The 60,948-nt window shown below is 39.6% G+C and overlaps 3 protein-coding genes across 5 annotated transcripts; all 3 read right to left on the reverse strand.

The window, feature by feature from the left end:
- Positions 1 to 11,100: 11,100 nt before the first annotated feature.
- On the reverse strand, positions 11,101 to 30,794 carry emsy (EMSY transcriptional repressor, BRCA2 interacting). 3 transcript variants are annotated; one of them, XM_058412248.1, is made up of 22 exons: positions 30,695 to 30,720; positions 30,264 to 30,374; positions 28,912 to 28,983; positions 28,592 to 28,700; positions 28,393 to 28,492; positions 27,101 to 27,175; positions 26,810 to 26,985; positions 26,568 to 26,723; positions 25,374 to 25,633; positions 23,672 to 23,900; positions 23,258 to 23,482; positions 22,687 to 22,836; positions 22,156 to 22,329; positions 21,742 to 21,878; positions 21,469 to 21,645; positions 21,190 to 21,391; positions 19,663 to 19,827; positions 19,408 to 19,557; positions 18,791 to 18,903; positions 17,159 to 17,698; positions 16,687 to 17,016; positions 11,101 to 12,801 (listed from the first exon to the last, which is right to left on the reverse strand). In XM_058412248.1, exons 4-22 carry the CDS (start codon positions 28,695 to 28,697, stop codon positions 12,604 to 12,606), a joined length of 3,663 nt encoding a protein of 1,220 aa, XP_058268231.1. In that variant the 5' UTR covers positions 28,698 to 28,700; positions 28,912 to 28,983; positions 30,264 to 30,374; positions 30,695 to 30,720; the 3' UTR covers positions 11,101 to 12,603. The 3 variants fall into 3 exon arrangements, with proteins under 3 accessions (XP_058268231.1, XP_058268232.1, XP_058268230.1); XM_058412249.1 differs by lacking the exon at positions 30,264 to 30,374 and having other exon boundaries at positions 16,687 to 17,013; positions 30,695 to 30,794; XM_058412247.1 differs by lacking the exon at positions 30,264 to 30,374 and having other exon boundaries at positions 30,695 to 30,793.
- Positions 30,795 to 33,796: 3,002 nt separating this feature from the next.
- On the reverse strand, positions 33,797 to 41,528 carry LOC131367355 (NHL repeat-containing protein 3-like). Its single transcript, XM_058412723.1, has 7 exons — positions 41,360 to 41,528; positions 39,627 to 39,779; positions 39,391 to 39,541; positions 37,860 to 38,063; positions 36,714 to 36,805; positions 36,490 to 36,602; positions 33,797 to 35,246 (listed from the first exon to the last, which is right to left on the reverse strand). The coding sequence occupies exons 1-7, from the start codon at positions 41,450 to 41,452 to the stop codon at positions 35,000 to 35,002; spliced, it is 1,053 nt and encodes a 350-aa protein (XP_058268706.1). The 5' UTR covers positions 41,453 to 41,528; the 3' UTR covers positions 33,797 to 34,999.
- Positions 41,529 to 42,525: 997 nt separating this feature from the next.
- On the reverse strand, positions 42,526 to 60,569 carry ilk (integrin-linked kinase). The gene is made up of 13 exons (XM_058412246.1): positions 60,413 to 60,569; positions 57,327 to 57,501; positions 50,477 to 50,642; positions 49,975 to 50,070; positions 46,598 to 46,694; positions 46,400 to 46,483; positions 46,128 to 46,213; positions 45,875 to 45,984; positions 45,449 to 45,576; positions 45,208 to 45,329; positions 44,848 to 44,947; positions 44,625 to 44,755; positions 42,526 to 44,167 (listed from the first exon to the last, which is right to left on the reverse strand). The coding sequence occupies exons 2-13, from the start codon at positions 57,413 to 57,415 to the stop codon at positions 44,018 to 44,020; spliced, it is 1,359 nt and encodes a 452-aa protein (XP_058268229.1). The 5' UTR covers positions 57,416 to 57,501; positions 60,413 to 60,569; the 3' UTR covers positions 42,526 to 44,017.
- Positions 60,570 to 60,948: the final 379 nt, after the last annotated feature.

A 60,948-nucleotide genomic window follows, 5' to 3' on the forward strand; every position in this document is an offset into this window, starting at 1 on the left:
GAATTACAGACATCTACTATGTAGAAAATACAGGATACTATTCTGAATGTTAGTCACGTTAGATGACTGCACTTTATCCAAACTTTTATCAATTTTTATTATTAATAATCTTCTTCTTCTTCTTCTTCTTCTTCTTATTATTATTATTATTATTATTATTATTATTATTATTATTATTTTAGAACAATAACATTAGAACTGCCTGTGTAGTATTGAGTATTAGTATTATAAGGCTATGCTTTTAGCTTTTTGGGTGCGTGCGTGTGTGTGTGGTATATATTTAGCTGCTCTTTTACGACATTTTTACATTCTGCTTTCTGAAACCATGTCACCAGCCTTGAGTCAAAGACAGAAATAACAGAAAAAGAAAAAAATTGATATGACTCATCACAACATAATTTAATCTTTATTACTTTGTTTTCAAGTCGTTCTTCCGCTGCCACCACATGTACATTCCACATCACACTCATTCTGAGTTTCTGCCACAAGACAAAAACGAGTAAAGGATACCTAATCTAACCATGACGCCAGTGGGCTCTTTTCACAATAACAGAATCGGGGGTAAGAGTGAGCTTCTAGGGAAATGTACATATTGTACAGAGGCACTTATATATATATATCTACGTGTGTGTTCTGTGGTATATGTTAAGTAACCTCCTACTTTTGGTGCTGTTTTTCTTTGTATTGGTCTCAGTTCTTGATATGTATCGAGATGTACCTGTGTAAAGCTGTAAGAAAAAGCCCTTACTCAGTGTAACTGGTTTGTTCCAATTTTAATATTTCAAACGAGACATGCATTCACTTTTCCACTACAGCACAGAAAAGATTCTTCGGTTTTCAATTCAGTTTATTTTGTATAGTATTTTTCCTGCCCTATATCTCTTTACAGGTCTATAGGTCTGTATTTATTGCTCACATGGCTTGCTGTCTGAGAGGGAACGTGCTTTACTCTTTGCCAAAGGGGTGGTGTGTTGAGAACATGCATACCTCTCACTAGCATCTCCTCATAGTCAGTAAGTTTACAAGCACAAATGGAATCAATTAGGATACCATTCCACTGGAGCACATTTATTTTCTTTTATGACGTGCCCTGCGTGAAGCAGCAGCCAGAGCGCCAGACTCTTCCCATGCTCTTGTTCCTGTTTAGATGGTTGACATTCATTGACTGCTGGTAATTTATTTCAATTCACTACTGAATTCTCGTACAGTAAAATGAGGATATTTATTTAATCCGCCTAAAGTGTACATATTTCATTGAAGCTGTTTCTGAATCTGGTTCTCAGGCGATGAGAAAGAGCTCATGAGGAGCTCCATGGCTCGGTTCGGTTTTGGGTCAAGGCTTCCAAAATGAAATAATTAATTCACTTTGCATGCTTGTCGTCTCTCTATGGGAAAGTAAGAGCCAGTGATGTAAACCAAATAAATAACCAGCCAACACTAGAGTACATGCAAGTCCCTTTTAACTCTCTTGAAATGTCATTTGCTAAACATACTATAAAAATATCTCTCTGTGTTTGCCAACCAAAATATTTCCCACAGCCCAAGCTCACTGCAGTGCAGTCTCTATGGACCGTTGATGTCAAAACTGCTGCAACGCATTCCCTCTGGGCTTCCACAGAGCCAGAACTTGGATTGAATTAATAGCATGGCAGTAAACAGCTGCTATTATAGATAAGCATTCGATGCACAGCAGAGTCATGGCCTCTCCAGTCAGGATCATGAATTTAGTGAGACGTTTTGAAGCCACTGTAAAGCTCCGTATAGCATCGTTGCCTTTCTGAAACCCATTGGTTTAAAGTTTGAGTCTAGGTCAGCTTGTGAGACCATGACGGGGGAAGTGTCACTAAACATATTCATACAATGGAGTCAGCTAGAGGTATGACAATATACTGATATGTATACTGTTGGACAAACATTTGAGATATTCATACACTTTTTACAGTTAATGTCGTTCGATATGAATACAGTTTCAAGAAACTGGTAGAGAAGCAGCAGAACTTTCTTTAATAGAAATGACTGTCACCATTTCCTGTGGCTGCTGAGCAGATAAGAACTATGGTCAGGAGAAGTTTAGACCATTCCTCCATACAAAACTATTTAAGTTTATAAATAGGCTTTGCATGAAAAGCCCTATTTTGGTTATGCTACACCATTTCGATCTCAGTTCTATCAAAGGACGTAGCTCCAAACCATCATACTCCCACCACCATGCTTCTCAGTTGGGATAAGATTTTATTTTTCACTTTTTACTTTTCTGGTGCATCATTTTTTTGTTTCTTCATTCCCCCCCCCATATTCATTAAGCACTTTATCACAGAAACAGGGGATATAATCCACAAATCTGATCTGGATGGGACAATGAGTTTAAAATTGTGTGAAAATTGTAAGACATTTTACAGGACAATATTACAATATAAAATACTTTATAAAAACATTCATTAATATACCATAATAACATATATCAACAAATGATTAGTTATTTTGGGTTGGCTGTAAAAAAAAAATTACTGCATTTTTAAACATGTTTAAAAGTAAATTTAGGAAATAAAAAATACATTATTTATTTATTATTTATGAATTTATTTATTCATATTAAGTGACTACTTCATCCTGGTCAGGGTTATGATGGATCCAGTTCCTGTCCCTGGAACACCAGGCATGAAGTCAGAATACATGCTGGAGAAGTCACACACTCACACAGGGAGGAAACCCACATGAATACAGGAAGAACATGCAAAACTAAGACCGAGCTTAAGATCAAACTGGGGATTCTGAAGCAGTAAGGAGCCAACTATTACAGGTCATTCTAAAGTTCATAAACTTTTTTTTTTTTTTTAAACTATATATATATTATTACCAAAAAAAGTGTTCACTAGAATGTAGGCTGCATTATTAAGAAGCAGTCTGGGGAATTTCTTGAGCTGTTCCTGTTAGCAATTAAAAAAAGAGATAAAAAAGCTTACTTGGACATGGCCTCTTCCTGGCAAAAAGATCTTCTGACTGATGTCCTGTTTGAGGATGGGGGGGGGGGATGACAGCGCTGTGCATTTGAGCTTTAGGTGGTCTTCAACTGCAAACAGATTGCACTCGCTTTCTTCCTTTATGACTTGATACTGAGTCACACGTTTCTGAACTTTTACTTCACAACACTTTCCTGAGTCAGTGAATGAAAACAGCGTTTCTTTGTTCACAGAAGCATGGGCCTGATTAAATCAGTTCGCTCCTGCAGTTTAATTGAATCAATTCTGACCGATAATTATCGATGAAATACTCGAACACGATAATGTTGTTGAATATTAAACACGATTAGGTTGTTTTACAGTAACGTCATTTGACTGACATGTAATATAAATTAGCTCTATAAACCCATAGTGTTTGCATGCACCAATCTATACTTGTATAAGTTGTTTATCACCATTTCATGACATTTTATGGTTATAAACCTTATAAATACTTTGAAACAAGACTTGTGACAGTTCTGTCATTGTGAGACAGGTTTCAGTTTGATTCAATTCTACCTCATTGTTTTGGATAATAGTGTTAGCTCTATGAAAAACCTTTTAAATATCGGCACAAATAAATATAGTGTCTATGACATATTACTTTATAAACGGTTTTCTATGGCTTTTATATGCAGATTTTATTTGATAAATCACCCTTATAATCAGTTCCTCATCTGTGACGACAAACATCATTTTCTGTCCATGTTCAGTGGCAATACAATGACAATTCCACATAAGAACAAAATGCTAGTGCTGATTACAGAAGGAGTTTCACCATGATGTTAGCTCTCTCAGTTCCTTATTGTGGAGAAACATCTTTGTACTTTCTCTAAAAAAAAAAACCAAAAAAAAAAACAAAAAAAAAACAAAAAAAAACAAACAGTTAACACTACTAGAAATATCTGGAAGATAATGCGCAATAATTCAAGGAAGGATTAGTCCTACTACATAAACTAGGAAATGGAAGAGTAAATTATATTTAATGGGTTCTAAGTATGGACTCCACCCAGTCCCAGTTTACTTAAAATTCACCAGTGAAAGGTGTCTTTGGGGTATTTTTGGATCCCAGACCTCAGATGAAGATACTACTGTGTTTGTGATTAGTGATTAGTCACAAGCACTACGAAGAGTTTAGCCATTGCTAGCCCTACATTTTGCCCCTTAATTTCCCTAATCTCTTAGCCACCATCTCTCCAGCAGGGAGGGTGAAGGATGACATGCTTCCTTCGAGACGGTCAACCTTATCTCTTTGAACTGCTGCCATGCCACAGGGAGCGTAACACACTCAGAGGAAAGAGCTATGCTCTACATACTTGAGCTCACACTATTGGTTTGTTTTGCTTTGATTGACAGGAGAGAGAGAGAGAGAGAGAGAGAGAGAGAGAGAATGCCTTCCACCCATGCAGAAATCATGGCCAGCTTTATTATCTTTACAGGATGAAAGCTTTTCTGTTGCGCCATATGGAAGCACACTGTATGTATAAGATGATAAGTACTGCCTAAAAACTAATGTCCTGTGTGATTGGTAGCCTACATTACACAAATAAAAGTATTACACATGTTTAGTTAAATATATAGCGATGTTTTATAGGTGTAAACATAAAACGTTTTAGATCCTTCAGTTTGTCTCTTCATTTTAGAACCAGTTTCAGTAGAAGTCATTTCCAGAGAATGAAATGATTTTGTGTTGTTGTTCTTTTAAGATATTTCAGTGTTGATTGGAATGCTTTGGGCTTTTACCTTGATAAAAAAAAAAAAAAAAAAAAAAATCCATACTAACTTCCTGGTAGAGGCCACCAGGTTTTGAGCATAAATATCCTGGTCCTTAGCACGATAAACCAAAACAGCCCCAAATCAGTCAGTGGTCCACCAGCAGATTTTACATTGAATATGGAGACATTTCCTTTAATGATGTCCCATGCTTGAGGCCTTTGTGGCCAAAAAGCTAAGTTTTGGTCTTATCTCACTATGAGTATGATTACAAGCATAACTCTGATGATGTCTGTTGAAGTTATTACAGTGTGTGGGTTTCTCTCAGAAAGCCCTTTTTATTCAGATCATTTTTGTTGTGGTGTCTAGTACTTAGATTAAAAATTCCAAAACCCTAAAACTCACTGCACATGCAACGCATAATGTTTTAATTATCTGATTACTAACATATCCATATCAGATAAGTAACTTGATGTATAGCTTCAAACAATTGGAATAATTTCAACCGATTTAGTATATTGCTTGCTTGTGTTTACACTTAGGAGCAGTTTCAGCCACCTGAATTTTGCTGTTCTAGACAAAAAATATACTCTCAGGTCTCAGTGCTGAGTCATCTGCCATACTTTACTTGAGCCAATAAAAGACTTTATTAAAGTCCTTGAAATGCCCTCAGGGATTTCCCCTGCTGTTGGGACAATGACACGGGGAAGTCAGAAAGGGTGTATTAGAAACCATACTGGAATTCAAACACGTGAGCTAAAGTTTTACCTAGGAAGATTCTATATTGAACATCTGTAATATAATTGTTTGCATATTGTAGTATTCTTTTATAGCCAGAGTAATGACTAAGAAATGCAAACCAAACACAGACATTCCAGACTATCTGATGAACATTCAAGGGTCCGACCAAATGTTCCAGATGGACCTCTTCATTTTCCTCACAAACAAATTCCTTTTTGGAAAGAATGCAGGCCAGCACATGGTGAGATTGAAATCAGTTTGTTGTTATTTGCTTTAAATGAGATCAGGGTCACTTGACATCTCTCGCCTCAGTTAATTCAACCATGTGATGAATTCTTCAAATCGCATCCAAATGTGAAAAGAATAAATTCTGAAAAGAGAATGTGAAAACTATGCCAAACACAGGCAATAGGACCATTCCTGCTCAGTTCAGAGTCCAATCCATGTAACCCTTCTCCTGTTTGCTGCTTTATTCTAGGTTTTTCACTACAACAGGATACAGGAAATTGGACAAACTGTCCATATAGCACAAAGTGAGGAGGAACAGTATGTAAAATTCAGGGTATGCAAATCAAATAGTCATGATTTATAGAATATCACTGCAGTAAGTTTCCCTTTTGCATTTATCCTAGTATATTCCTACTAAGTGTGTTCATATTTTTTAGCTTTTCATGTATAAACATAATCTCTTGGATTCATAAAAGGTCCATTGCAGTGCTCTCTTGGAACTGTGGCCCGGATAGCCTGTGACTGTGAACCTGACTGGAATGAATGAATGGTTAACATTTGTGCAACAAATGCCAAAAATTACAAATACAACCGTGACCAAGGTTACACGTACATGCATGTACACACTCACTCACTCACTCTCACACGCAGGGTCTTTGATTAACTCCAGATGTGCAGGTGTGTCTGGAAACAGGGAGGCCTATTAAAACTCCAACAGCACAAAGACTCAGCAAAGTGGAATTTGTTTATTTCTACAACCACTGAACAAGTGTTATATCATCACACATCACGCGCTTTACTTCTTCTCGTGCAAGAAAGGATTATGAGTTAGACTTAAACATCTAGTATCAGTAAGACTAGACTTGATCCATGTTTAGCAGAAAGTTTAAGAAACATTTTCACCGTAAAATTAACATTGCGATTCGTAGCGGTGAATCATTTAATAACTGACTTAATTGCATATCCAATTCACTCTAATTTCCACTTATTTTAATGGAGATTCACTTTATAATTGACATTTGAAGGCAGTTGCTCAACTCTCTACAACCTTAAAAATCTGGAAAAACAATAGTTTTCCCAAAAGCTTTTTCGATTTTTCCTGAGAACTGAGTACTGAGCAGTTTTCCTAAGAGTTAAATCATGGGAAGAACACGCAGACTCTGCAAGTTCACTGACTGTAAAAACAGCCGCACTTATAATGAGATAAACTAAACTAGACTAGACTTATACGATATATAAATGAGTAAATTTTCATGTTTCATGTTCTATTTTAAGTACAAGGAAGCATTTCTCTGTTGGAAAACACTGGCGTGTACCTTTTGTCATCTTATATTTAAAATATAAGGCTTGCTTTGTGTAGTTATTAGCACTGGAATGCATTGTTTTTCTGGTGAGGTTCAGGTTTCACCACAAAGGATCTATTTGAACTGGTATGAGGAAACGCTGTCTGTGTTTGGGCAGAGGAATGAATTAATAAGCCAACAGCTTCTTACGAATTCTAATTATGTGTAATCAATTGGATTTTTACCCGACTCAGAGCTCCTGGCAAGATTAGAGTCAGACAAAACATCATTACACTAGTGAAACTCTTTCGCCCTCACAGTGAGCATTACGTAGCAGCCCTTCAACATGACTGAAACATCAAATGATTTCCTTTCAGAATGAGACGATTTCCTGTCTGGAGTGTAGACAGCTCTCTTGAGAAATCTTGAAGATTGGGGGACACAGAGATTCTGATGACTCAGTTCTGTCTGAGTTCTGTCTAAATTGTAGAGAAAGATAAAGTTAATATAGCATGGACCATATTAGGTAATGGTTTTGACTCAAAAACCCTTGATCGCGGTTCCCTCAATGTGCAAATAAGCCTCTGGAGTTTGGTGTGTGTGTGTGTGGGGGGGGCTTTAAAGAAAACAGATGATTTCAGTTTATTAATACACGAAGAGTTATACAGAACAATCCCACCAGAGGCAAATCCGTGTTCAGCCATTCCTTTTGGGATTAGTGGTTGGGGAACAAGACAAACTTGTCTGTTAAATGGTCTACTCACAAATGTGGGATTTTAAATGTATCTGCCATTGCGAAACATGCAAGGCACTAGGGTTTTTAGCTGAAGTTTTATTAGAAATTGGATCAAACCCAAAAAAATGGTTCCAAAATGCTGGAAAAAAAGGGGCAGCCATGTATTGTCAACTTCAGGCTAAAGAGAAAAGATTTATTGACCGCAGGCAGCTCACCATTCACTCACTATATTAGAAACACCTGGACCTACACATCCATGCAATTATCCAATCACCAAATCATGTGGCTACAGCACAATACAAGACTTATACAGATACGGGTCCAGAACGTCAGTTAATGTTTGCATCAAATATCAGACTCGGCAAAGTACTGTGTATTTTAGAAACTGTTGATCTTCAGGAATTTTAACACACAACAGAAGGACAAAAAGCAATGTGTGGCAGTTCTGCAAGTGAAAACATCTTGGTGATGTGAGAGGGCAGAAGAGAATGGCCAGACTGGTTTAAACTGATTACATAAACTGGGTAGTTGAAGAGTGGATAAACATCTGCCTGGTCTTTTTCTAGTCTTTAACTTCAAAATTAGGTGAGCCTGTGTCCACTGTAACCTCAGATTCCTGTCCTTGGAAGACAGTATGAGACTCGATTAGGTTTTTCTTTAAAGGTTATGCTTTTTTAAATAAGATGCATTTCTGCTCAGTGGATATTCGAGTTACTGTCGACTTCCTGTTAGTTCGAAATAAGTCTGGCTATCCTCCTCTGATTTCTCATCAACAAGGCATTTCCACCCACAGCTCACGGTATTATTGTTTTCGCACCATTCTGTGTGAAAAGGTCTAGAGACTTTTGTGAATGAAAATCCACCTCCGCAGCCCTTCTGAAAGCAACCATCATGCCATGGACAGAGAGAGCGCAAGTATTTCTAATTAACTGGACAGTGAGTGCATGAATAATCAGTTATACAGTATACCTAGATTCTCAGCATGATACATGCCTTTAATCATCATTATCCCTGCTGTTATGGACAGTGCTTGTGCTCCAAAATATACAGTAAACAATCTTTCATTGAAAAGATTAACTGTAAAATCAGCTGATTCGCGAGATATCTTATTTTAAATAATTATGGACAAGATGGATAAAACTTATTTAGACTCATTTACAAATGGACGTTGATATGTCAAGCACAAATAAACATCTATTGTTTAATTTTAATATTAAGAACAATTGTTCTGATAGGAATAACTTTAAATGTATACACATCTTTCCAGCAGTTATCCTGAAACTGGTGAGATATAGTTGACTTGGCTATGAAACAACAGCTGAGTTGTGCAACAAGTAGGTGAAAAAAATTCTATGTTGAATTTATTGCCTTAAGTTCACTCCCACGGAGCCTCTTCTGTGGTTACTCTCCTCAGCAAACTTGCCTCTCTCCCACTCCCAGTAAAGGTGCTTCACCTTTTATCCGTGAGACCGAAAATTATTTACATTTCAGCCTTATATGTTCCAGCTGTAACTGTATGGATGGGTACCTTCATGTGAACAGAAATACAGAAATGTGATGCACTCGGAGTATCTGCTCAGCACTGCAAATGCACAAGCCTGCATGAGCTGTCCCCTAAATCAGATGAAAGGTGCCTAGAGTCCAAATTGATGGTCAGGTTTCGTTTTTAAAAAGGCATTGTGGGATTGTTTTTCTGAGCCAGGCCAGCAGGGTTTCCAAATGAGTGTGCAGACATGATGGAGAAAGGAAAAGGAAAAGGGTGTCACCCAGAAGAGACCCTCGTCCATAAATCCTGGCCTGAAGACAGTAAAATACCAGAGAGCTAATCAGAGACACATGTCCAATATTTGCCCCAACAGTCTCAATAGATCTTAGTCACAGATCTTAGTCAAGGCATCTTGAACCTACCTACCTACCTACCTACCTACCTACCTATCTATCTCTTTAAACAGTTAAATACCTCTATATTCCCTCTACGTGGAAATGTCATATTGGTTTTGGAATAAAACACGAAGGATTTGAAAGTGTTTAATTCCTCTTATACCACAGCAATTTGCCAACAAATATTCCCTTTTATTACTGAACTACTCCTTTTTGTCAGCTTTTTAACCATTTAATGTTGTTGAGGGTCTATAAGACCGATTTATGAACAGTTGTACTTTTACCAGACAGTTGTTCTTTTTTCCTTAATTATCTAAAATAATAAGACAAAAACCCCAGCGAACACAGAAACTGGAAAGCACTGAAGACTTTCCTTTAGTGAAAAACATACCGACTATACCAAAGCACAAAGCACTGATTGATAATTCAGACTATATAAACATATTTCTGCTTTTTAATATTCTTGGCGCTGTGACGTCTCTGCATTGCCCATGTCCACAGACCTTGGAAAGATTAATATATGCAAGAGTTTTTATGTAGTCACTTAAAATGTTAATTTGCTCCAAATGTGAAGTCTCAGTCTGACCATGTGAGCTTGTTTCAAGTTTCAGGTCACTTTCTAGTGAGAGCTCTAAATCCTAATAAGTGGCCATATTCGTCTTTCTGGGAGGATAGAGCTGAACATAACAGTCTGAAATCGAAACAGGACCAGTGAAGGAAATCCTCAATCATCTGATTAACTTGTTTACATTTCACTTGTAAAATTGCCTTAATTTTCAGGCTTATTTCAGGAGTTAAAAAAACAAAAAAAAAACAAAAACAAATTGTAAAGTAGAGCCAAACACAGGCTACTATTTTCACAAACTAGCGACTGCGAACATGATCCCACTTCTCTACACACGCAATATGAACTCACAGGACCAGTTTTGCAAGCAGAGATCCTGAATGACAATAGAGTCTGGTGGCAAAATTACCGTTTGCATCAAAATCCTAAATTTAGTCATAAGTGAATTGTGGACTTAGTTAATAATGATCCTTGGTTCAAAGTCAACAACCACGTAATGTTTACAGGGACTTCCGGACCTTGGAGTTATTAAGCAGTGAAGGACTAGTTTAAGCCTGAATGCGGGTTTTTCCCACACCTGATGCTTCACTCTAACATGACAAGGTAACTGAAACTGAAAGTGTAACTTCAACCAGCTGATTGTCTGAGACATATTATGTCAGAACCACAAGACACAGCACCCTTTCAAAGTCTTCATAATGTTTCCTCTAGCTGTTCCTACAGATCTGTCCGATCTGGGAAAACCAGATACATCTGAAATGTGCATTGAATGATGGGGAATCCCAGTGCCAAAACCCACACGTCTGAAGCTGCTAGTTTCAATTGGTTAAAGTGTATGGGTTATATTTACACTTGTTTTTAATAAATACACAACCAAACAGGAAGTTGGAGGGAGACGGAAAAAAAAACCCTGAAGTCTATTCCAAAACCTTTACAATGTAGAGAGTTTATTAGACTAAAGTTTATCTCTAGATTGAGGTGTCTACATGCAACATTAGACCCACATTATCTGATGTTACACAAGATGCTGGTGTTCCTGGAAAAAGGACAAAAAAGGATACCATTTAAACTAATTGTTATGACTCTGACACTATAATTCGACCCAAAGGTGGACACTTGCTCCTGGGGCAGTACAGGAAAACAGGCGTGGAAAGTCCCAACACCTGTGCAATACATGGAAATGAATGGAAATATAGCACTAAGGGCATGGAGGAACAGAGAAACAGAAAGTGAGATGCAATGGGAGAGCTAGGTGTGCAAATAGGGGTCTGAAAGGTGCTTTTAGTGACGCTTAGTGAATTTCCACAAAAGCCAGTCGCCACCTCTGCGTAACACAGTTCAAGGACCATAAATAACGGCTGTAATCTTTGAAAGCTTCCCTACACATGTAACCATTACAGGTGTTGGAATCCACCAAGAAGCCCTTCCTGTGTGTTTACCTGACAACACGTAATTCCTCACCACACCTACAACACAACTCATTCACTGGAGTACACAATGCTGTCAGCTGATAAAGAGGGAAATTGGTACTTTCCAGAATTTAAATACATCTCAGTCAGGCGCATTTAACCCGCCTGCTGAGGCAAAGCTAGTGAACAAGTGACATTATGATGATGATGATGATGATGATGATGATGATGATGATGATGATGATGATAATGACAACATTTACAGGTCTGATGGGGGGAAAAAAGTGACATTAAAACTTCTACCAAATGTTAACAATAAAATAAGACCACAGAATAGGTTTTGGTGAGAATCCGGAATTAAAGTTTACTCTATTCAAATTATTGTACATTAAAAGTCAACAAAGTGTATCTGAGTGAATGGGGGAAGTTTTTGCTTTAGGAACTGGGAGAAAAATGGCAAAGTGCATCATGATAACAAGAATCTTCTACGACTACCTGTGTAAGCGTTGGGACATTATTATTTACAGTAAGCGGTACAGTGCACACTCTTCCAGACAAAAAAGGCATGAAAGTGAAACAATTCAAAATTCTAGTCTTAACAATTCAACAGACTTTGAAAACCAAGAGCTCATGCTCTTTAAATCTACAGTATGATATCCAGAAGGCAGACACAAAATGACACGGTAGGGAGAGTTTCTGAACACCCTTCAATCCTGCATGACTTGCAGACCCTGTTCTAAAAATGCTGGATATTAAGTAAACAAAACCAAAACGGATCCGAACTTCTCCTTTCGGAATTTAGCAAATAGTAATCTCAGTTCTGGGTGGAATACTGTCCTGTAATGAAAACAAAAAGTGTGTTGAGAATTAATAGTTGTGAAGAATAACTATTTATTATCCAACTGTAAGATACTTTAAGAAAGAGTCTCTCTTTAAGTCTTCTTTAGAAAATCCTCTTCAGTGAAATTGTCACTAAAATGCCACCAGCTATGCCAGATTCTCTCTTATTCCTGCTCAGGGTTCATGATCGTGTGAATGGAGCCTTTGCTCACTGGGACTGGTCAGCGCAGGTCTCCATGGGGCTGGGTGCTGCACCTTCATCATTACTGCTGTCCACTTCCTGGTCTAGAGTGGCCTCGTCATCTAGGCGCTGGCTGGTGTAATCGGTGATCTCCAGGAAGCCGCTTGGCTCCACCACTACATTTGACTGGCTCGAGTCAGGCATGATGGAGTACTGAGGGATCACCTAGAGGACAGAGTAAGATATAGAGAATAAAAATTCATATTAAATTGTTTTGTTTCGGACTGGGACCACATACAGTATAGTGATAACAATAATGCCCATGAGACTGAGAGGTAGATTTTATATTTTACTTGTATGTTAATCGGGACTAATGCTGCCTTTGTGCCATAATTGTTATAAATACGAGTGTCATACTAGGACGTCGCACACGAATAACCCATCAAGTCGTAATTACGACAAGGAAACAGAGATCATTTTAATACCAGACTTAATGAGATGGCACATGTCCTACAATTGTCGGAGGACAGGAAGTGGAGAGCACAGTTTCTGTACTGAATAACAGTTTTTGTTCATTTTTCTAATTGAAGATAATTGTTAGCACTTGCAGGTTTGGTCATATCAAGTTATGTATATCAGCAAATTATGCATGTTGTACATTGTATTTTTACACTGAAAACAGGCTTGTATTTGACCAAGATTTCATCCACTGTACAAAAAAAAATGCTACAAGAAAAAAAAAGGGCAGCAGGAAGAAGGAAACATGTTGGGACAGAACTGTAGAGAGGGCAGTAAAGAGAGAGAGAGAGCAGGAGGGAGAGAGAGAGAGTAGTAGAGAGAACAGTAGAAAGAGCTATAGAGAGAGAGCAGTAGACTACAGGAGACAGAGAGAGAGACGGAGAGAGAGAGAGCGAGAGAGAGAACTGTAGAGAGAGCAGTAAAGAGAGAGAGAGAGCAGTAAAGAGAGAGAGAGAGCAGGAGGGAGAGAGAGAGTAGTAGTAGAGAGAACAGTAGAAAGAGCTATAGAGAGAGAGCAGTAGACAGCAGGAGACAGAGAGAGAAAGAGAGAGAGAGTAGTAGTAGAGAGAACAGTAGAAAGAGCTATAGAGAGAGAGCAGTAGACAGCAGGAGACAGAGAGAGACGGAGAGAGAGAGAGAGTAGTAGTAGAGAGAACAGTAGAAAGAGCTATAGAGAGAGAGCAGTAGACAGCAGGAGACAGAGAGAGAAAGAGAGAGAGTAGTAGTAGAGAGAACAGTAGAAAGAGCTATAGAGAGAGAGCAGTAGACAGCAGGAGACAGAGAGAGACGGAGAGAGAGAGAGCTGTAGAAAGAGAGCTGGAGAGAGAGCACTGAAGGGAGAGGGCTGAAGGGAGAGAGAGAGAGAGAGGGAGAGAAGTATAGAGAGAGAGAGTGAGTAGTAGTAGAGAGAACAGTAGAAAGAGCTATAGAGAGAGAGAGCAGTAGACAGCAGGAGACAGAGAGAGACGGAGAGAGAGAGAGAGAGAGAGTAGTAGAGAGAACAGTAGAAAGAGCTATAGAGAGAGAGCAGTAGACAGCAGGAGACAGAGAGAGAGAGAGAGAGAGAGAGAGAGAGAGAGAGTAGTAGTAGAGAGAACAGTAGAAAGAGCTATAGAGAGAGCAGTAGACAGCAGGAGACAGAGAGAGAGACGGAGAGAGAGAGAGCGAGAGAGAGAACTGTAGAGAGAGCAGTAAAGAGAGAGAGAGCGAGAGAGAGAGAGAGAGAGAGAGAGAGAAAACAGTAGAAAGAGCTATAGAGAGAGAGCAGTAGACAGCAGGAGACAGAGAGAGACGGAGAGAGAGAGAGCTGTAGAAAGAGAGCTGGAGAGAGAGCACTGAAGGGAGAGGGCTGAAGGGAGAGAGAGAGAGAGAGAGAGGGAGAGAAGTATAGAGAGAGAGAGTGAGTAGTAGTAGAGAGAACAGTAGAAAGAGCTATAGAGAGAGAGAGCAGTAGACAGCAGTAGACAGCAGGAGACAGAGAGAGAGAGCTATAGAAAGAGAGCTGGGGAGAGAGGGCTGAAGAGAGAGAGAGAGAGAGAGAGAGAGAGAGAGAGGGCTGAAGAGAGAGAGAGAGAGAGAGCTGTAGAGAGAGAGAGCAGTAGAGAGAGAGTGAGAGAGAGCAAGAGAGTGAGAAGTAGAGAGAAAGAGCTATAGATAGAGGGCTGTAGAGAAAGAAAGAAAGAAAGAAAGAAAGAAAGAAAGGGAGATGAAGAGAAAGAAAGACAGAGAGCTGTATCCGCACTGAGACAAGACAGGGAGAGGCCATACTGTGCATTGTAAGAGAGAAGTATATGATACTCTGTGAAATAGGTAACCAGTGTAGCTTCTGTACTGTCATGTGTGCAGAGTGTTTGAGATAGATAGATAGATAGATAGATAGATGGATAGATGGATAGATGGATACTTTATTCATCCCAAAGGGAAATTCACAATGTCTAGCATGACTAGCAGCTGAAATAAGAAACAAAAGACTGGTGTCTGTTCCAGTAATTACAGAAATCCAGGCTTCCAGGATCTTTTTAACATCTTTAAGTAAGGGTTGAAGCCGAGCAGAACTAATAAAAATTGAGCGACATTTTAGTGGGCTCGTGTGAAACTGCGTTGTCAAAAATTATTCCTAGATTACCAACATTTATAAAAGGTTTAATAGTGAATAGTGAATATCTTTATAAACCACAACTTCTCTCTGACTTGAACATTCTAGATTTTTTGTCGCGCTGCAGCCCTCACTGCCACACGAGAGCATGCCAGTATTTTGAGAATTTCAGAGGAAGCAAATTCAGCTGTTTGCAAACGCTTGTGGACAAAACACATTTCCCAGCCTGCAAGATCTTTAAAAAGACAACACACTTCCTCTTCAGGAACTCCGATTAAACAGCAGCACAAGTCATTTTACTTTAAGGAAAAAGTTCATTGATGTCAGCCTAAAGATTTCACAAACATGACTGTGAACATTGTAGATGACGATTATGAAAACTGTATCTGCTGAGGTCATTACGCTCAACACGTCAGCGGATTTAACTTCCTTGTGTAATCACTGTCCGGCTTAGTCAGAACTCTGACAGGAATGTGATCGATCCAAAACATACTGAATATTACACTGATAAATTCTTTTGGTCTTCAGTGTTCTACTGTTCTTGTGTTCTGTGTCCTAGTGTTCAAGCGTTCCGTGTTCTAGTGTTCCATGTTCTAGTGTTCCACAGTCTAGTATCCAGTGTTCTACTGTTCTAGTGTTCCACATTCTAGTATTCAGTGTTCTACTGTTCTAGTGTTCAAGTGTTCTGGTGTTCAGTGCTCAAGTGTTCCATGTTCTGGTGTTCAGTGTTCTGACAAACACACGTTTCTACAGCACTGAGGTGTTTATAAACCAGAATCATCAGAAAATACTACACACAACTACAGCTTTCATCTAAACATCTGTCTGTACATCACTCACTTATTGTGTGTGAGTGTGATTGCGTGCGAGTGTGTGATACTTGCAGTGTGTATATGTTTCGTCCTGTTTTTTTTTAATACGAATAAAATGAATAAAAAACAATTAATTAAAGGACTAACTACTAGAAGCGCTCTCTCTCTCTCTCTCTCTCACACACACACACGATAGACATCAATATAATCCACTATTCTACATTCAGTGCTCCATTTTGATATTTGTTTTAATAGTGTGTTCGATTTGGACGCAGCAACACAGAATATTCTTCTGTTACAGTAAAAGCTTCAGTGTTACTGTTACACGCCTCACAAACAGGCAAACTAACATCACCCGATAAAGCACATGTACCAAAGAGAACAGACAAATTTCTAGTGAGTAGTAAGGCAAAGTTTGTTTGGTTATTATAATTGCATTGTCATAATCATCATTCCTTTTGCACTGCAACTGGTCTTCATCAATAGTTGAACGTTTCAAGCTTACAAAACCCGACCACAAAACCTTTCTTCCCTAAAAATCTTTTATCTAAATTTTGTTAAAAGAAACAAATGTTTGTAATGAAAACATCAGTTGATGCAACAATTGCAATAGCTCTATACGAGTTCTGAATAAGATTTTAAATAAACACACACACGCACACACAAAAACAAGTGGCTGTTCACCTGAATAACGTCCAGGTCTTTGCTCTTCTGGATGCGTCCGAAGGTAGCATGTGGGTGTGAGTGTGTGTGTTTGGAGCTGCTGATGAGCGGTGACGTAGAGGCTGCTTTGCTGAATGTGCTACAGTCGCTGGATGAGTCCACCACCATGGCCTCAGTGCCCGGCTCGATCTCCGCCTCCATCATGGAGATCTTCAGGATGTCGGAGACGTTAGGTTTCTCAGAGCTGGACTCGGCATGCAGCTTCACCGCGGCCTCGCCGCTGCTGCTGGACACGGGAGTAGCCCCAAATGTGATTTTAGTGACTGCTGCTCCTTGAGTTATGATTGTCTGCTGCACCCGTCACAGTAAACAAGAGGAGAAAAGGAAACATTTAGCAAAAAAATGCTTGACCAAATCAACTATTTGTTGCATTTCAGCAAGCTTTGGGTGAGTTTTTTTATTCCAGATTTTGTGTGTGTGTGTGTGTTCCAACCTGGCTGCTGCTGCTGCTGCTGCTGCTGCTACTGGCCGCTTTATCTGAGGCCACGGGATGGTGGGCCTGCAGTGGTGGGGGCTGGGAGAGCTGTGTGTGCGTGTTGGGTCGGTTGTGTGAGCTTGGTGCCTGCTGTAGTCTGGGCAGCTGTGGAGTGTGGACAGGTTTAGTCGGGGGAGTGTGTTGGGTTCCAGATCCAGACGGAGCAGAAAGAGAAGGAGCAGGAGAGACAGAGGGTTTATCCACCCGTGTGGTCACTGCTGGAGCTGGAGGCCTGATGCTGGGGCTGAGTTTAGAGGCCTCAGTCTGGCTAAGAGTCGACTTAGAAGGAGTGGATATGGAGAGCACCACTGGCTTGCTAAGGGTGTGTGTCGGGGTGCGGTGTTGCTGAAGAAGGGGAGGGGGAGGAGGTGGAGGAGGAGGTGGGGCCAAGGGATTTACTGATCTGTAGAACAGTCCAGTTTGAGGGTCCAACGTGTCACCTTCCATTTCTCCTTCCTCCACTACGGTCTGCTCCTCCAGGGGCTTGCCAGCTCCTGCCTGCAACACACACACACACAACTCTCTTTCACTAGAAAGCTAAGCTGTCTCTTAGGCAGCGTTTTCCATAAAGCATGACATTAAAATTGACTGTAGCCCCATCTGCTTGCATGCCTACACACCTACTGATTCTGGCTGGTGTACAGGTGAGTATTTAAATGCAGGCAAAAATAAGAGATTTTTACTCTTGGTCAGGCTTTACATCAATCTCATCCTTCATCAACACAGCTGACATCATTTTTAATATAGTACCATGAAATATGTAGCACAACTCTTCACACATTTCTGAAGCGCGTTCATCCGAGTAGAATACCCACATAAAGTAGGTTTTATTCAGAGTGTATGTCAAAACAGATAGTGGATGTTGTTAAAGTTAAAACTAGAACACAGAATTTCCAGAGAAACAGGACATTCCGGGCAAATGTCCATCATCAGCTGTGCAGGTGCTTCTGAGGCTAGTTTCACACTGTAGCGTCTCTGACACACTTTGCTTGTACAGCTGATGAAGGATATCTGTCCGCAACGTCCTTTTTCTCTAGAAACTTTACTATACTTAACTTTTACTATATCCACATTTGGGCAGAAAACTCCCTTGCATTTTTTTTTTTTTAACACACACAGAGAAAGCAATGCAATTTGAAGAATGTGTGCATGCTTGTGAAAGACAAAATCAGCAAGTGTCTAAAAATTTTAGCATAATCTAATACACAGGAAAAGACACAACATTCATAAATACTTTCTCTCTCTCTCTCACACTTTTACACAATGACATATTTGTAAAACACACAGGCTGAAGTGATCCTGGGGATGTAGTAGCTTAGTGATTAAGGTGTTGGACTACTGATCGGAAGGTTCAGAGTTTAAATCCCAGGTCCACCAAGCTGCCACTGCCCCAGAGCAAGGCCCTCAACCCTCAATTGCTCAGTTGTATAAAATGACATAAATGTAAGTCGAATCTAGATAATGGCGTCTGCTAAATACCAGAAATGCAAATGTGTCTTGAAGGAAGGATTCCCTTTGTCAGAGGAGAGATTTTAAGAAATGTCTACACTTGCTAGTGACACGGGGAATATATATTTTTAATCCTAGTACCTGAAGAGTGATAGAGCTGGTGCTGGAGGAAGGCGCAGTGTTAGAGCTTTTCACCGTGGAAGACAGAGCGGATGCAGACACTTCACCTCCTGCTGCAGCCTTCCCCGCTTTACCTGAACATATAAACATAACCTCTTCTTACTCAGCACATTCATACACACAAACACAATACAAACATTTCCCACTGCATCAAGAAATTCAGGTTGCAAATCTGGTAACTGTGTCTGAATAACAAAGCTAACATGTCAAAGGCGCAGTTACTGAATCAGCAACTTTCTAAAACATTCACTTTAATGGAGACTTTCATGGAGCAGTATGTATTTTTAAGAGGTCTTCGCTGCTTGTAAACGGGAATTAAAAAATATATTAAATAAAAGAAACCAAATGTAAACAGAAACCTGAAATGAGGAAATCAGATCGACATAGCAATACTTCACCTTTGAAATTATATTTGGAAATAAATTATTTGCAGGACTAACAAGAGTCATAAAAATGAATAAATGTTTCTCGGTTTAAGGTGTCTACTTGCATTCTTTCAATATTATTATGATTTGCTCACAGAGCTCTATTAAAGGGAGTGTGTTTCAATAGACTTCAGGAGTTAACAGTACTGATACCAGTGGCCTCCGCTGGGGTCTCAGGCTCGCCTGCAGCCTGGCCTGAGGGTTCAGGTGACTGCCTCCTCTCTGTAGGCATCTGTATCGGCACTGCCATCTGACTCAGATCGATGGTGTGCTGCCGTGGCTTGGCCTCTGCCTTTTCCTTTGCTGAAATCCAAAGAGTAACACAGGTGCATGTTAAATATCGGCATCAGAAAAAGTGACTTAAAAGAGGAATAACAGGTGAAGTAGCCTCCATTAACACACACATACCTGTGGTCTGCTGCAGCTCCAGCAGGGCTTTAATGGTAGATGTGGCAGACTGAGCCTCGCCACTCATGTCCTGGTAAATGATGGTGGGACTCGCTTCCACTGAGACTTCTTGTTCTGTCCAGTCCTGGCCCCTGGAGCTGATGACATGCACGACCGACTGGGTGTCTGGAGATGGCGGAGAAGTCAAGCTTAAAAAGACTAACATGAGACTAATCAATCCTCTAAAGCATTTGGTTTATTGCACTAGACGAGGATTTGTTCATCATTAATTATAAATGTCAGTCTATATCACATGCTCTTCTTAGGTATTCAGTTTAGTTTTTCCCCTGATAACTATTTGTGTGATATTTTTCAACTCTTTTCATTATTCTAACTAATAGACACTAATGGATAGTAATAGATGTATGGTAGTGTTACACAGCACCGTTCAGAATTAAGGAATTTATAAAAATGCTTATTTATACATTCAATATACATAATATATATACAAACATATTCTTGTTTAAATAACAGTATTTTAACACATACACATCGTCATTCTTGATCAACTTTGCTAATGTTCATGTCCTGTTTCCCTGGGGTCTAAATATGCAGTTGCACACATGCAAAATCATCATTAGCATCCATTTCCATGGGAAATACCAAAGAACAATTAAGTGAATGATGGCTGCTGACCATCAAAAAAAAATCAGATAATAAATATAAAAAAACAGGCAGTTAAAATGATTATTAAGCCCAATTGGGGCCCAGTTGTTTCGGGTATTAAACAGTGTTTTCATTTATTAAAACAGCAAATTTGCTTGGAATTGGACTTGACCACACTGTCCCCCCAAACTTAGTGAAGAGGATGGTGAAAGAGAGAGGGCACTCACCATTTGGTTGATTGAAAATCAGTAGATATGATAAATAAGTAAATATGATACACCTTTCATAACAATAAGTTGTTTAGAAGCATTACAGGAAAGAAGCACTTCCTGAGAAAATCTCACAAGATCATGCATTGTCTGGAAGTGAGTGAGTGTCATCAGAACCACACTTAGTATTGACCGTTGTGGTCAGTTGAGATCAAAACAAGTGTATTGTTCACACATACCATCAGAAGGTTTGGTCACAAAAGGCGACTGTATTCAAAGAAAAGCACGTGGTGACCCGTGTAAAATCAGGTGTTGGGTCATTTATGCTTTGGGGCTGCCATGTCTTTGATGGTTCAAGATACAGAGCTTTCAACAAGATTATGGGTAGAAAGATCACTATGTTTGAGCCCAAAATATTAAATAAATGTTACTCTTTTTATACATTTTACACAGCGCAAAACACATCTACACTGTATTTCTATTACTATACTTCTCAAATTTTATGCCACAATAATACACATGCTGCTGTTCAGAATAAAAAAAAAAAAAAGTGTAATTATATTAAGAAATCATTTTCAACTTCTTAGCATTAAAGAAAAAATAATGACCTATTTGGGAAGTTTTGGAAAATTCTACATTAACCCGAACTGTGAAACTCACTGCAATCCCTCACCATGAGTATTGTCTGAAGATGTTGGGCTACTCTCTATGTAAGATGGAGCGTCATCCTTGAGCGCCACCTCCTGGCTGGAGCCTGGTATTACGCTTGCCTCTGGACCTCGGGTCACCTGCTGCAGTGTCTCGGTCACCAGCTGCCTCGCTTGCTCACTCACTACTGTCGCCTGGAACGCCATTGGCTTCGGCTTGATCAGCACCTGCAAGGCATTCTGGGTGAAATGCTGTTTCTTGCACAAGGTAATCTACAATGATCTGATGCATGACTCAAGCAGACCTGGGTCTTGCCCTGCTGGTTGTAGACAATCTTGGTGGGGATGAGCTTGGTGGTGGTAGACGGCTGCACAGCCGAGCCCAGACCCTTCGGCTGTGTTACGATCATCTTAGTGATGGGCCGAGATGCTGTGATGATGGCAGGCTTTGCTCCCGGTACAGCCTGCAGTGCTTTCTCCCCCTGAGGAACACACACATTTTAATTGGCTTCAACTCATAACGCACTGTTTACAGGGAAAAAAAAAATAAAGCTTCGAGATTATTACTACGGTCCTACCCCAGCGTTTAAAAGTGTGGTGACCACATTCTTCCCAGGTAAGCCCTGGATGGTGGTTCCTTTCCCAGTGGTCTTCTGCACTACGATGACATTGGGTTTGGAGGTCATGGGAATGGTGGTGATCTTCGTAGTGGTTCCTGTCATTTAAGAATTCAGACATGAAATCATACTATATGGTACAGAGAGGCTATTATTCAGATTCTATGTGTCCATCTATTCACGTATTTCTCATTAAGCTCATTCCAACCATCTAATCATTAGAACACCTCATGGAAGGATTCATGTTTTCATATTTTATCATGCCACGACTAGAGGAACAAGTTGAGCAGCTACACACTCTAGACTAGTGTCATCATTGACACATACAAGAACACCCTGTTCCCCCTTTCACTGCCTTTTCTCCCATCAAATTACCAGACACTATGTTGGTGCTGATGATCTTCCCACCCAGTGTAGCAAGAGATTTGGGCACCACTGTTATAATGCTGCCGCTGGTGGTTTTGACATAAGTGGTCCCAGCAGGTGATGCGGCCATTCGAGCTCCGATGGATGCCGTTACTGCCGGCCGGGTGTACGTAGCCTGAGTCCCTGCACACACGACACACACTGGTTATGTATACATGCATCTTTTGTGTATTTTATAAAGCTCTCTATACTATTTAATATAATTTGCATCATGTTGATGGTCACATTAGCTAATGTTAGTTTTAATATATTTTCTTTCCACCTCAGCTATGCATTTTACAGTAAAGGTATTGTTTTTACTTTCTCGTTTTCTTTTAGGTTGTGTCCAATCTCAAAATTCTTATATTTTTAATTTAAACTTGACTACTACTTGAGCTACACACACACTGTATTACAGTGTTTGGCTCAGTTTGTTGGTTTTGATGATCCAGGATAAGAGCACTAAATTAGACATGGGATTAGTCTTCAGACCTGATGTACCTGTAGGGGTGGAGACCAGTTTTGTGGTCATGATAGCTCCATTGCTGCTCACCACCATGATGGGACCAGAGCTGCTACTCGGCATGGCTGCACTCGAGGGCTTCGGCAAAATCTTACTAGGCTGCATCTGCTGGGTGATGATCTTTACACCTGCACACATACACGAATATCTTGTACCTTTTCTCATGTGGCTTTTCATATGATAGAAAACTTCTTAAATGCCTAAAAACCAGTCTACTCATATGCTTCCTATATAGTACATATTAAGGGAGAAATAAAGTTCTAATATAAAACTGAAAAGCAATCCTTATTTCACACAAATATATCTTTTAAAAAATAAATATATATCTTTATATTTAAAATAATATATTTAAATAATAAATATCTATCATTATAATAATCTTTTAAATAATTAAATATATCTTCGATCTTTTAACCACAATCTTTTTTGTATTGACCCCTTTGTCCCTTTGTATTGACCTCTGAGAAGGTCTCTGGTGATCTAGTTGACTGAGATTTGGGACCCGAGATTGTGGAATCCAGATGAAGAGACAGTCTCATAAATTCTCACCTGACTCTTGTTTAATCTGTATGGTGGGTTTGGACACCGACACTGTACTGGTGGTTTGAGGTGAGGAAGAGAGAGGAGATGCAGATAGGCCTTTGGGTGAAACTGACTGCTGCGGTTGCTGCTGCTGTTGCTTAGGGAACTGGAGGATCTGAGAGGGAGAACCCACCAGAGCTTTGGGAGAGGGCATCCTTGCTGTGGCCACTTTCACTGCTGCTGTAGAGCCAGCTGAACCGAAGGTATACACACACACACACACACGCAAAGAGAGGTAATTCGACAGAAAATTGTCCACAGAATTCCATCAACACAATAAAAGAACCAAGTACCAAAAGATTACTATAAAATATACTGAGAATAAAATAATTATTTTCGCACATGTTAAAAAGACATTCTCCCACACACACTTTTACTTACTTTGAGCCACAGTGGACATGACCACCGCAGGAGTGGAGGACACCACAGTTGTCACGGCGACAGGGCCAGGGGCAGTAGTGGTGCCAGCTGAAATGACCATGGTTTGCTTCTGACCAGATGATGTGGCTGCAGAGCTGGACACGAGCTTTGAGACAGCCGCATAGTTATGAGACTTGGAGAGGATGTTGGGAACAAAGCTGGAGCTTGCAGATGTTGTAACAATAATGACCTAAGGAGAGGCAAAAGAGAACATTACAATAAGGCAGAATGGGAAGTGGAAAAAGGAAGAGGACTTCCATTAGACACTGTAGTTACTTATCTTAGAAGCTTTATACACTGCTACACTCTCATATGATGGTTTGCTTTACATGTGATTGATCCAGCCACTCTGCTTTATCTGAATGCTGCCCTTGTGGTTCACTGTGTAGTAGCGCTTACAGTTACACACTGCTTACACTTGCGTTTTTGGCTTCTGTATTATCGTAAATGTTGCACAGTGGTTCTAAACCTCTAAACCAGGGGTGTCCAATCTTATCTGGAAAGGGCCGGCATGGAGTAGAAGCCACACCTGAGCCTACTGAAAGCCAAGATCAACTAATTAAACTGAATCATGTGTGGTTCCTGCTTGATTACAATAAAAACGTGCACTCACTCCACCCTTGGTATATAAGACTTGTTTCTAGTGGCTTGATTTTTCAGCTTACTGTATGCTAGGGGTTGAACAGATTAATTGCTACTCTGAGGATCTCAACTAGTCAAAGTGATGGAAAGAAAACAGTGAGGCATGAAGTGAGTTATGAAAATTCAAGATGGTAAAGAATGCAGGCTAAATGTATTTTAGTCTGGATGAAGACAATTCTATAATCAGATACACACTATAAAGACTTTGTCTTTTGCTTTAATTAAACTTTCTTTGCTTTTTTACATTATTTCCTGTCCCCCGGTTCCCTTCTGAGCCTGGATCCTCTTAAGGTTTCTTCCTCATATCATCTCGGGGATTTTTTCCTTGCCACCGTCACCTCAGGCTTGCTCGTTAGGGATAAAATAGTAACTTAACTTTAAACATTTTTTTTCTGTACTCCTGTAAAGCTGCTTTGAGACAATGTGCATTGTTAAAAGTGCTATACAAATGAATTGGACTGAATTGAATTGTACTGGGGCATAGTGAATTCCATCCTGACCAGTGCATTCGGAGCTGTAGGCTGTACTTCACTATCTAATCTAGTTCAACTAGTTCAGAGCAGCGCATACCTACTGACCTGGGGACTGACCTGGGAGCCCAGAGTTGAACAAGCCAGCTTACATTATTACAAATAATACTACAGACATAGGGGAGGCTTGGTTATTTATTTACCTACAAGGAAATGGGTGCATTTTAAGAACAGGTCCTAAATTAATGTAATAACATAGACCAATTTTTCTTATTTATTCCACTGATTTGTCATTAACAATGAATCTCTGAAATGAATATGGTGTTTTCTTTGCTGCTGTTTTATTAGTGTTTAACTGCATTTATAAAACAGCCTAATAATAGTAATATCCTGACTCAGTTGTTTTTTTTTTTGACTATGTAAAAGATGACTAAATTTTTTAATTAATGGGCAAATAATAAAGAAACTTACTACCACTCATACTGTCTAGTTTGGAATGGCATTAAAACAGATTTAACAGAGATGAGGAGGAGCAGCGAGTGTGTACTGACTTTCTGGGTGGTGGTGTTAGTGGCCTGTGTGCTCGGCTTGGTGAAGGTGATTTTCACTGGAGACATGTGCGGCGGCAGCGAGTTTGCGATGCTCTGCATCAGGTTGCTCATCTTCGGGCTGCCGCTCACCGGCACCGCGATGCTCTTTGAGGCAGGTGGGGTCACTTTAGGCACCTCCTTGAGCAGAACGGGCGAAGAGCCTGAAGAGTTGGTGCGGCGGCGTTTGCGAGGCTTTTCGTCCTCATCAGAGCAACTAACGCCTGAGGGAGACATTCAGAGAGAGAGATAGAGACATAGCATAAAAGATTAAATCCTACTACTACAACAACAACAACAACAACAACAACAACATCTGTGCAGTCTCTTGCAGCCTTCTGAAGCTTTTATGGGGAGAGCACTCATGACAGCCATTTGCAGAGATATTACAAACTGAAGTACTAAAAAATGTAAACGTATGCTTCTAAATGGCCATTACTGAGAGGATATTTTTCCCTTAAGAGTCATAATGGTATCAGAAATGGTGAAGTGAAGTTCAAAAGCAAAGAAAATCTCATTTTCACTGAGTTTCCAGTTAAAGGAGATAAAATCTAAACACATAAATATACGTTTTAAACAATAACGTTTTTCCGACTTTTTCCTTTTGGCAAGAACTACAGGGCGGGTTAAATAAACTAAACTGGCTGCAGTGAAAACATTTTTTTGGCTTGTGGTTGATCGGTTCATTATTAATGTGTGATATTTGTTCTTGTTCAGATAAGCTTCAATTGATACGAAGTAATATTAGCTAATACTTAGAAAAGCGACACTGAGGTGAGTTCTGAATAGCTGTTTTATACAACCCTGACAGACAAATGTGGGAAGAACAGAAGAATATTCTGTGTTGCTGCGTCCAAATCGAACACACTATTAAAACAAATATATCAAAATGGAGCACTAAATGTAGAATAGTGGATTATATTGATGTCTATCTTGTGTGTGTGTGTGAGAGAGAGAGAGAGATACAGAGGGGCTTTTATTCAGGAGATTTGTAACTAGGTCAAAATGTTCCTTTGAAAAGGGAAACAAAAGTTCATTTTAGTTTTATTTACATTCATCATTCGTTCCATCTCTTGCACACACACTTATGATTTATATCCTTTTTTCCATTACGTTATGACATGAGGAAGACGTGTGTGTGTGTGTTCAGGTACTTACTCTTCACATACACCGTGCTCCCGCTGGGCAGCACTACCACGTTGGAGGCGGGGCTCGTAGGCCTGGGTGACTTGACCGCAGCTGCCACACTGCCGCTTGGGGCGGATACACTAGGGGGCGTGGCTGTAGTGCTGGTATATGAATAACACACTACCACTGCAAAACAACACCACTGCTATCACATATCACCACTAAAGTAACTCCAAACAAGCTCCCAAAATATTTCATCCCTCCTTATGTACCTTCTTTGTTGCCAGTCTCTGCAGGAAGAAGCAGAGAAGAGTTCTGATGCGCCGTGGCACTGGCTACCGCGTTGGCCGTCACTGTAAAAGCAGTCTGAGGCACCAACCTGGGCATCAGGGGGACCAGCCTACGCCCTTCAATAGACCACTCTGAGGAGCTGTTCGGCCCAGACATGCTGTGCAATAAAAAATACATATAATTCACTTTAATGTTTGTTATTATTTAGACTGTGAAGCTGGAATAACGGCATGAAACTTTTCATCTGCTGTGTAGTGAACAGACGGTCTTACTGGTACGCGATGGTAGTGAGACGCTCATCGTTCACCGCACGCCGCACCTCTGCACGATGACGCTCAGTTGAAATGCTGGAAAGAAAATGCATCAGATCAACAAACCTGCATTGCCTTCCCAGAAATGTGGAGAAATCTGTGGAATAAAATGTTACAAAAGCAGATGTTTGGTGTAATGGTCCACAAAATATAATGGACCATGTACAGATGGAGTCAAGATTCCACACAACTTACAGATGTTTACATATATACAATAATAGCAACAGAATTAACACAAACAAACCAGTTTGAAAGTTTACCAACACTTCAAGCTGGATTATTATATTGCTAGGAATAGATAAACATATGATGTCAACTGTACATAACATCATTTTTGTATTGCTTAGCAGGGTTGGGCAAATAATTATATATATAAATAATTGGAGAAAATATTAGCTAGCTTACCAAATAAAAGCTCCCATGTCTTGTTTGTCCAGAAAACTGACCAGGTTAAAAAGTGGCAACATCCAGAGACTTTACCCAAATCAGTTGTACAGAGAAAATGCTCTATAACTGGCTAAATGATATACACAGTGATGTACTGATTCCCGCTTGAAGTGTTATTCACATGACCATAATAAAAGTATCGCAGAAGCATTTTTCAAAAGATTTTAATATTGTTAATAATGCACTTTTTTTTATTTGCATGTTTTCCTTTTTTTTGCACGTATGAATATATTTATACACAAGGATTGTGTAATGTACACATCTCCTGGCAATATGTTCAGTTAATCCGTGTGAGGAAGATCAAATCTCCACCTCTCTGTCCCCCAGTGACCACCTGGATTTCTTGATTTTATGTACATTATTCTTATTTATGACCAAATGGTGTCTAGCAACTATATGTGGATGTGGGCAAATTTGAGAAGAGATTAACTTCATGCAAATATGGAGTGACTGGGTGCAGCAGCTACCGATGGGAGTGAAGACACAAGAGTGCATGTGATCCGTGGAGAAGAGCACATACTGTCGCTCCTTCGTCTCGTATGATATATATATTTATATACACAGCTGAATTCAACCCTCCACAATATTTCATTCTAGCAAGAAAACTGATTTTGTTGTCAAGTGTAATGTTACGATGGCAACCAGCAGTCAGTACACCTCCTGGCGACTTCACAGTACAGCGACTAGTGACTTGCAGCCATAAAATCATTGTATGTGTGAGCATAACATCGGCCTTGCTTAATGCATTGAGGCGTTCAGAAATACACACTGACCTCCATCTTTTGAAGCAAATCCGTTAAATCTACCTTAATACTTTGGTAAGTTCCCCAAGCAGATCTTTCTTGTCCTTGGTGAGATCACCCTGGGCACGAAGCGCACTGATCACTCCAGCATATGCCTCCAGTTCTACAAACAAATCAGTTAGAACACAGGTTATACATGATTACGAACTATGCAAAGGTAAGTCTCCTGACTTTTTTAAGTAGTGCATTAAAAGCATCTCACCGAGCTTGCGCAGGATTCGTTTACAATCATCTCGGCTGAGGTCGAGAAGCATAGGCCACACCACCGGCATGGTGGCAGGCAGCTGGGGCTTCTCCTGCTGAATCATCCACTTTTAAAAACAGAATAAACAGAATCAGAAGGCTAAACTGAATAAACAGTTTCTTTTGTCAACATTTTTGTAATTGTATTGGACGTTATGTGCAGCTAACTTAAGGGAACATTGTTTTGTTTTGTTTTTTAAAAAATGGCATAAGAATGAATCCATATGTTTAATATATTACATCATTTGTGTTGTGCAAGTCACAGAAATAAATGGTTACCTCTAGGAGACAGCGAACGCTGTCAGAAATGTGCACGCTCTGTTTGGTGTGGATCTTCAAGAAAACATTATCCTTCAAGAAAAATATAATAAAGAAAAAAAACATACTTATGTCATGGTTGTAAATGTTCCTTTTTATAATAAACAAACTACATTCTAGTGTATTTTAAAAAATATGTACTGTGCTGACTGTCACTAGATCTGATGATTTTTTTCCCAGAAATGTGCAGAGACAACACAAGCAGTTTTCTGAGCAGCTATTGTGCGAGTCAACTTTCTCAACCAATCACTGATCACTATTATTCCCAACGACCAATCACTGATCACCATTACTCCCAATGACCCATCACTAATCACCATTATTCCCAACAATCACTGATCACTATTATTCCCATCGACCAATCACTGATCACTATTATTCCCATCGACCAATCACTGATCACTATTACTCTCAACAACCAACCACTGATCACTATTATTCCCATCGACCAATCACTGATCACTATTATTCCAAACAACCAATAACTGATCACCATTATTTCCAACAACCAATCACTGATCAACGTTTACTGAACGATTGTTTAAACTTAAACTCTGTTTCTGGCTAAATTTACAAGCAATAAAAGCGCGTTATTCCATTATTCCAACTGCTATTATCACTTTTACTGCTGCTTGCTAAATAAAAAGCTCGCTGTCGTCATGACCAAAGAATTATTTCTATAATAAACAGTCTATTATTATTTAACATTATATTATATTATATAGAACTTTTCTGGGCGTCTTCAGAAAATCTTCCTTTTTCCGTGCAACACGTTTTGATATGCAAATGAGCTTGACGATTCGAGCAATATGCAAATGAAGATGACGTCACGTGGCTACTTCTTCGGAGACATTTCGTGCGTGCGTCAGTTACTGTCACTGGACACAATTTGAGATAGCTATTACTTCATATTCAGATGGTAATAAGAAGTTTAGACAAATAAAAGTGCAACTTAGTCAAGACACAAGCCACAGCTGAACATCCGGGATGTAAGAGTTTTTACAGTCATCACCGACCCGTTAGGCTCCTGATGTTAAAGGAAAGGATGGGATCCCCTACCAAATAAATTGCAAATTATATATATATATATATATATATATATATATATATATATATATATATATATATATATATATATATATATATATATATATAAAAGCGCCCTAATAGAAAATCAGCGCATTTGTCTGTATATGGCATCACTCTATATCCAGTGTATGTGCGAACAGGAAGCCTTTCGGAGTTCCCCTATTAACAAAAACATGTCCAAATATAAAGTATTACAAGGTGCCCTTTTGGAGAAAAACATCTACTTGAAATACGTGCAGATCAGTGCGAACAGACTCAGTTATGTTCGCGGTCCAGATCAGCCAGTGGATGCACAGTCCAATCAGCTCAGATACTTCATTTACTTTGAAACAATCCTAATCAGAAAGAGACAAAACACCAACGTGACACTGATCGCGTGAATTTTCTTGTATGAATTATACTTTCCCAAAAACGAAATACATCCCTCATCAGCACCATGGGGATTTCCTCTGAGCTCTAGCTCTGCTCGACTGAGGGACTGGCAGGGCTGATATTCAAAAATAACCAGCTAGCCTAAACATCCAGACAACATCAAACCAGCAAACATGATCGTTTAATAACTTTGCACCAGAAGAAAAACATGCAACAGGCAAACATGTTATCCTTGCAAAATGCAACCGTGTTACCAAATATAGGCAAAAAAATAAACACCAACCTTTGCTAGACCCAGTCCCCAAAGTCCGCCATGTTTAATGTTTAATCGACGCCAAAACACAAGAGCCGCAGCTACAGCTGCCCTTAGGAATGCCTTAATGAATTTCCCGTCCTAAACAAAAATCCATCATAACTGTTTTAATTAACTGAGATTATTACGAATGCAACATGTTCAGAGCTTTATTTAAATATAGTATTCCAGTGTTCTGTCTTTTTTTTTAAATGTTAAGACTGATGGTCAACCTTTCCTCGCTTACAACAGGCACAACTTTCCAGTGTCCCAGTGAGGTCCTTCATGAAAAACAATAAGCTGCAACGCTCAGAGCTGCTAACGTGATCCTGGAGATAACTGCTAGGCTAATCCTTTAGCTAGAATATTTAGCTGTCCGCTATTATCACTTCACTTCATGAACCAATAAATAAGATGGATTTCAATACAATTGCCTTGTGTAATTAATGTATTTTTTTTTTTATTTTAATGACGAATCTAATGCAATGGTAGCGGGATTTTATATGAATGTAATTTTGGTACCGATGATGAAATGGTTTCGTGAAATACTAAAAACCATCGCAGCGACCTCTAGTGGAGAGATTGTGATATTGGTATATCTCGAACCAAAACACCAAATAAACACATAAGTGAAATTCAACAGTTATTATTATTGTTAATTAAGTTAATTATAACACATTACACACATTAAACAAAACAATTATTATAAAATAATCGTGTTTTTTCTTAGCATATGAAATATTCAGCAGTTATTGGCATCTCACAGACTATGTAAAACAAATATAAACAGATTTGGGGTTAGAAATAGAAATAGCCTTTATTTGTCACATATACATTACTGCACAGTGAAATTCTTTCTTGACATATCCCATCCTTGGAGGTTGGGGTCAGAGCGCAGGGTCAGCCATGATACAGCGCCCTGGAGCAGAGAGGGTTAAGGGCCTTGCTCAAGGGCCCAACAGTGGCAACTTGGCGGTGCTGGGGCGTGAACCCCAAGGTGGACCGATATTCCCAAAGGCTCAATGACACTACTACCGAAAAAGGGGGATCTGCTGTGTACTGATTATAAACTCTTGTTAAAAGACAATGGTAAATAGACTAAGAAAAGTAATTGACCAAGTGGTGTATAGTGATCAATCATATTGTATTCCTGGCAGATCATTTACAAATATTTCATTGATTCTAGATTATTTAGACATCTCTAGTTCATTGGCTACAAAGTATGGTCTGATTTCTTCAGACCAAGGAAAGGCATTTGATCAGGTGGAGCACCAATACCTGTGGAATGTTCTTCAGGCATTTGGCTTCTTCCTTGGTTTTATTGCCATGATCAAGGTGCTTTATTGTGATATTGAGAGTGTGCTGAAAATCAACAGTGCTCCTTTTTCTACAAAACGTGGAATAAGGCAAGGCTGGGCAATGTCTGGAATGTTGTCCTCTGGCAGTTGAACCCATGCTCTGCCAATAAGAAAGCAGTTAGCAGGTGTTAAGCTAGCTAACAATCTTTTACCCCTACGCCTCTCAGCTTACGCTGATGACATCATGGTGGCAATAGATGGAAGCAGTGATGTACAAGCTTAGAAATATTGTGGATTAGAAATATTTCTTCTTCAAATGTTAACTAGGCAAAAAGCACTGCGTTGTTGGTAGGCAGATGGGATGAGGGAGAACCAAGTCTACCTGTGGATCTTAAATGATCTAAAGATGGCATCAAGTATCTAAGAGTTTTCCTGGGGAACAACTTGACTGTAAACAAAAATTGGCAATTAATAGTGGAAAAAATTGAGGGGATTTTAGAAAAATGGAGATTTTACCACAAATGTCACATACAGGGCAAACAATTATCATTAATAACTTGGTATTATAGTTTTATGGCATCGTCTAGCTGTTTTAAAACCTACAGTAGGTCTTCTACCAAAGTTACAGAGTATTATTTTAGATTTCTTCTGGGACAGACTGCACTGGTGTTATATCTCCCGAAAGATATATTTATTGAGCAGCATTTAGATTGCAGTTTCTGCAAAATTTGCTTTGTGGTCCATTAGTCATTACATGGAAACAGGTTGCTGAGTTTTTTCTTGGAAAGGTGAGGAACATGAGTCTCAGAAGAGGAATTTTTAATGTTGATCTGTCAGGTTTTAATTTAAACTGTGTAACGTCTTTTTACAAAAGTGTCTTAAAGGTGTTGACCTGTTGACTCCGGACTTGAGTACATCTGTGTACATGCTATAGAAAGAACCAAATTTTAAAGTGAGCATGAATAAAGCTCTCTTTGCCAATCAATGTCCTACTAGGTAGGACAGTAATAAACATACAAAACCTAATGGAACTGGCAGGAAACAATATGGGCAACTCTTGGTCAGTAGCAAGGGCTTTGCAAATTTGATCAGTTCTTAGAGTAGAGCAGGCTCTGAAAAAATGCTGGTGTCTATCAGTTTGTTTTTTGTGTACACTCTCGCTTGTAGGAAGAGTGCTTGTATTACATATATTTATTTTTTTCCCCCTACAAAGGTGGACGTCAAACGGCACAAAGGTGGGTTCAGATGTGAAAATTAGCCATAGTGTAGGAATCAACAGAATTTCCTTTCCTCTCGTGTTTCTGTAACAGGATTTGTGTTAGTGTTTAGTGTTTTACATCGCACTGGGCTTGATGTTCACTTCCAGGTGGTCAGAGTTTAATGAGGTCACTTGGTGCAGCTGTTATAAAACGGTAGATGTTCATTTCGTTTGTTTGTTTTCACACCATCCTGTATAAAATCTAAGAGACTGCTGTGTGTAAATTGCATTGAGATCAGATCAACAGGTTCTGAAATACTCAATCCAACAACCATGCCGTGCTCAAAGACAATGGCTTCAAATTGTTTTTACACATTACATTAACTAATGCTCTTGTATCTATGTTTATTTCTTATGCATTGCAGGGCTGCTACGTGATTGGCTGATGGGACAACTGACGAGACAGAAAAGGTGTTTCAGTGTTTCTAATAAAGTGGTCAACCTAATCGCCACACTAGCTCCTTGTGCTAATTATAGAAAACTGTGTATGGACATGGTGTGTATAATGCAGAGATAAACACACAGTAATAAGACATGTCTTAGATGAGCAATGTATTGACAGAGGAGTACTGACATTTACAGCTTTATAGAATACTTTGGTTTTGATTTAATCCTACATTAGTTATCTTCCTGAAGACAAATGGCAGTTTTTTATGTACTTTGCGGATGTTTGCCCCTTTACCTTTGTAAAATAGAGACCTAGTCAGTGGCATCAAGTGTCACACTGACACTGAGTGTAGATACATGATTCTGTTTTGCTATACTGATTCACATTACAAATGTACACATTAACACTTAAAGAAATAAAGACACAAGAAATGTACACAACACCTAAACAAAGCAACAACAGAACAATGACCACTGCTCACTGACAATATATAATAATAAAAAGAAGAAGAAGAAGCTTCCTTATTAAGTTTGCACTTGTACTTCGCACTCTATACTTGTCCATTACAAATACAGTGAAAAGCTGACTAACTTAATCATTAGAGTCACATATAAAAATACCAACTACTTTAAAAATCTTTCACAAACTCTACGTGAATTCTCATTCATACATAAATTGCTCCTAACAGTTGCTTTCATTATATTTTAAATTACTCTAAAATATGTCCCAGACAGACAGACAGACAGACAGAGAGTGATGGATTAAAACGAGTTATATAGTGGCATGTCGATCCATAATTATTTTACAAATCACAGAGAAGGCATAAACTCACATTCCTAGAGCAAACGGGAATTACAGCAGAGCTTTACATTAACATTAATTTGTTATAACACAAGCTAAAGCATTAGAGAATGAATTCGTGCAAAAAGACATGGCAAATACAGTTACAGTCACATTCAAAAGCACATGTAACCAACCAACGCTAAACAAGATGCATACACCCATACACTTAATAACATTTATGTGCTTAAACCTGTACTGAAATTCATACTTAAATACTGGCTTTTAGGCCAAAAGTGATTTGTTCCCTCCAGTCAAAGCATTCACCTGCACAGACATCTTGTATTACATACAACTGCAAACAAAGTATTCTGATCATCCTGCAATACTAAAATAAAGTGCACTTTTCTCAGCTTCAACTATCATCTGGAAGATATTTTTTACATACATTATTATAGTATCATATTTAACCCAAATATGACATACCCTTATTAAAAATGAATCTAAATGATGGCAAGTTTAAGTCATCTTCTCTTTAAACCCGCTCACTCTGAGCAGGTGAGGTCTGCGATTTAAAGAACATTATTCCTAAATGTGATCGGTACAAACTTCTGTGCCTGCTGACCACCGATTTCCGCCACAAAAAGTGCTCCGGTTTTCTGATCCAAGTCCACCAGGTGAGGTTTAATGTCATCAGCCAGTTGGATGGAACTAACCACTTTACACTGACCAATAATTCCCACAGGTGGAGCCTCCAGCAGAGTGATACGGTTCGTGTTTAATTGTGCAACCACCAGGTACTTCTGGTCAGGGGTGAGCCTGTGGAGAAAAATTAACTGTACAATAATACAATGCATACAGGTTTTGGATCTTACACATCTAATACACATCTTAAATCACTCCATGGTGGTACCGGAGGTGTAACACTTTCAAATGTGACAAATTCAAATGATTGGTTTTAGTTTATCATCAGGTTATTAATGACTTTAATAGACTGGAAACTTGGTGTTTTAGTTTTCGACGGTTTAAGTAATTTTATGTACACTGATTAGCTGTAACGTTAAAACCACCGGCCACCTTCTTCCATTCCCCCATGGTCCACTGTAGATACATTGAGAGTTACACATGGGTCAGCATGGGCATTCTGACTGGAGCTGTGTAGCTGCAGACCATTTCACAGCAAACTGTGATGGACTGTGTGTTTTAATACCTCTCTATCACAGCAAGCATTAACTTTTTCAACCATTTGTGCTACAGTTGCTTTTTTGTGGGATTGGACCAGATGCAAATGGACTGCTCGCGGGTGTACAGTTTGTCTTTTCTTGGGCCACTTTTGGTAGGTACTATCCACTGTATACCAGGAACACCCCACAGGACCTGTTGCCTTAAAGAAGCTCTGAGAAAAAGTCATCTAGCCATCACAATTTGGCCCTGTTCAGAGTCACTCAGATCCAAATGCTTGCCCATTTTTCCTGCTTCTAACACATCGAACTTTGAGAAGTGACTCTTTACTTGCTGCCTAATTTATTATACTGTAATGAGATAAAGAGAACAATGTCATATTAAACGAGGTCCAATAAGACTCTGAACCCAACTGAACACCTTTGGGATGAACAGGAATGCTGGCTGCATCCCAGGCCTTGACCTGGTCCAATAAAATAAATTTATTTCACTAAAACCTGAAAAATCTTTCCAGATTCTCTTTTCCTTGGTTAGATTTTTAAAAATTATCGTATTTAAAATGACAATGTACATGAAATGCTATAATATACTGTGCATTTTAATGCATATTGCATCTCATTGTACTTTCATCTGTTTCATGTATTTATGTGTACACATGATTAAGGACCATTGTGGGTCTTGTGGCCTTTGCAACTTTAGAGCATTTTATGCTTACTTGAATTAACATCGTTTCAGTTTCTCCTATAATGTCATACATCTTTCCACTGAGATGTGCAACCATCACCTAAGAGAAATTGACTGTATAGTCTATATCAGTATGAAAAATACAAATTAAAACCTAACCACATACTGAGCATTTTGTCTTGGTCATGTCTCTTACCTCACTGAGTAGGGTGCATCATCTGTGAAGCAGCTTCCCCATGAGCCCAGCCAGTCTCCTGTCACAGAGTTAAACACCTGAATCCGCTTATTTCCTCGGTCTGCGACCCACACCTGACATGCAACACAAGCAATGGATATGATACCACCATTTACAAAAACAAACAGATGTAAAAATGGATGAATAATAGGGAAATGAGGATTATAAATATTTTGCAGACATACCCTCTGAAAATTATCAACAGCCACACTGTGAGGGATGTAGAACTGCGAGAGTCCCTCACCTTTCTCACCATGCATCCACATCATCTGCAGGTCTACACAAAAACCACACAATTAATAGAAATTTTCCTAAATGCTTTTTCTCTGGTACACAAACAATTTGCTAACAATTATTATTACCGAGATTTTTTTTTTTATTAATTAAAGAATGAGACATACTTCAGCTTTAGTTTCTGATATCACTTATAACAGCTACAAATAGTTGTCTATTAGTCTACACCCCAATCAGCCATAACATTATGAGCACTAACAGGTGAAGTGAATAAGACTGATGATCTCCTCATCATGGCACCTGTTAGTGGGTGGGATATATTAGGCAGCAAGGTAACATTTTGTCCTCAAAGTTGATGTGTTAAAAGCAGGAAAAATGGACAAGTGTAAGGATTTGAGTGAGTTTGACCAAATTTGTGATGGCTAGACGTGTTTCCGGCCTGCAGTGGTCAGTATCTATCAAAAGTGGTCCACTGACCACTGCAGACCGGAAACACAGCTAGCCATGAGGAGATCATCAGTCTTATTCACTTCACCTGGCACTGCTCATAATGTTATGGCTGATTGGTGTGTAGAACAGTGGTGAACCGGTGACAGGGTCATGTGTGGCCAAGGCTCATTGATGCACGTGGGGAGTGAAGGCTGGTCCGTGTGGTCCGATCCAACAGACGAGCTACTGTTGCTGAAATTGCTGAAGAAGTTAATGCTGGTTCTGATAGAAAGGTGTCAGAATACACAGTGCATGACGGGTCAGGACTGTTTTGGCAGCAAAAGGGGGACCGACACAATAATAGGCAGGTGGTTTTATCACTGTGAGCTCTGGTATCATTAAAAATTCTAATTTCTTTAACACAACCAAACAGCCACAGAGCACAAGGATGAAAAGAAAAATCACTGGATTAGCAATCTAGCATGTTGTGTGAGAAATCATTTCTGTGTTTTTAATTACTGATTTACTAAAATAACGCATGCAAGAATCTTTACTGATCAATTAATCCATCATCAAAATCTGAATTCTAACCTGAATACTGTGGACATTCTTAATACACATTAAAATCAAGTTGTTGTTATTATTATTATGATTATTATTTTAAAAACCTTGGGACAGTTTGATGAGCCGGTTGTTCATTCCTCCATCTCCATCCACAATGTAAATCTCCCTGGTGGAGTCGTGGATGAAAATGTCAGCAGGCTGATCAAACTGTAGTGGTGTGAGACCAGAGCCAGCTTTCCCTGCTGTTCCCAGCACCTGTAGCAGCTTCCCTGAGGAAGAATACTGCTTTATACTGTGTCCATAGGGCCCTGCAAACATATAGGAAATACTATTTCAAACAAAAAGCTCTTTCGCGAGACAGTCTCAAAAGATTTCAGACATATCAAGAAAAAAAAAATGAGAATCTCTGCAAGTTTAGATGGCTAACTTTTTGTTTTGCTTTTTTCATAAAAAGGCATAAGATGCTGACCATCATTAAAAAACTTGCACAATAAATGTGAAAACTAATTGCATTTCCTCAAGTAGTGTGATAATCAGCGCAAACATATGGTTTGGGTTTGTGAGCGTAACAGTTAGATCATAGACAGAGCCATAGACAGGAAATATAATCATGACTAGAGATATACATAAGAAGAATCCAAATTAGTTAGAAATTCGTACTCCTGGGTGTTGACTAAAAGGTCCAGCTACATAAGACTCCTTGTTACAAGGTTTAAATAAGCAGCTAACACCAAATAGTGACAAAAGTTACCTTTTAAATAGTAAGTGATTGGATCATGGCTAGAATTCAAAGTGGTTTTGATTAACACAGACTCCGCTCCTGCAGTTATTACTTTTGCTTGCGATATTTCTTTACAAGCTTAGGTGAAGACCAAAGAAAATGTTCGAAGCTGAGATGTCACATAGAACCCTGTGAGCAAGCTGTAAATCTTTAATTTCAGACATTTAGGAATTGATCCGAACAAGGTTGAGTCAAGTAAGCACTAAAGTCCGAAATAGCTCTTCAATAGCTTCCTTCCTGCTTAAAATAAACTGTGGCCTTAAAACTGGCCCCCACGGAGACAAGAGATGTCCCTTTAAAGAGATAATTATACTGATAACTGCCTGTGCCTGTGGTGCAGACATCTCTATCATCTCTGGAGGCGCTGATTTGTATTTGTTTAATACATTTAACACTGCAACGTTTCATACACCGCTAGCTTGTGTTTTCAAGCACCCAGGTCACTCTTGGAATACTTTTATGGCTCTGCAACTGGATTGTGGTGTGCCAGTTGATGACTATCTCTGTAGGGTGTCAAGAGTTTTATTAATACAGTGATCTCAGTTGTATTTAATACCTTGTTTCATAAGGTATAATGAGTGTGATGTTCTCAACTGCACAACTCCTATGTTATGTAGTTAATGCTGGAAGCTGTAAATAATAACGCTGATAATTATCTCCTCCCGCAACCCTTATGCACTGTCTTGCTCAGCTACTTTATCTTCCTGCTAAGAAATCTCAGAGTATCACTGTCCATTTATGCTGCCTCATTATCCTCTCAACTTGCAAACCACCTTGGATGACAGCTCTGCGTCTTGCTCTGTTTGTAATCGACAGATCAGAATTGATAAGTTTAAATCTCTGAATGAACTCACCATTCCCCACATCAGTTATCCACACAGTGGGGACACTTGAAGCGTTGGCCAGAAAAATTCCATGCGGCATCTCCAGTGTGCTTGTGTTCCAGGCATGCAGGAAGTTTCCATCTGTACTAAACACCAGCACTTTGGGGACATTCTCACCTCTCTGCATGAAAAAGAGTGTATATATACCTGATACATTTCTGTGGAATATAATCAATAAAGTGGATGTGAACATGCTTTAATCTCACCTGCGCAACGTAGACTACGCCAGCCTGATGGTTCACAGCCACTCCAAAAACCTCTCCAGTGAAATGCTCTGAATATTTGGGCCAGGAGACGTCTAGCTTGTAGAGGGTTTTCCCTGCAATACTGACGTTCCTTTTACGTCCTAATGCCACATACTTCCCAAAAATGACCAGAGAGAAAAAAGATCAATACAGAGCCTAGAAGAAAGATAGCTCTCTAGTAATGGTGTACAATGTGATGCTTTTCGTCCATTTCAATCAGTTAGTCCCTGGTTGGTTCTGGTATAATTTAAATTACAAAGTTTTATACAACCAAAGTTCTTGTACAGGCGAACATTTACCCCCATTCTGGTTTATTGTATCTGTTAGAAATTTTAACATTTTTAATGGAGCTTAATCCATTACATAGGGACAAGAAAAACATGTCACCCATTTGCCTGTCCGCTGCTTCATGCAAATGAACAAATACCGATCGGGCATAACAGTATGACCACCTGTCTAATATCGTGTTGGTCGCCTTTTTGCTGCTGACCCATCATGCACTGTGTATCCTGACACCTTTCTATCAGAACCAGCATTAACTTCTTCAGCAACTTGAGCAACAGGAGCACGTCTGTTGGATCGGATCACACGGGCCAGCCTTCACTCCCCACGTCCATCGATGAGCCTACCTGCTTCTAACACATCAACTTTGAGGACAAAATGTTCACTTGCACCTGTCAGTGTTCAATGTTATGCCCGATTGGTGTATACCTGTGATTTAAAGGCTGTCTTTGTATCATTTTGCTCTCTTTTTGCGAAATATTGTTCCTTTTATTAACCTCTGATTATTAGTCATGGTATAAAACAAAGCTGTCTTTCTCTCTGCTGGACTGAGTTGTTATACAAATTCAAATACCCCTTCCCTGATATTTCTAGTCACAATCCACCAAAGGACTTGGGAAATTCTTGAATTTAACCAAAACAGATTGGAAATTTGCATGCTGTTGTGTACACTTTTTTGGTTATGCATATGTATATATTTATTATAGTAATAAAAGGTAGCTCCAGGATCCCTCCTTTGAGCCTCAGGTTTCGTGTTTCCTTTCAGGTTCTCTGGCTTCCTCCCACTGTCCAAAAACTCTGTAGAGGTATACAGACTCACTACGCTAATTGTGAGGGGCAGTGTGAATGTGAGCACATGGTCCTCTGTAATGGACCAGTGTCATATCCATGGTGGACAAACTAGGATGTAGGGTCAGGATAAAGCAGTTACTGAAGATGCATAAATTAATAATAATAAACAAAACTGTAAATTAACAGTTCAGTATATTTTCAGCATATACTAAATGTATTCAGTGTATGACGGGGTAACTTTGTTCGGGTCGTTTAATGTAAAAGACACGCAATTTGACTGAATATTTCGTAAACAGATTTTAACCTTAGAAGAAGTGAATCATTAAACGATGAATCGTTTAATGATCCGATACTTCAAAATGATTCGGTTATTCATGTTCGTCACTAGAAGCTAGAAAAGCTATTCGTTCAGACCTGGGCGAATTATGACTACATTGCACCCTGACAGCTAGAGCAATGGTCATATTTCCTCACATAAATTAATATCCATTTAAATATCAGTTTTTATATTAAATTATTTAGCACTAACCAGCTGCTCTGCACCCAATAGCTGTAACCAAGCTATGGCTAGACACCAGTGTCAAATATTATATATATGTACAAAAATACAACAAACTTACGTGGGAATTTAAGGTGCTATACATCACAAACATTACGAGGAAGATAATAGCCATTGCCGAACTAATGAAACACAGCTGACTTTTCTTTTTCATGTAGAAAACGTACACGATGTTAGCACAATAAACCGAGTAGAAGAACAAGCACGGATCCGCTTCCTGTTATGGTCACGTGATCTTAACCACGCGATCTGACACAAGAAATTGAAAACTAGAAATAAAAGAAAGAAAACATTATATATATAACAGCATATATATATATATATATATATATATATATATATATATATATATATATATGCATGCATGTACATTATATTGCCAAAAGTTTTGGGACACTCCTCCAAATCATTGAATTCAGGGGTTGGGCTCGGCCCCTTAGTTCCAGTGAAAGGAACTCTTAATGCTTCAGCATACCAAGACATTTTGGACAATTTCATGCTCCCAACTTTGTGGGAACAGTTTGGGGATGCCCCTTTCCTGTTCCAACATGACTGCACACCAGTGCACAAAGCATGGTTCATAAAGACATGGATGAGTGGGTTTGGTGTGGAGGAACTTGACCGGTCTGAACAGAGTACTGACCTCAATCTGATAGAACACCTTTGGGATGAATTAGAGCGGAGATTCCAAAACTGGGGTGTCTGCCTTTACATTCAGGAGTTGGTCCGCCCTTTGCAGCTACAGCAGCTTCAGCTCTTCTAGGAAGGCTTTCCACAAGGTTTAGGAGTGTGTTTATGGGAATTTTTTTACCATTCCTCTAGAAATGCATTTGTGAGGTCAGACACTGATGCTGGACGAGAAGGTCTGGCTCACAGTCTCCGCTATAATACATCTCAAAGGTGTTCTATCAGGTTGAGGTCAGGACTCTGTGCAGGCCAGCCAAGTTCTTCCACACCAAACTCACTCATCCATGTCTTTATGGACCATGCTTTGTGCACTAGTGTGGAGTCATGTTGGAACAGGAAGCGGTCATCCCCAAACTGTTCCCACAAAGTCAGGAGCATGAAATTGTCCAAAATGTCTTGAGTTAAGAGTTCCTTTCACTGGAACTAAGGGACCAAGCCCAACCCCTAAATTTAATGATCTGGAGATGTATCCCATAATTTTTGGCAATATAGTGCATGTGTAGTGTATTTTTTTTTTTTAAATCACACGGACAAATTGTATTAAGCAAGGCCAAAACACTTTATTTGTTCTTGTTCTTCTGTTCAGTTGTAAACTCCTGTTTACTTGAAAAATAAAATTTCCAAAACAAGATAAACAAAAGGCCACAAAGTTTTATTCAAAATATCAGCGGGAAACGAAGAACTGGCGAGATAATTTAAAAGATAAAGATGTTTCCTTCCACAACCTGTGGTTTACTTAAAGCTAGAGTAGAAAATATCTGTTACTGATCTAATATATTGTATTTGAAAATTATACGGGACATTTATGATCATTTTCTCTCTGGCTCTTATTAAACACTGAAAAGCTCACATTAGACAGTGAAAGCAGAAAGAGTGGCGCTAGTGTATAGGTGTAGTGTTGGCAGAAGTTCATAACAAAGCACTCATGGGTAGGCAGATGCATCTCCCCCAAGGTAAAACATACATATATGAATACAGACAGTATAAAATTGTTTAGGACATTACATTTCAGCACACAGCATGAACAATGAAGATTAGATACATGAAGAAACATTTAGTTAATTAAGGTTAGTTAATGACAGAGCAAAAGTCATGCATTTGTAGCAGAAAAATGCAGTTTGCCTCCTGGCCTGGACCAAAACATGAAATCATACCATTAAAATAACTGCAGTCATAGATTAATGAAGTTTGCATTGATGCTTTGGGCATTTCACTATTTGGTAACTAGTTGCATGATAAGGCATAAATTATCATTAGCTATTGCAAGTCTTTCAGGTTTTTTTTTTTTTTTTTTTTTTTTTTTAAAGAACAAGACCCCCCCAAAAAATACTTCGATATGGCAGGAAACACCTCTTGCACACACACAAACATTAAAATTAATGCATGACTGCTAAAAGTTGGGAATATGGCTAACATGTTTGATCAAATACTTTAGATTCTTTGCATATATATATATTTTTTTGCAGGGAGTCAGTACAGTAATACTCCCTTTGCCATAGATGTTAAGTAACATACATCACAAGGCTTAAAATTGACCGTTCAAAGAAAGACATCACGAGCAGAGTTAATAATGATGAAATATGCCCCCCCAGGAAGGACAGTGATGATGGATAATGAAATGAAGGGACTAGTGGTTAGATGGTACATATTAGTTGTTACAGTACATTCACTGTGTCACATGCTCCTCATCCCCAACACACTGATTTATGGCTATTAAGAGGCATTTAAATAGTTCCATATCTATCTCCATAAATCCCTTACAGAGAGCAGACGTACACACAGACATACACAATAATTCACTGATTGTGTATCACAAGGAACAGTACAAGAGATTGCAAGGATAACACTCAACAGTCCAAAGTACAAACGTGCTTTCATTGCTGAAAAGTATACAGTGACACAGAGCACTTTGGTGAATGGCGGGTTTAAGGCAATACTGGTGCAATCAGCATATGAAGAAGGTGAGGGTGAGGAGGTCGTTGATGCGCAGGGGAGTAGTAGAAAGGAGTGTAGAGAGGACAGCCAGGGCTCTTTATTTGTCTTGCATCTTTTCCAGGATGGGCACGATCATGTCAAATTTGGGCCTCTTGGCAGGGTCTTCATTCATGCAGATTCTCATAAGCTTGCATATGTGGGGCGAGATGCCAGGCGGGATGGTGGGACGCAGACCCTCGAGTGCCACCTGGAGGACAAACGAGTAAGGTATGGATGAAAAATAAATTCCAAATAAGCTGTAGAGCAAAAATAAATAAATAAAATAAATAAATGAATAATAAATAAAATAAATTAAGAGACAATTTTTTTTTTTATTGCCATCACCGTAACAAATTTTAGGGGCAAAAAATAATTCTACTATACTGTCAGGAGAAAAAGAAAGTAGATCCTACTTAAGTTCTATGTTTATATTTATCAGGTCCTAAATAACACTTGTGTGGGCCTCACCAACTTAAACAACCTTGGGTGACAATAAAATAACACATGTTAGTCATCTGTTTTTCATCCCCAAAAGCAATGCTAATCATTGAGAAGTATAGTAAAAAAAAAATAAAACAAGTTATAATGTTTGCCAAGTCTTTGAAAAGTGTAGATAAAAATAAACAAAAATAGTACATACAGGTTGAAGGTGGGATCACTCTTACCTTCATGCCAATCTCCATGTTGGAGAGATCAGCGAACGGTACCTCTCTGGTGACCAGTTCCCAGAGCAGAACAGCAAAGCTCCACATGTCTGCAGAGCGCCTGTTAATTTCCTCCGGCTTCTTCTGCAGAGCTGGTGTTGGCAGAATCAAAAGTGCACCGGGTAAACAAACATACAGAATAATGGGGCTTAAAGAAGGGGCCTAGTGAAATCATGAGAGGTACCTTCAGGGGCCATCCATGCTGGAGAATACATCCTGCCAGGACACTGGAAAGAGAACTTCACATCTGCCATGCTTATCCTGGCAGTCATGTCCTCATCTATCTGTTCATTGATCAGGTAAAAGGATAAGGTCAGTAAGGTATTTTAAATGTTTAATAGCAGAGCCAAGGCAACTGGACTTGTGTCCATACTGAACATCAGACTTGCTATTAGACAAAGTGTAGAAGTAGAAATCAGACATGGACAGTGAGACAAACTTGTACATTTCAATAGTATACACTGCCTGATATCTTGATACCATCAACTATACTGGCTCGATTAGGGCCAAGAAAGGATTTGTTCTGTGCGGATTTTACGCTTACCATGACACTCTTGCTGTTGAGATAGTGACGTGGAATCATGGGCTCCAGTGTGTGAAGGAAGGCCATCCCGCATGCAATATCCAGTGCAAACTTCACCGCCTGCATCTGGTCCACCACAAAATCTAAAGTGAAATAAAAAGCTGATTTGAAATCCCCCCATCAATCACACACACAACATAAAATTGTGATGTTTCAGATCGTCTGTGTTCAGAGTGCGTGTTTTAACAAAAACTCTACTCACTGGTGCCCTCATGGAGCACGTTGTAAAGGGAGCCATATGGCATCCAGTGTGTGATGATGACTGGGTGGGGAGCAGGGGGTGACTGACATGCCCCCAACATGGGCAACACGTTGGGATGGGAGAAGATTCTACAGTAGGGTGACAGACAAACACACACACACACACACACACACACACACACATGTGACACCTTGCAGACAACATTTTAAAGCAAGTGTTTTGATACAGGTCAAGCATCAGTATTCAATATGTTGAATATTTGCTACGCATTGTCAGGTTTAATCTGAAAATTGTCCTAGTATAGAAAAGATTACACAATTGAGGCGTTCACAAGGTCCTTTGCATCATCTGTAGAGAGACTTGATTTGTGCATTTGCCTTTCCTGCTATCGATACTACAGGCTACCTAGAAAAGTTATAGGTATACCTCAGCTTGGGGTATTCCTCATTAAAGTCACGACTCTTTCTGGTGGTCCAATCCCGAATATGCAACACCTTCACCACAATTTCCGTCCCTTGCCAGCGTCCTTTCCATAACTACCACCAAGAGAGTAACAATCATTAAAAAAAAAAAAAAAAAATCACAGAACTTGAACAACATCTAATTCTCTGGATTTGGGGGAAAAAACAACTACAAATACAACAATGGGCAATGTTTACAAAAAAAAAATTTGCCTCACCTCTCCTGAGTGATTTTCATTGATCTTGGCCATAAATGAGAGCTGCTTATAGTCTATGCCGGCATGTTTGTTTAGTGTGCCATTGCCTATAGATATATATATATAAAAAAACAGTAATATTAAAGATAAAATAAAACTAAAAGGTATTATACTGTAGTGTTCTTAGGAAAGAAGCAATTTTACAAAATATACTTTGTACCTCAGAAGCTTCCAGTTATATCCCTTGTATAAAGTGCTTAGATCAGCAAAAAAAAAACACAGTGAGTGCTTACGTGGTCGTGTTCGAGTTGTGCCCTTCCAGAAGGTGTCCTTAAAGGGAACTTTGGCCAGATTCTGTCCTTGCTTCTCAGCCATTTCTGAAGACACAATGTTTAGGGTTAATGTGATAATTATACTATAATATGGCGTTTCATATTTAAATGCATTTCATCATCTTATGAGTTCTACAGCTAGTTACATAGAGTGATCACCTTTCAGATGCTCACGTAGGTGTGGCTTAGCTTTGTCCAATGGGGTTTCTCCATATTTGTTACAGATGCTCACCTGAGCACCGTTATTGACAAGGTCCTGAAATGGATTTAAGAGAAATGTAAATTGAGGTGCGCGCGTGTGTGTGTGTATTTATTAATTAGGTAGAACTAATACTCAATTATACACACTGGGTATTTAATTAGTTAACCAGCCATACATGTGCAGTACTAGGCATACAGAATCTGACTGCAGGCTAATCTGTTGCTATGTACAATTTGTCAGCCCCCATTCTACCTAAATCACGATTTTTGTTCCTGGGTAGTGAATGACACTTTCCAGTTACTCTTGATGGAAGATGATAAAAAAAATAAATAAATAAATAAATAAAAAAAAAGCCATTAAGCCCCTTGCAGTTTTGGGTTTGGGAAATTAATAGAAAATTCTGGAATATTCTATCCAGAACATTCCAAATAATCTAGAAAAGTTCTTGAAAAATCTAAATTGCTCTAAAAACATGCCACAAAGTTCTAGAATATTCCAGAAAGAGAGACCTTGATTTTCTCCAAATTTCTTGTTTTTCCCACCAAGACCTTCCTCAAATTTCTAGACAATTACAGAAAAATGGGTGGCTATCAGAAACATTCCAGAGAGTTCTACCTCATTTTTAAAGGTAGTTATAGTACATTTTCAAAGTTTCATTTTCAAGCTCTTTTTCACATGTGTAGAGAAATATGAGAATCCTGTTGCCCAGGCTTGCCCAAACTTTCATGGCTAAGATGGGATTTTTCTCTTTATTTGGGTTACAAGGAATGGGGAAATAACACTTATTTTCCAGGAACAAGAAAAAAGTAAAAATATGTTACATAGTGTAATTATTAGAAATGAACCATCAAATCTTAGTGGCATGTTAGTTAATGCTGTACTTGTTGGAGTATACAGTGTTGAGGAGGATTTGTTACTGCTAAGTTGAAAGCTAGCCAACAGCTCTCAGGGGTCTGAAACTGAACATTCAAAAGGATCCCAATCTGTCCAGGCTATAGATTCCAACTCCTCCTAGGGGACCCCCCAGACATCCCCAAGCCAACTATGTGATAATCTCTCTAATGGATCCTGCATCTGCCCTGAGGTCTCCATCCAGAGGGACATGCATGATACAGCTCTACAGGGAGCTGACCCGGGAACATCCTCATAACCCTTTGTGTCATTCTCACGCCCTTTTTTTCCATTAGTGGTGAATGGGATCTCGAAGCATTTAAACTCCAACAGAAGCAAGGTGTCTCCCCTCACCTGAAAGGAGGATCACACACTTTTCCAAGAAAAAAACATGGTCTTGGATTTGGAGGTGATGAATTACATCCCCATGCAGATGATGCCAAGAGAATATCATTGTTGAATAACTGGGATCACGTCTCTTGCCCACCCAATACTCCTAAAAGTTCTACAACCTTGGCTGGGTCTAAACATTTAGTCCATGAACACCATAAAACAGTAGTGGCAACAAGAAACACCTGTGATGGAGATGAAAACCAACATAAATGGTTATGGACACAACTCATATAGAAGCAAAGCCTAATAACCCATCATTACCTCCCACAAAAAATGATGGAGCACATAATCATAGGCTTTCCCCAAATCCAGATCTAGACTAGATTAGCATAAAGAACTGGTCCACTGTTTCATGGCCTGGCTAAAACCCACAGACCTCCTGAATCTCCTCTCCAGAGCCAAGGAATGGATATAATTGGGTAGAATGGGTGGGTATACTTGGAACACACCCACTTTTTAAAAATACTGACCACCATCCTAGTTTGCCAGACACAGCCTCACCACAACTCCAACCTTGTCATTTATTGCTAAGAATTTCAACGAATATAGTGACCCGTTACCCACAGGGGAGGGTATGCACAATGACAAGAATATCCACAACTTGCCCCTTCCGTCACTCAACAACGTCACCAGTAGATGTCAGCACCTACACCTCCTCAGCAGAACGTATGCATGGTCTCGTCTCCCCTTCCTCGGGACTGGCGCAGTTTGCCAGAGGTCATCCAAAGGTCTTTTTCCATTGTCGCGTCATACTGTTTACCTGATATCGACACTAAATTGGAAATACTCTGCAAACGTTCGCATTTATTCGTTTCAGAATATGTGCATCCAAATCAGGTCAACCGTGTATTAATGACAACACTTTTGATATGTGTAGCTTCTCCAATCAACTATTTGGTATCTAGGTACATTCCCATCAAGAAAGCATGCACTGCTGAGCTCGGCTCAGCAACAAAAAGCCTAGATGAATACAAAACTGAACTGTGTGCAGATGACAAAAATTCTTTCCCTAGTGAAGAAAAATTCCTCTACAAAATTTGTCCAGATCTAGAACACCTTCCATAAATTAAGCGCATCTGTGTCAAAAGTCAACAATCAGGAGAAGACAAATTAAATTCTGAAGGTTTAGCATAAGATGGAAATGCTAAAATGGAAGGAAGTGCTCATGATTTTAAAACATCACTTCATTTTATGGCATGGACGTTTATGGTGATGTGACTGCTGACAAAGGCAGCAGGATGTATTCAGACAAGTATAAGGTATTATTATGTGCGCAGACAAATGTGTTTCAACTCATTGGATGGCGCTTCACAATGCAGATGGCTAATGACCCGAAACACTTCAAAAGCAATCCAAATCATTCCCACAAACAGTTTCCAGGTCTAGTCTGCCTGGCCAGCTTGCCTGATAAACCTAATCCAGGTATGGCACACTTAAGACTTTTGTGCATCTTTCATTGCTGTCTTTAGGATTGCTTTTTGCCTACCCTTTCCTTACAAATCTGTTCACCAGTAAACATAGCCCTGAGGATCGCTGATCAGGGTAATTAAAACAAATTATGTGCAGAAAAATATGACCTGATTTACACAAATTAAAATAAATCAATACCAGATCTATAATGGTCCTACCCTGATCCCACTCATTTAAGTGTTGTTGGAACTCTTATGAAGTGCAGCAAGAAGATAAGTGTAAACTTCTTAGAAAGAGAGAAATCTGGCAATGAATGCAAGCAAAACCATCTGCCCTGACAACCCCACCCTCGTCCCAACTCCTGCAACAATAATCCCTATGCAGTGTCTACATGCAGACATCAATACTTTACTCGCTAGTACTACATTGCTAAACTAAAGTTTGTTGCCTGTGCAAACAAAGGAGGAAGGTGGATTAATGAAGTGGCCACTGACTGTATATAGGCTATGTAAATGTGTCTTTAACTGAGACCGAGAGTTAAACAGTTTATTTGGCTCCTGGGGATATGCGTAAAACACATGCCTGTGTCTAAATCGCTGTAGTTCTATATTATTGCCAAGAGAGGGAGGCATAAACTCACCTCAGCAACCAAGTCATGGCCCCAGAAGCAGGCGTAGTGGAGCGGGGTGTTGCCGTGTTCGTTAGATGCATTGGTGTCTGCTTTGCACTGGATCAGCTGAGGAAGTATGAACGCACAAACAAACCACTCTGTACACCATGAAAAATGAACATTTGTAAACCAATAATATCGCCTTAAAAACAGCACTGATTTTGAACAGATTTTCATAATAAAGTTCAATTCATAATCGAAACAGAAATATTTCAGATTTAATAATGTTGACATTTTCACACAATAAGCATAGAGAGAATCGGCCTCAGTATTAAGAATTAGGTGACGCTCACTGTGGTAAGAGAGTTATTTTATGTTTTTTTTTTTTAAATCGGGTATGAAGCTGACCACTAGAAGTGTTATGATCAAGTCTGCACTCAATGTGTGTGTATGTGTCTGAATGGACACCTCGTCCGGATCATGCCGGACTATGTTATACAGGTATGTGTACATGCATGCTGATTCTGCAAACCTTGCCCAGAATGTCACGGTGTCCGTGGCTAGCAGCCAGGTGCAGTGGTGTGTCGTCTCCGCGGTTCATCACGTTGATGCGGGCTCCTCGCATGATGAGCATGTCCACCACATTGGAGCGGCCCTCCCGACACGCCCAGTGCAGTGGACTGAATCCGTGATCATCTCTAAGGCACAAACACAGAGAAGCCTTACAGTCAGACAAAATCGGCAGCAGAATCTGACTGGTGCTTGTCCAGACAGACCTGAGAGAGACTTAAAGCATACGATTTCAATATTGCAGTCAGCCATTACCTTTAACGAGAGTTTGACTGCTGCGGTGAGCTCATGTGATCAAGTTAATACACATCTTACACAATACAGAAGGTTTACCGTGTTAGGTAACTGCCCCATTTGAATGTACTGACTAATTTCTTTTGAAATACAAGTGTATTTGTAAAGCAGTATGAGCAGCTCATACCACTGCTCGTTCTCTGGAGTCTATATTATTAAACACTGGCCACAGACAGTTCCACCGTATCCTGTCCGCACACAGAGGTGAGCCGAGTCTCAGCTGTCTAAGGCTCCCCCGTCGGGTTAATTATAAACAGCAGTTAAATGGCCCTCTGCTGTCTGCAGCACATCCTCCCTCCCCCATCCCTGTATGCGTGTGTGTGTGTGTGTGTGTGTGAGTGAGAGACAGACATGCTCCCTCACTTAGCACCAAGCTTTATTTATACTTGAATGCAGGATTCTCTCTCGGGCCATCCACTTCCTTTTCACAGTCAGAGTAAAGATGGGAATGTTGCAGAGAATGCTGATATCAGCACTGCGGCTGTACTGCACTACTAATTACAGCTACTAATGAACAGAGCAGGAATCAACTTCACAAACTGCCGAAAGCAATAACAATCATGCCTGCTGGCTCTTATATTTCTGTTAATGGTCCTGCTGTACTTCTACCCAAAGAGAGTTTGATTATAAACACTGAAAATATTTGGACTGCAGATTTCCTACTACTGCTGAGCACAGGTAACCTTAAGACAGCTGCCATGGCCACTGAACACACACGCACACACACAGAGAAACATACACAGACACAGAGACACGGGTACACACACACACACACACACACGGGTACACACACACACAGACAGACACGCACATGCATACACAGACACAAACACACAGACAGAGACCTGAGATCTGGATAGAGTTAGAGTGTTTAACGGTTTCTGGATTGCTACCATGTAAGAAGTAAGGGCCAAAACTCCCCGTCAACGAGATTTATAAAACAAGACACTGCAAAAACATGGACACAAAGAAGGTATTTTCTGAGACAGACTTGCAATCTATTTCAAAACAGCCAGGTTTAAAGAAACGTCTTACAATAAATATCACGCAAGCAACAAGCTGAACAGACCTTCAACTTCACAGCACAAGTGTGTCACTATCACACAGCTTTCAGAACGATTCCTGAGAGAAAAGACTGACACTATCGAAGACAGCCAGGGGGAGGACTAGGGAAACTAGCAGGAAAGATAGGAAATAATGCTCCCTCCCGCTGCCCCTCCCGCACATTTCTGGCATGTGTGGGCGCTGTGCTGTTCCTAGAAAGACACTCTTGTCCTTGTAAGGATGTGAAGTCCAAAGGCCTGCATCATTAACACCCATCCTGAGGGTGTAAAAGGACAACCAGCTGACAGAATGCACAAATATTAGTTTGAGGGAAACTATGCAGGACTATTAAAGGCCTACGACGCGTCAATTTCACACAGCAAAAAAGAGACAAACCTGCTTAAAAAAAAAGAAGAAAAAAAAAGATATAAACCCCCACACACACGCAGAGACACCCACAAACAGAGAAAGAGACCCAGCCATGCAGAGACACCCACAAACAGAGAAAGAGACCCAGCCATGCAGAGACACCCACAAACAGAGAAAGAGACCCAGCCATGCAGAGACACCCACAAACAGAGAAAGAGACCCAGCCATGCAGAGACACCCACAAACAGAGAAAGAGACCCAGCCATGCAGAGACACCCACAAACAGAGAAAGAGACCCAGCCATGCAGAGACACCCACAAACAGAGAAAGAGACCCAGCCATGCAGAGACACCCACAAACAGAGAAAGAGACCCAGCCATGCAGAGACACCCACAAACAGAGAAAGAGACCCAGCCATGCAGAGACACCCACAAACAGAGAAAGAGACCCAGCCATGCAGAGACACCCACAAACAGAGAAAGAGACCCAGCCATGCAGAGACACCCACAAACAGAGAAAGAGACCCAGCCATGCAGAGACACCCACAAACAGAGAAAGAGACCCAGCCATGCAGAGACACCCACAAACAGAGAAAGAGACCCAGCCATGCAGAGACACCCACAAACAGAGAAAGAGACCCAGCCATGCAGAGACACCCACAAACAGAGAAAGAGACCCAGCCATGCAGAGACACCCACAAACAGAGAAAGAGACCCAGCCATGCAGAGACACCCACAAACAGAGAAAGAGACCCAGCCATGCAGAGACACCCACAAACAGAGAAAGAGACCCAGACATACAGACACCCACAAACAGAGAAAGAGACCCAGACATGCAGAGACACCCACAAACAGAGAAAGAGACCCAGACATGCAGAGACACCCACAAACAGAGAAAGAGACACAGACATGCAGAGACACCCACAAACAGAGAAAGAGACACAGACATGCAGAGACACCCACAGACACAGACTCCCCCACCCCCCACAGAGAGAGAGAGAGAGACACACACCCACACAGAGACCCCCACACACAGAGAGACACATACATGCAGAGACACCCACACAGAGGCAGAGACACCCACACACAGAGACACATACACACACAGACACACACAAACCTTCTGACAGCCATTTTCCACTAAATGATTTTATTACTATTGTTAGCAGCAAAGGTTTAATTTTTTTTACATCAACAATAGCTCTAAAAAAAAGGTTTCTTCATTTGTTGAAGTTTAACAAACTGATCTGCAAACATCTGGTGCACAATACAAAATATAACTTCCCTCAGAGCGTTTCTACTGAAAAGGAAATTCCCCCTTTAAAATAAATTATATAGACTATAATTATCTCAGAATAATCATTCTGCTTTAAAAAAACAAAACAAGGACAGTTCTCAGAATAGGCAATAATATGTCCATAAGCCACAAGACAGCAAAAGATATTTGATTTTTCTTTTTTTTGGATATATTGTTATAAATATTTTTAGAAATTTGTTTTCTGTCATAAAAAAAAAAATTGTACTAAAAAGGTCCATTTTTTTTAAGCCAAAATAATATAACTAGTTTGTCACAAATTAATGTGACTAGTACACTCTCTACATGATATTCAGAGGAGAGTGCAACACACACTTCTGCCACAGGACTGCTATATAAACATTACTGCATAGACTAATCACCTAATACACTCACTCATCACCACTGTGGAGACCTCAAGCTTCGGCTCTGGTATTAACATCTGTCTCGGGGAAACTGACAGGTCTCCTGTGGCCACTTTTGATCAGATTTCATACAGTTGGATAAAGGACATTTATTACGCGTGACTTGCATTTACGTTTCGGCAGACGAAGCCTGTGTATCTGTACGGACTGTTTAAAACGTTGCCTTCACGCCATCTGCTAACAAAAATGAATGAGACGTGAAATGACGAATGAATCTTGCACTGATGACCATTTTTCCAACTAGGGCAATGATGCGGTTATTTAGGTGGTCACTGGTTTGCTGTCTGGGATGCGTCGAAAAACATTTTAGCTCCACAGTGCAAATATGAGTTGGCCATGTAACCTCCAGATGTGGTTTGAGTAATCGGTTCACAATGCATCCATCACTATTAACACCTGTACTCTGTGCTGATAAGTGATAACGCCATTCGGGTTCTAGCTGAATGTGAAGCGGAACTGGTGGCCTCTAGAACACAGGTGGCAAAGTGACAATATTGCATTTATCTTCCATTAAATTACAACGTCGAGTGCGCCTCGATGCTGTAGCTATAACGCATAAAGAGGACACTAGGCAGATTAAGTAGCGTGCACAGGTGACAGGCAGGCTTTTCAAAACCAGGAACGTCTGGTTAAGTTTGTGGAAACGGTGACGAAACCGAGCAAAATGAAGCTCGGTACTAAGCCACTGTAGTCTCTCCTGTTAGTACCACACGCAGTCATCTCACAGTTAAACACGTCGGCAGGAAACGAAGCTGCTAGTCTGACCACAATAATATGTTACAGGTGCGATGTGAAGACAGAACGCCGTGTTTCATAGCTGAAATGTTGACCAGCAACTTACAGACGGACAAAACATTCCAGGCTAGAAACTTAGGATAATAATTAGTCTGGATTAATGCACCCAACTACAAATCTAGGTCAATCTACCTTAGTTACCACCTTTTTTTTTTTTTTTTTATTTAGCCTAGTCGACTTCCTGGCAACAAAAATATGGCACACTGGCACTTTTGCTTGCCTGCTGTGCTACATAATGAATGCATGATTGGTCTAACTCTGCATACTATTCCGAGTCAGGCTCTAAAGATAATTCTGAGCATACGGCAGCTTAAAGGCAGCATTTTGCATTAAACTTAAAAAGAGGATGCGAGAGGAGACTGTGCAATTCTCAGTCTTTGTCAATTGAATACAAATAAAAGCTGCGTTTTTTTTTTTTTTTTTTACTTAAAATGGATACGTTACGTTCTTTCACTGATTTTACCGACCAAACTGGCTTTGTTGGAAGCAATTTACGTAATGAGTTAGTATACAGAGGTCTTCTGGCGAAAGTTATTTTCCTGCATGCAAGCCACAAAATGTGTAGCTGATTTAAATGCAGCAGGAAGAAACCTTGAACCAATCACTGAAATCCTAAATACAGCAATTCTAGCTAGGATTTTAGTCCATCAAGAAGAACCCTGACTTCTGCTTGCTCTCAGATAAGATAAGATCAGTCTATAGTCGAAATCTTAAAGCTGCTATGGTCATTTACGCAGTCTCACTGTTTTGCCATTTCCTGTCTCCTCCTACAACAGTTTAGGGTCATGACATCTAAATGCCTTCTACAGCCCCCAAAAAAAAGCTGAGAATTGACTTCATACATACTTCATAGGAAAATCATATTCATTTTTGTTCAGGTCCAAAATAATTCAATTACAAGCTTCATTACAAACCAATGAGTGAAGACTGAATTGCAATGACAGTAAAATTAGCTTGGGTGTAGCATTTCTATTTCTGCATTTCTGGAAGAAAGAAGTAGAGGAAGAATGAGTGTAAGAAAGTGTGACAGGAAGAAAGAGTGTTAGAAAATGTGAGAGCGAGTGAGAGTGAGAGAGAGAGAGAAAGAACACACTGGTATGGCTCAAGTCAAAAAGCTCTGGTTAGTGAGCTCATAGTATGGAAACTATTCGCCCCTGCCATTCCTGAGCAGTCTGGCTTTTCCTTCCCCCTCCCACCTCTGAGTCCGTGTAGTGTTAGATACTACGTGCATGGTGACACATCCATTACATTAGTCAGATTGCAAAATATACATGAAATCATTATTTAAAAAGAAAAAGAGGAAGTAAGCCTAGTCTCATCATTTGCAATTCTTCATCCATGTGTTTCAGCTGAGCATCAGGATTTGCTTGATAGTCCCATTAACTGTTTGCAGTGTACAGGAAATTCCTAGATAGAATCTACAAGGGATGTGACGATTTTCTCTACTCTTGTCACGTGACCGTTGCATGCTTACACTACGAGCGGAGATGAGTTGCCTGCAACAAACATGCCGTTGCCTGTGATCCACCCAACAGACGATGACAACATTCTAGCATGTTAGAACTCCCCACTGCAAGGATTAAAAAAAAAATCCTAATCAGTTTTCCTCGTCTAACACAGATTCTGAAAAGGTTGTGTTTGGCAACAGCCTTTCAAAGCTAAAACAGGACCGAACTCTTGCCCAGATGCCTGCATAAAAACGACCCGAGCTAAATTCCGAATGAAAGAGATCTGCTTCAAATATGCTTGGATTAAGTGACTAAAATGATATCACTACCTATTTGAACACAGCCTCACTTGTTTGGCTGGAGGAGCTGCCTGGAACATGGAGTCATTGATTGATGTTGTATATCTCTGCACCATATAGGGACACGCTTTCATTTCTCTACTCCGGCATGTGCTCGGCTTTTTCCACTGTGTTACCGTTCCGAAGCAGGCCTACACTTCACCAGTGAGCTTTGGGTGGAAAAGAACATTACTGTCAGCAAGTTATCTGAAGAGCCAGGTTTGTGCTGTTTACTTGCCAAGAGGAAGAATGTGAGCGCAATTGGAAGGCACGGCCAGCATCAGGGAGCACCATTATCCAGCAATGAAAAGTGGTTCTAAATCATCAGGCCTGATGCCATCACACTGAACTGCAATCTAGCACCAACTCACTCGACTAATGACGCTCTAAATGTGAATCATTAGAATTCCCATCACACTAGCTTACACACTCTCCCACCACACCTTCTAAACAGATCTGCGAGTTTGCTTGAACCTAAAGATTTAACCTCAACCGTACAGAAGCGGAACAGATTAGGGCTAATGGAAAAATATTACCTGTATAAACAACAACAAAAAAAGCACGACATAAAAGTGTGAGTGGAATGCCAAGCAACAAGCCGCGACAAAAATCCTGCCTGCCTGAAGTAAAGGTGAGGTTTTTAGTTTCGCAGGCTATAAAATCGGGTCTACTGTGATTTCGAAAGCAGTACTTAATAGATCCATAGCGTGATTTAGCCTCACTAATAAGAAATGATGATTTACTAAACAGTAATATATGACCATTTCCATGACTCAGTTACTAAAGATTGGCAAAAACGAACCTACCCCTGGTTAAGGTCGTTCTCCGTGTTGTCCAGCCAGAGGCGGACGGCTACAGCGTTACCCTCTCTGCACTGGGTGAAGATGTCATCCATTCTGGTTCCTTCTTTCTCCTCGGGCTAGTGGAATCCTTCGTCCCCTACCAGGAGTGCCCTGGGAGAGGGGTGTGATGCAGCGCTACCTGCAGCAGACAGGCAAAAGAAAGTCACATATTCACATCAATGATGAGAATATAAAATGATGAAAAGCATTATAAAGCACTGTGGCACTACAAAGGTAATTGGACAATATTTGATTTCTGTTAAGGATTAAGACAAGAGAGTAACAAGAGAGTTTCAAGTTGTAACGAGCAGTCCCTCAAGGAGTTCTCCAAGGGTTACGGCCCAAATGCCGCAGCCAATTTTTCTCTTCTTCAGATAACTACTTCAAATTGGTGAAACTGTAAGCACATGATTCTACTTTTAAACCAGTACCAGTGAAGACACACTTGTAATTAGTTCCTATTATGGCTGTACTCATGTTCAACACACATATATATCACGGGATCAATAAAGTAAACCTATCCATCTATCTATAGGACAGCATTTGGCCGAAAATTTCCGAAAACTCTTATTCTGAATTGAAAGCCCCTCCGAATATCATGGCATTTGCTCGATTTTGCAGTAATTTCTGCACTCTCGAAATCATGAAATCTCACTTGATGTTGATCGTCATTGCCTAGGCTTTTTACATACTACAAAATGCTAGGGAAATAATGACAATTGTAGTAAATGTTGTTTATTTGTTGACTGTTCTATTAATGCCATGCCAGCATCAACGGCTAGTTTCATGGTAGGATCAAGGTAGATAATTAGATTTAGTAGTTCTTATTACAACAATAGGATCTTACAGTATTTCAACTGCATCAACAGCAGGAGCTATATAAGATTTTTCTTTCATTCATAACAAATACTTGAATACTTGTTCTCCTACAGCATTTAACATTACTCTATTCTAAAACTAAAGGTAAAAAAAATGCCTTTAATGAAATTGCGATTAAATATTTTTTTTCTTAAACACCCCATCTCACTACTTTACATTTACTAGGGTAGCATTAAAACACACACACATACATACACACACACACACACACACACACACACACACACACACACACACACATATATACACATACATACATATATATACACATACATACATACATATACATACATATACACACACAACACACACACACAGCCCTGACAGGCGTCACATTTTCGACTCCGTGTCACCACATGTCACCAGCTTCTGCCTGTAGGGTCAAATTACTTGGTTAAATATACCCTTGGTGACTTTCTGGTGTAAATTATGACAGTTCATCTAAGCAATAATGAAAATGGAAGTGACAAGACAGATTATAAATGTCTGTCCATCATGTTTAGGACAGTTAGTAAACCTTAGTTTAAAAAGTGTCAGAAAACAGTATATGTATGTATATACATACATACATACATATACTGTTTTCTGACACTTTTTATATGTGTGTGTGTGTGTATATATATATATATATATATATATATATATATATATATATATATATATATATATATATATATATATATATATATAAAAAGCCCATAAATTTGAAATTAAGTTCTTCAACAATTCTTAATAATTATTATTAATTATTTTAAATCCCAGTTTAGGAATATCTGGTATTGGTGGAAATAATATGGTTCTACTTATTATAATAAACATTAGAAAAAGCTGAGGTAGGTGTTGTGGTATTTCAGATCTATATACAACCTTGTTGAATATTTTACGTTTAAAATGCTTTTCTTTATGTGTTTCATCTTCATTTCGTTGAGGTTTTGAGAACACAAAAGACAAGACAGGTTAAATGTAGGTCCTGGGGCGAGACTGTAACACTCGAAACAACTTGTGTGTCAGTGTTGTATTTTCATTATTCCCATGCGCTTACTATCTCAAACATAGGGTATAATGAGTAGTTAATCATCATAAAAAGAGAGCAGCAGCTTCTTTTCTCATTCACCATGTGTAAGCAACATTCAATGTCAATATTGCTCATTAATGAGCAATCAATTAAAGCGCTGCTGCATCGCTTTCTTTAGGTGGAGATGAAAGGTGCAATGAAACCAAGCAGTTGTCAAGTCAACTCAGAATGTAATCAGAAAATAAATCTTCCACAATACTTTGATTACAAGTATTGATGGCTGTCCTAATTTTACCTTCGGGGGGAAAAAGACAGCGTTTTAACGTGTCTTACTGTAGTAATATTCTACTATATCATGCAACTGATTATAGACACATGCCTAGTCTGCAGCACTCAAAGGAACTTGTACTTTAAAAAGTACACCCTGTCATATATAAAAGAAAGACTAGTCATAAAACAGTCTGAGAATTACGTCTCTCTAAAACAAACAAAAAAAAATCATCATCATTGTAAGGGAAATATTTTTACGTCAATATTAAAATACAATCTAGAGGAAAGTGGGACTAGAGGGCTAGAAATCCAGCATGATGACGTAACAACCTCACAAGAAGACCACCTCTACCTACATTCATATATGGTAATGAAAAATATAGTGATCTGGACGATTCTTCTTCAGAAGAAACTCTAGTATAATTCTATATATTTTTAAAACAAACATTGCTTTTAGGGTGGAAACACAAGACGTATTAAAAAAGGTGTTTGTAAAAGTCTGATATGTTTGCAGGACTGGTGACGTCAGCGCTGCTTATGTTAGCTAGAGTAAAGCAAAGGGGAGAGAGAGAGAGAGAGAGAGAGAGGGAGAAGTCAACTTTTTTACTTTGATACTAGTGTGTGCAGGTTGTAAAAGAACATAAAGAAACAGAAAAGAACAAAACGAATCACGTTAGTGAAAATGGCACATGTTTCTGGTCTAAAAACAAACATAATCGAGTTAGCGCTTTTCACTGAGCTAACCCCTAGCTATTTAGCCTACAGCGCTAGGTCGTTAGCGAGCCAGCGCCATAGCTTTGGTTAAACAAAAACCCCAAGCTACTCTGAAGATGATCACAATGAAAGTTTGAATGCAGCTTCGTCAATGAAGTGAAATATGAATTACCTGTTGAAGCGGCAGCTCTGGCTGAAGTGAACAAACGAGAAAGCCCAGTGTGTCGGTCACTAACCCTTACTGTCCACACCCTGGTCCTTTGCGTACAGGAACCGCCTTTCTGTGCTAGTGAATGGAGTGTTCCCTCAAACAACAAAGCAGCATCGCCCTCTGTTGGGAATCCGCTAAATACCGTGCCCTCTGGGGAGGTTTTTTTTTTAATTCATACTCCCCAGACACAGTCCTCGTGTTATTTAAACAATTTAAAGGCGCTGAAAAAGCTAAAGCACTCTTTACTTTATGTTAATGGGGCGCATGGTGTCAGAGGTCCTATGCAGGAATCAGGTATAACATTCTGAGCACTGACTGGTGAAGTGAATAAGACTGATGATCTCATCATGGTACCTGTTAGTGGGTGGGATATATTAGGCGGCAAGTGAACATTTTGTCCTCAAAGTTGATGTGTTAGAAGCAGGAAAAATGCACAAGTGTAAGGATTTGAGCGAGTTTAGTCAATAACCTGTCTCTGAACATCGACAAGACTAAAG

This window comes from Hemibagrus wyckioides, linkage group LG16 (genome assembly GCF_019097595.1).
Source record: "Hemibagrus wyckioides isolate EC202008001 linkage group LG16, SWU_Hwy_1.0, whole genome shotgun sequence".
Classification (NCBI taxonomy): domain Eukaryota; kingdom Metazoa; phylum Chordata; class Actinopteri; order Siluriformes; family Bagridae; genus Hemibagrus; species Hemibagrus wyckioides.

Bases quoted from the DNA above. Each gene is read 5' to 3' on its own strand.
- LOC131367355 (XM_058412723.1), bottom strand. From the start codon at position 41,452: ATGAAAAAGAAAAGTCAGCTGTGTTTCATTAGTTCGGCAATGGCTATT. The intron at 39,542-39,626 runs GTGAGATTAAAG...TTTTTCATGCAG, and splicing joins GCGTAGTCTACGTTGCGCAG to AGAGGTGAGAATGTCCCCAA. The intron at 38,064-39,390 runs GTGAGTTCATTC...ATATGTTTGCAG, and splicing joins GATAACTGATGTGGGGAATG to GGCCCTATGGACACAGTATA.
- ilk (XM_058412246.1), bottom strand. From the start codon at position 57,415: ATGGATGACATCTTCACCCAGTGCAGAGAGGGTAACGCTGTAGCCGTC. The intron at 50,071-50,476 runs GTTTGCAGAATC...ATACTTCCTCAG, and splicing joins ACCGTGACATTCTGGGCAAG to CTGATCCAGTGCAAAGCAGA. The intron at 44,168-44,624 runs GTAAGAGTGATC...TTTGTCCTCCAG, and splicing joins ACATGGAGATTGGCATGAAG to GTGGCACTCGAGGGTCTGCG.
- emsy (XM_058412247.1), bottom strand. From the start codon at position 28,697: ATGATTCAGCAGGAGAAGCCCCAGCTGCCTGCCACCATGCCGGTGGTG. The intron at 21,646-21,741 runs GTAGGACCGTAG...TGTGTTCCTCAG, and splicing joins CCACACTTTTAAACGCTGGG to GGGGAGAAAGCACTGCAGGC. The intron at 17,699-18,790 runs GTACTAGGATTA...TGTGTGTTGCAG, and splicing joins CCAGCTCTATCACTCTTCAG to GCAGGAGCTGGCAAGCCCCT.